Here is a 52685-nt window from a genome sequence, read left to right as displayed (position 1 = left end):
GTGTTTGTAGATCATGTGGTAGTGGAGAGGGGCCTGAGGACACACAGTGTGTTGTAGATCTGTGGTAGTGGAGTAGGGGCCTGAGGACCTCAGTGTGTTGTAGATATGTGGTAGTGGAGTAGGGGCCTGAGGACACACAGTGTGTTGTAGAATGTGGTAGTGGAGTAGGGGCCATAGGACACTCAGTGTGTTGTAGATAGGTGGTAGTGGAGGTAGGGGCCTGTGGACACACAGTGTGTGGTGAAATCTGTTATGAATTATTGGTGAGTGTTTTTCCAATTGTATAACTGCCTTCATGGTTTGCCGGAACCCCACGGAGAGTAAATGCTGTTACACTGACAGTTTGAATAGACATGTATCTTCTGTTGCTGCCCATCCGTACCACAGGTATTACATGATGTCATAGAGATATAGTCCTCTGGTGTCTCTGGTCTTCTCCACAGGTATTACAAAGATGTCAGTGGTGCTGATGGTGCTTCTCCATCCCCATGTTTGTTCCTTGGTGCCTGTGGGAGAGAGAGCCTGTGCTGGGCTACTTCGTGCCGGGTCTGCTGAGGTACACCCTGGTACTGAACGCTACCACTGGCTGGCAACAGTGCTGCCCACATGTGGGGAAACCGGCCCATACGAACACCACCACTACCAACATCAACCAGAGAGAACACAGTTTGTCACCCTTAGTGCCATAGGTATGTAGCTCCTCTTGCCATTTTAAAAGATCTTAAGAATCTTTCATTAAGTCGCTCCTTTATAAATAACATGTAGTGTTATATCATAATGACTCTATACTGGGGGTCTCCTGAGTGATGCAGTGGTCTAAGGCACTGCATCGCATTGCTAGCTGTGCCGCTGAGAGATCTGGGTTCGAGTCCAGGCTCTGTCGCGACCGGGAGACCCGTGGGGCAGCGCACAATTGGCCCAGCGTCGTCTGGGTTAGGGGAGGGTTGGCCCAGCGTCGTCTGGGTTAGGGGAGGGTTTGGCGGCCAGCGTCGTCTGGGTTAGGGGAGGGTTTGGCCCAGCGTCGTCTGGGTTAGGGGAGGGTTTGGCCCAGCGTCGTCTGAGTTAGGGATGGGTTTGGGCCAGACGTCGGCTTGGTTTGGGGAGGGTTTGGCCCAGCAGCGTACGTCTGAGTTAGGGGAGGGTTGGCCGGCAGGGATACCCTTGTCCCGTCATGCACTAGCGACTCCTGTGGCGGACCTGGCGCAGTGCACGCTGACACGGTCACCAGTGTACGGCGTTTCCTCCTCCCACATTAGTGCGATTGGCTTCGGGTTTAAGTGGCCGTTTTTGTCTAGAAGCAGTGTGGCTTGGCCGGTTGTGGTTTCGAATGGACGCACGGCTCTTGACCTTCGCCGCCTCCCCTGAGTCCGTAGGGGAGTTGCAGCGATGAGACAGAGACTGTAACTACCAATTGGAAACCATAAAATTGAAAACGGGTAAATAACTAAATAAATGACTCTATACTACACATTATCGCAGACAGTAGCCTAACAGAACGAGCGTGACTTCTGTGCTTTAATAATACCTTCCTGGGTGATATTAACACGTGATATGTTTTTAAACCTTCTGTCAGTTTCTTTGATCCACCTCCACCTGTTTGTCAAAGAGATCCAAAGGGGATTGGTTTGTTCATTGTCGATGAAAGAGCAAGTTTATGAACTTTTGGTTTTTGAGTTGACAGAAAAAATAAATATTTATAGTAGCTCTATATCAAACCATGTGTGGGTGTTCACATCTTACAAGATATCTTGAATATATGATTCTGTGTAATAACGCCAACGGTTATCCTGACTGTGGTTTCCTGTCACTTTCAGGTGAGGGGGTTCCATAACTATCACTCACCCTTCCCATATGATTATGATGCATTATTGAGTTTGGCGGGCAAACTGAACCTGACCACCATGTTTCAGTTCTCGACTTCATGTGTTTCCTCGGCCTGGCAAAGGACCGCAGAGAGTGGTCCACTGAAATAGTGCTGGCCGGGCTCAGCGCACTGGGACGGAAGCACCATCCGAACCCGAGTGGCTAGAGGTTGTCCCCAATCTCAAAAAAGCTCCAAAACAAAAACCTGATGTACAAAAATAATAAAAGAAATACATATATATAAAACCGACAAAGTTTAGTTTGGCAGTGTAATATTTGAGAGATCTCTCTATCTTGTAGCTACAGTCACAGCTTCACTCTTCTCCTTTGTGAGCTTTTTACAGATTTCCTAAAGAGTTCTTAAAGATTCATGTTAGCTTTTAAATAAGGACTTTATCACCTTACGTTTTACTGTTTCATTTCTTCTTCGCTGCAGCAAATAGTCTGTTGTGTGAAATGGTCCAAATCTGTCTGTTGCCAAAGCTGGTATGCTGCCATTGGTCGAGCCTCCCTCAGTAGGCTGGAGGAGGTGTTCATGAGCTGTGAATTCTTCTTCTGCTGCAATGTTACATTGATGTTGCCTAGGCAATCAATCCAGAGTTTCTCTTTAATACTGCTGTCAAGTATTAAAGGAGAGATTGGAAAAATAAGAAAGCTTTAAAAAATAAGAAATAAGAAAAAATAACATTTTAAACTTGTTTGTTGTGACACCTTTTAAATCTCCCGTCTTGAAGTGAAGCTGTCAGTTGTGTCCATAGCTTTCATGTAATGTGGGTCGTGCAACCAACACAGATACTTTTCTATTCTCAAAGTAAACTGTCCAGTGAAAGTCTCACTTTTAAAAGGTCATATTCTGTTTACTCAAACCCAAATAATGTTGTGGACTCGTCCTATACTTGTATTTGTGGCCAAAGCAAAAACTCCAATTCAAAGTTATATCTCAAACAGACGGTTTAAAAAAGCCTTGCTATTTCCTCATAGAGTATGAAGTGCTGGCCAATCAGCGGTTTTACTCACATGAATATTTTTAATGACCGGTAGATACGCCCACAACCATTCCAACACAGAAAGCTGCTTTTGAACAGACTTCTTTTTTTTTTAATTGGAGGGAAACTAATTCATAAAAATCTGGAAGTTACTTTAATACTCAATGATTTACTGGATATTAATGAGGAATAGAGTCCTGAAATGTGGAAAACCATGTTCCATTTCATAGAGTATATGAGATGTATTAGGTTTCAACTGACTTGGTTGTTATTCAACATTGTTAGAGTTTACAGCACAGTGTTTAAATCTTAGTCTTACTTTATTGAGAGGGTCGCAGTGGAACTGGATAAATGAGAGGGGTCGCAGTGGAACTGGATAAATGAGAGGGGTCGCAGTGGAACTGATAAATGAGAGGGGTCGCAGTGGGACTGGATAATGAGAGGGTCGCAGTGGAACTGGATAAATGAGAGGGTCGGGGCAGTGGAACTGGATAAATGAGAGGGGTCGCAGTGGAACTGGATAAATGAGAGGGGTCGCAGTGGAACTGAATAAATGAGAGGGGTCGCAGTGGAACTGGATAAATGAGAGGGGTCGCAGTGGAACTGGATAAATGAGAGGGGTCGCAGTGGAACTGGATAAATGAGAGGGGTCGCAGTGGAACTGGATAAATGAAGGGGTCGCAGTGGAACTGGATAAATGAGAGGGGTCGCAGTGGAACTGGATAATGAGAGGGGTCGCAGTGGAACTGGATAAATGAGAGGGGTCGCAGTGGAACTGGATAAATGAGAGGGGTCGCAGTGGAACTGGATAAATGAGAGGGTCGCAGTGGAACTGGATAAATGAGAGGGTCGCAGGGGAACTGGATAAATGAGAGGGGTCGCAGTGGAACTGGATAATGAGAGGGGTCGAGGTAGAACTGGATAAATGAGAGGGGTCGAGGTGGACTGGATAAATGAAGGGGTCGCAGTGGAACTGGATAATGAGAGGGGTCGAGTAGAACTGGATAAATGAGAGGGGTCGAGGTGGAACTGGATAAATGAGAGGGGTCGCAGTGGAACTGGATAAATGAGAGGGGTCGCAGTGGAACTGGATAAATGAGAGGGTCGCAGTGGAACTGGATAAATGAGAGGGTCGTCGCAGTGGAACTGGATAAATGAGAGGGGTCGCAGTGGAACTGATAAATGAGAAGGGTCGCAGTGGAAACTGGATAAATGAGAGGGGTCGCAGTGGAACTGGATAAATGAGAGGGTCGCAGTGGAACTGGTAATGAGAGGGTCGCAGTGAAACTGGATAAATGAAGGGTCGCAGTGGAACTGGATAAATGAGAGTTGGTCGCAGTGGAACTGGATAAATGAAGGGGTCGCAGTGGAACTGGATAAATGAGAGGGGTCGCAGTGGAACTGGATAAATGTAGAGGGGTCTCAGTGGAACTGGATAAATGAGAGGGTTCGCAGTGGAACTGGATAATGAGAGGGGTCGCAGTGGAACTGGATAATGAGAGGGGTCGCAGTGGAACTGATAAATGAGAGGTCGAGGTAGAACTGGATAATGAGAAGGTGTCAGGTGGAACTGGATCAATGAGAGGGGTCGCAGTGGAACTGGATAAATGAGAGGGGTCGAGGTAGACTGGATAATGAGAGGGGTCGGATGGAACTGGATAAATGAGAGGGGTCGCAGTGGAACTGGATAAATGAGAGGGTCGCAGTGGAACTGGATAAATGAGAGGGGTCGCAGTGGAACTGGATAAATGAGAGGGGTCGCAGTGGAACTGGATAAATGAGAGGGGTCGCAGTGGAACTGGATAAATGAGAGGGGTCGCAGTGGAACTGGATAAATGAGAGGGGTCGAGTGGAACTGGATAAATGAGAGGGGTCGCAGTGGAACTGGATAAATGAGAGGGGTCGAGGTGGAACTGGATAAATGAGAGGGGTCGCAGTGGAACTGGATAAATGAGAGGGGTCGAGGTAGAACTGGATAAATGAGAGGGGTCACAGTGGAACTGGATAAATGAGAGGGGTCGCAGTGGAACTGGATAAATGAGAGGGGTCGAGGTGGAACTGGATAAATGAGAGGGGTCGCAGTGGAACTGGATAAATGAGAGGGGTCGCAGTGGAACTGGATAAATGAGAGGGGTCGAGGTAGAACTGGATAAATGAGAGGGGTCGCAGTGGAACTGGATAAATGAGAGGGGTCGAGGTGGAACTGGATAAATGAGAGGGGTCGTAGTGGAACTGGATAAATGAGAGGGGTCGAGGTGGAACTGGATAATGAGAGGGGTCGCAGTGGAACTGGATAAATGAGAGGGGTCGCAGTGGAACTGGATAAAACACAGGCATGGCGGTACTGTCACAAAAATAGATTTTATACATCTTAGAAACAAAGAAGAATACACGCTCCCCCTCCCTAGATTGGCAACCACATATACAGTAAACACATATTTTTTTATGTGCTGTTTCTTATAGAAGCAGGGCTGATTAACCACATCTGGGGCCCTAGGCAATAATATTTTGAAGCCTCCCCCCCCACTCATGGCAGTGGAGCAAGACATTTTTTAAAGCTAACTTCCTGCAATTGTACACATTTAGCCATGGGGCAGAGATAGCTAATTTCCCAGTTGGTAATCCGGCCATGAATATGAAACAGTTCTCTGTCTATGCCATGGCCATTCTACTGTAGGCTGTGTGTACTCTTTTCACAAGCTATTTGTAGTCTACAGCACTTTTTAATTGAATTGACAAAAAGACAACTCAATAAAAAATTATTTGTTGATACAAGTAAACTAGTAAAAGGTGAATGTAAAATGTAGTTGTTAGGATTATGGCCATAAAATGTACTTCTGAATCCCTGAAGAGGGACCTGCAGTATTTCTTTTAACCTTTATTGAACCAGGCAAGTCAGTTAAGAACACATTCTTATTTACAATGACGGCCTGGGAACAGTGGGTTAACTGGTCTAGGAACAGTGGGTTAACTGGTCTAGGAACAGTGGGTTAACTGGTCTCGGAACAGTGGGTTAACTGGTCTAGGAACAGTGGGTTAACTGGTCTAGGGAACAGTGGGTTAACTGGCCTAGGAACAGTGGGTTAACGGGCCTAGGAACAGTGGGTTAACGGGCCTAGGAACAGTGGGTCTAGGAACAGTGGGTTAACTGGTCTAGGAACAGTGGGATAACTGGTCTAGGAACAGTGGGATAACTGGTCTAGGAACAGTGGGTTACTGGTCTAGGAACAGTGGGTTAACTGGTCTAGGAACAGTGGGTTAACTGGTCTAGGAACAGTGGGTTAAATGCCTTGTTTAAGGGCAGAACGATAGATTTTTACCTTGTCAGCTCTGGGATTTGATCTAGCAACCTTTCAGTTAGTTACTGGCCCAACGTTCTAACCACTAGGCTACCTGCCCCAGTATCCCCAGTCTCATAATATTTAACTTATTGATAACACGGTTATATAAGGAGTTAACCCACATTTAGTTTAAAACATTCACCAACTACTTTACGGTACATTTCTTCCATACCATCCTCTCTGCCATAGCATGAAAATGTTAGTTGATTTTCTCGTAATATTTGATAATAAATCTAACTGCTAAAATAATACCACTTGAGTAAATGAGGGATACAAAGTGTATTGAAGCAGGTGCTTCTACACAGGTGTGGTTTCCTGAGTTAATTAAACAATTAACATCCCATAATGCTTAGGGTCATGCATACAAATGGCTGGGCAGGCCATTATTATGGTTACCATGGCTACGTCCCCATAAGATGACAATGCCCCCATCCACAGGGCACGAGTGGTTTGATAAGCATGAAAACGATGTAAACCAAGTGCCGTCTCAGTCACCTGATCTCAACCCAATTGAACACTTTTACGGGAGATTCTGAAGCGGCGCCTTGAGACGGCATTTTACACCGCCGCCAACAAAACACCAACTGGTGGAATTTCTCCTGGAATAATGGTGTCGCAAGCCTCCCAACAGAGTTCCAGACATGTGTAGAATCTATGCCAAGGTGAAGCTGTTCTGGCTCGTGGTGGGCCAGCGTTCTATTGACACGATGTTGGTGTTGCTTTTATTTTGCCAGTTACCTCTATGTGCCCATAACGTGCCATTGGTTGGACATGTGTAGTGCAGCCTTACCATAGAGCCATTATTAACCCCTTGTAGCTGGATAATGCTGTTTAGCTACTTAGGTCATAAGATTGTACAAGATTTTAAAACTTTTTCAGACATTTAGCAGACGGCTCTTAACCAGAGCAACTTACAGGAGCAATTAGGGTTAAGTGCCTTGCTCAAGGGCACATCGGCATATATATATATTTTTGCACCTAGTCAGCTCTGGGATTCGAACCAGTGACCTTTCAGTTACTGGGCCAACGCTTAAAAGTGTGGTCTTTGTCATAACCTAAACAACTGCCCTGATTTCCCTGCCACTAGCTAAATAAAGTCAATTAGTTGTTACCCGAGACAGTCGTAGAGCATGCAAAAGATAACATTGACACGGAAGCATTCTTGGTGATGTGTTTTTCTCAGTAAGGTAGTAACACATGCAGTAGGCCCAGGTGTTATTTGGACCATAGAAGATCTAGGGGCCTTTGGATGTTCTACAGAGGCTCAGATTGTGACTTAGGATCTTGTTCAATAAAAGGGAGTTACTTTTCATTCAACTTGAAAGATTCTGTTTGTATGTTAACTTGACAAAATGTTCTTTATGCATTTATTGTGTATTTTTCGCCATTTGTGGTTTTCATTTACTGAAAGAAAATGGCATGAAAATGTATTGCTTTAAGGACTTTTTTCCTTTGGCAGTAGCACAGAACTTCTAAAAGGAATTATTTGAGCACCTTTTTTAAACAATTTTAAAGGTTCGAAAGCAGCTATTTTTATCGCAATGTCTAGCATTTCTGGGTAACAATTAACTACCTTACTGTGATTGTTTTCAATTAAAAAGGTCAAAAAGAAAAATAGCTTTGTAGCAAAGAGCAATTTCTCAAGCAAATGTTTAGCTTGAACTGTCTGGAAGTGGTTCTGAGTGGGGAGGGGGAAACTGAAAACGAGCTGTTATTGGCAGAGAGGTCTGGAACTCTCTTTCTTATTGGTCGATTAACTCATTTACCACATGGTGATGTCACCATGTGAGGCCAAAACTCCCTCTCACCAAAACAGGCTGAAATTTCAGGCAGTCTTTTCAAACAGCTCTTACATTAAAAGGATATATATATATATATATATATATATATATAATATTATATATATTATATATATATATTATATATATAATAATATATATATAAAACACAGGAAATCACATTGTTGACTGTACTTAAAAAGACTGAGTCAGGATACTCTACTACTGCCCAATGCCTTATGATGACTTTAATCCATTCCTGATCCTTTCTGTGTTCACATCCCGTTTAGTTTGGTTAAAAACAGCCAAAGGCAGTGAAAGGCAGAAATGACAGGTACCACAATGCAGATCTAAGTGTTTTAGTTCCATCAGATATGAATGAATTGGTGGTTTACTGTATTTAATGTACTTTAGTGGACCGTGGCTGAGTCTGATAGACGTGCCAACCTGAAGGAGGTACAGAGACAGGACATGACATCTACATGGAACTTTTGAACAAAAAAGGGTCTTTAATGTTAGCCTGGTCCCGGATCAGTTTGTGCTGTACATCAAAACAGCTGTAGGAGTTGGCTATACAGCACACGTTGATCTGGGAACAGGAATACTTTAATGTGAAATGTTACTGAGAACTAATCGTAGAGTTTTACTGAACTGCAAATTATTACAACAAGTCATTCAAATACTTCTCTTGCAGTATTATTCAACAATCCAAAAAATAAATATTGTTAATTCTGTCATGTTGAGGGAAGCAAAACTGTTATCATTCTTATGTTCTGGTATATGTAAAATGTGAAATATATTCTGAAGTAAAATTCAGAGATATTTTCAATAAATGTATAATTAAATGAATTGTTGTTGCTCTACTGTTTTGCAGTGCAGTTATTTTTCCAGTATTCTTGAAATGACTTAGCAACAGTCTGACACATTTTGCCTTAGCAACAGTCTGACACATTTTGCCTTAGCAACAGTCTGACACATTTTGCCTTAGCAACAGTCTGACACATTTTGCCTTAGCAACAGTCTGACACATTTTGCCTTAGCAACAGTCTGACACATTTTGCCTTAGCAACAGTCTGACACATTTTGCCTGAGCAACAGTCTGACACATTTTGCGAGGAATGTTGTAATGCACTGTAAATAGAAGATTTTCTACAGGTGGGAAATATACCGTGTTGAAGATACTGTATGTTCCTGTATTTAAATGCCACATTGATATGAATTAATATATTGTTCAAATGCCCAGTCAAATAAAAAATACATTGTACCTTTTGCCTAATCTGTAAGTAAAGTTGTAAATATTATATAATAATCTCAATAATAACAGACCTGATAATAAGCCAAAGCACAATCAACACGTCAAAGACGAGGGGAAATTAACTGAGTCGTGTATTCACCAGTGCACACTGTTTCAAAACGTTTTGCAACAGAAAAGGAAAACAAACGTTTCTTATTGGACAAGTTACGGTAGATCAGTGGTCTCTAAACTTTTTATAGTCCCGTACCCCTTCACATATTCAACGTCCAGCTGTACCCCCTCTAGCACCAAGGTCAGCCCACTCTCAAATGTTGTTTTTTGCCTTCATTGTAAGCCTGCAACACACACACTACACGATACATTTATTAACCATAAGAATGAGTGTGAGTTTGTCATAACCCGGCTCGTGGGAAGTGACACAGAGCTCCGATAGGACCAGGGCACAAATAATAATATAATAATAATCAATAATTTTGCTCTTTATTTAACCATCTTACATATAAAACCTTATTTGTTCATCAAAAATTGTGAATAACTCACCACAGGTTAATGAGAAGGGTGTGAATAACTCACCACAGGTTAATGAGAAGGGTGTGCTTGAAAGGAAGCACATAACTCTGTGGTGTTGGGTTGTAGTGGAGAGAGTCTCAGACTTAAATCATTTCCCACACAGAGTCTGTGCCTGTATTTAGTTTTCATGCTAGTGAGGGCAGAGAATCCTCTCTCACATAGGTACATGGTTGTAAAGGGCATCAGTGTCTTAACAGCACAATTTGCCAAGACAGGATACTCTTGAGCACAGCCCAATCCAGAAATCTGGCAGTGGCTTCTGATTAAATTCAATTTTCACCGAACTGATTGTTGCAATTTCAATGAGGCTCTCTTGTTCAGATATCGATAAGTGGACTGGAAGCAGGACATGAAAGTTATATAATGAATCCAGTTGTTTGTGTCATCCATTTCGGGAAAGTACCTGCGTATTTGCGCACCCAACTCACTCAAGTGCTTTGCTATATATCACATTTGACATTGTCCATTTGCTATATATCACATTTGACATTGTCCATTTGCTATATATCACATTTGACATTGTCTGTAAGCTTGAGTTCATTTGCACACAAAAAAATCATACAATGATGGAAAGACCTGTGTGTTGTCCTTGTTAATGCAGACAGAGAAGAACTCCAACTTCTTAAAACTTCTTTGGGATTGGTGTCCCTTCCATGGGACGGTTGAGCTAATGTAGGCTAATGCGATTAATCTAACTGCACTGTCCAATTCACAGTAGCTATTACAGTGAAAGAATACCATTCTATTGTTTGAGGAGAGTGCACAGTTTTGAATATGAAAAGTTATTCATAAACAAATTAGACACATTTGGGCAGTCTTCATACACCATTTTGAACAGAAATGAAATGGTTCATTGGATCAGTCTAAAACGTTGCACATGCAGTGCTGCCATCTAGTGGACAACATCTAAATTGCACCTGGGCTGGAATAATACATTATAGCCTTTATTTTGCATTTCAAAGATGATGGTACGAACGGTTGGTTTTTTCTTTGCATCATCTTTTACCACATATATTGTGTTATATTCTACTACATTCCTTTCACATTTACATAAACTTCAAAGTGTTTCCTTTCAAATGGTACCAAGAATATTCATATCCTTGCTTCAGGTCCTGAGCTACAGGCAGTTAGATTTCGGTATGTCATTTTAGGCCAAAACATTTTTTTTAAAGGTGCGGATCTGAATTCATCATAGCCTCAATTTTGTCCTGCACATTGAATATAGTTGCTGAGAGTCCCTGTAATCCCTAGATTCACATCATTCAGGCGAGAAAAAAATATCACCCAGATCGGCCAGTCGTGTAAGAAACTCGTCATCATGCAACCGGTCAGACAAGTGAAAATTATGGTCAGTAAAGAAAACTTTAAGCTTGTCTCTCAATAAAAAAAACGTGTCAATAGTTTGTCCCTTGATAACCAGCCCACTTCTGTATGTTGTAAAAGCCTTACATGGTTGCTGCCTACATCATTGCATAGTGCAGAAAATACACAAGAGTTCAGGGGCCTTGCTTTAGCAAAGTTAACCATTTTCACTGTAGTGTTCAAAACGTCTTTCAAGCTGTCAAGCATTCCCTTGGCAGCAAGAACCTCTCCGTGGATGCTGCAGTGTACCCAAGTGGCGTCGGGAGCAACTGCTGGCACGCACGTTACGACTCTACTATGTCATGGCTTTTGCTCCACCATCATCGGGGGGGTGTAACGGATGTGAAACGCTATTTAGCGCGCACCACCGCTAAATAGCGTTTCAATCGGTGACGCCACTTGCTCTGAGACCTTGAAGTAGTGGTTCCCCTCTGTTACAGGGGCAGTGAAACGAGGCTACTTAGGCGAGAAAAAAACTCACCCAAATGTTTAGCCCCGTTGGAAAATATTATAATTATTTTTTTAAATGTGAATCACATTTTTATTTTGCGTACCCCCGACGGCATTGCGCGTGTACCCCAGTTTGGGAATTCCTGCCTGTTTCAGCCCAACATTAAGCCACGGTATCTAGGATTTCATAACGCGCCTCTGTTAGCTATCCCAACCAGACAATTCTCATCGGACCCGGGATTCAAACCTGCAACCCGTATGATTTTATTAAAGTAATAATAAGGGATTCAGGTTGAAATCCATAGACAAATATACAGGTCAGTTTGCTTATCTCTCCCTCAACGTCAACAAAAGGAAGGAGATGATCGTGGACTACAGGAGACAGCAAAGAGACCAGGTCATGAGATCAGGAAAAACTTCAGGCCCGAGAAAAGACACTTGCTAATTTTTCCACACCACTTTTGAACACGTGGTGCCACCTCTGGCTCATTCTGACGTCTTAATATCTTGTTCTTTATTGTTATTATTATTATTTTAAACCTTTGGATTATGTGCGTATTGTTATTTTGTATTGCTAGATATTACTGCACTACTTGAACTAGATACATAAGCATTTTGCTGGAACTGCGATAAAACGGTACGTAGCCGTACTTCAATGAGATTTGATTCCACTTAAAACATCATCTGGCTCAATCATGGGTCCCCATAAGGGCAATTCAATTCAAAGGGCTTTATTGTCAAAGCAAGTGAAATAGATCATAAACAAAAGTGAAATAAATCATATAAAATGAACAGTAAACATTACACTCGCAAAAGTTCCAAAGGAAATAGAGACATTTCAAATGTCATATTATGTCTATATACAGTGTTGCAACGAATACAAAAGGGAAAATGAATAAAACATAAATATGGGTTGTATTTACAATGGTGTTTGTTCTTCACTGGTTGCCCTTTTCTTGCTGCTGTGATGGCACACTGGTATTTCACCCAATAGATATGGGAGTTTTCAAATTCTTTGTGGGTCTGTGTAATCTGAGGGAAATATGTGACTGACTTGCCTAGTTAAATAAAGGTAAAGAAAAAAATAAATAAATATGGTCATACATTTGGCAGTTGGTTCGGAAGTGCAGCTCAGTTTCCACCTCATTTTGTGGGCAGTGAACACACAGTCTGTCTTCTCTTGAGAGCCATGTCTGTCTACGGCGTCCGTTCTCAATATCAAGGCTATGCTCACCGAGTCTGTACATAGTCAAAGCTTTCCTTAAGTTTGGGTCAGTCACAGTGGTCAGGTATTCTGCCACTGTGTACTCTCTGTTTAGGGCCAAATAGCATTCTAGTTTGCTCTGTTTTTATGTTAATTCTTTCCAATGTGTCAAGTAATTATATTTTTGTTTTCTTATGATTTGGTTGGGTCTAATTGTGTTGCTGTCCTGGGGCTCTGTTTGTGTTTGTCAACAGAGCCCCAGGACCAGCCTGCTTCTCCAGGTTCATCTCTCTGTAGGTGATGGCATTGTTATGGAAAGTTTGGCTCCATCTAGTAGGCAATACCAGCGTGACCCCACCACCTCGTCCCTACTTACTGCGTGGCGTCATTAGAAAGCGCCCTACAACGGCTATTATAGCATTATTTTTTTATTTACCTCAAGCTGCGTCCCGCAATGGAAGTAAACAGGGACGAAGCAGAGCGTTGCATTGACATTGCAACTGCTGCATTAACAAATAATCAAGCAGAGAAGGCTGTTAGGTTTCTAGAAAAGGCACAGAAACTTTTTCCGACGGATAAGGCGAGAGGTAAGAGACGGCCGCTTGAGAAGCGAAATGAATGCCAGCTAGCATCCAGGCTATATTTTTTCTTGGGAAATTGAGGGCCCTCTATAGTTACCAAAATACGTTACCCATCTCGTTGCTATAGCTAGCTAATTATCGCAGAGTTTTCATATAAAACATCTAATCTGTCTGGATTTTGCATTGTCACTGTTGTAGTATACACAGTCCGTTTAATTCTGCTGGTTATATTAGCGAGCTACCTAACGCTAGTTATGTAGTCAGTACATTCAGTTGCACCCAATCTCATGTTGCTAGTTAAATACAAACGGTGTAGCTGCATAGCTAGCGGTCTTTGACGCTGTTACTTCGAATAACTCACTCCGTGTGCTTCTGACTGTACAAGAGGGAGATGTCATCAGAGATTTGCCCCAATGGGCCTGCTCAGTGGAGACGTTTCTGTTAATGTTCCTCTAAATGTTACTCTATCTGTATTTCCAGCACTGCTGGACTTGATTGCAAAAAATGGTTTCACCCCTGGTCATGACAACCAGTCAACCAGTGATGGCACTGGGCCAAGGCAGCGAAGACCAGGGGAGGAGGACCAAGGAGAGAAGGCCTCGCAGACAGCCAAATCCTACACCTCAGATCAACTGGATGCTGTCAAGAAGTAGGATGCATGGATTTTAGTGTCATTGCAATTATTATCATATAAAATGTAATTGCAAGGAAAATGAAGGAAAAAACTTAGTCAGTTGCACAACTGAATCAAAATGTGTCTCCCCTCATTTAACCCTCTGAATCAGAGAGGTGCGAGGGGTTGCTTTAACCCAACCCCTCTGAATCAGAGAGGTCGGGGGGGGGTTGCTTTAACCCAACCCCTCTGAATCAGAGAGGTGGGTTGGGGGGGGTTGGTTTTAACCCAACCCCTCTGAATCAGAGAGGTGCGAGGGGTTGCTTTAACCCAACCCCTCTGAATCAGAGAGGTGAGGGGGGGTTGCTTTAACCCAACCCCTCTGAATCAGAGAGGTGCGAGGGGTTGCCTTAATCGAAATCCATGTCATCCCTGCCCGGAGAACAGTTGTTGGGGGTTAAATGCGAAAGGTCGCTGGCTTGGATTCGAACAGATTTTTCACCCAACGCTCTTACCCGTTAGGCTACCTGCCGCCCAACGCTCTTACCCGTTAGGCTACCTGCCGCCCAACGCTCTTACCCGTTAGGCTACCTGCCGCCCAACGCTCTTACCCGTTAGGCTACCTGCCGCCCAACGCTCTTATCCGTTAGGCTATCTGCTGCCCAACGCTCTTACCCGTTAGGCTACCTGCCGCCCAACGCTCTTACCCGTTAGGCTACCTGCCGCCCAACGCTCTTACCCGTTAGGCTACCTGCCGCCCAACGCTCTTACCCGTTAGGCTACCTGCCGCCCAACGCTCTTACCCGTTAGGCTACCTGCCGCCCAACGCTCTTACCCGTTAGGCTACCTGCCGCCCAACGCTCTTACCCGTTAGGCTACCTGCCGCCCAACGCTGTTACCCGTTAGGCTACCTGCCGCCCAACGCTCTTACCCGTTAGGCTACCTGCCGCCCAACGCTCTTACCCGTTAGGCTACCTGCCGCCCAACGCTCTTACCCGTTAGGCTACCTGCCGCCCAACGCTGTTACCCGTTAGGCTACCTGCCGCCCAACGCTGTTACCCGTTAGGCTACCTGCCGCCCAACGCTCCTGCTGAGCTGGGACCATATATATATATATATATATGTGTTGATAAAAGCATCTGCTAAATGGCATGTTATATTGAAACTGCTTCAAGGCTTCTAAAACATTAACATCAAACATCTGTTTAACTCCCACTTTCCACAATGAATCTTCCTTATCAGAACATGAAAATATCTTGAAACAATTTAGTGTTTTGTCTTTTATTAGTTGTCTTCTTTGTTTCCAGAATAAAACAGTGTAAAGACTTCTATGAGATTCTTGGAGTGAAGAAAGATGCGTCCGAAGATGATCTCAAGAAGTCATATCGAAAATTAGCGTTGAAATTCCATCCCGACAAAAACCACGCACCAGGTGCCACTGAGGCGTTTAAAGGTACGCCCCCAAACCATACTTATTTTCTTAATTGTTTGAATGTGATAACCATTCAAAGGATCCGGTTTGGCGGACACAGATTAAGCCTAGTGGACTAAAAGGTGTTAAACTGAGAATGCTTTCTAGTCTAATCTGTATCCAGGAAACCGGTCCAATGAATTGTATATCATTTAATGTCATTTGAAGGTACCTAAAAAGGTGTTTGTTTTCCCCCAGCTATTGGAAATGCCTATGCCTGCTTGAGTAATGCTGACAAGAGGAAACAGTATGACCAGTGTGGTGAGGAGAAGAGACATCCGTCAAGACAGGGCCAGACCAACGGCGACTTCCAGGCCGATATTTCACCCGAGGACCTCTTCAATATGTTCTTCGGAGGGGGTTTTCCAGCAAGTGAGTGACACACACACACACACACACACACACACACACACACACACACACACACACACACATTTTACTGCCACCTCCACTGCTAATGCTTTATCTAGTGGTCGTCTGTTTTGCTTCTCAAGGCAACGTTCATGTATACAGAAATGGGCATCAGAGACCAGCGGGACAACGGGGACAACAGAGAGAGGTATGCCAGTTTTTATTTTTTTTGATTGCACATTTTCCAGTTCAGGTCATTTAAGTAGATAAATTTAGCCATTTTCTAATGGCTTTCTAATGTACTGCTGCTGTACAGCAGGGGGAGTCCTTGTTGTTTTTACACTGCCTGCAAACTGAGATCTACTTGGGTAGAACTGTATTGTTACACTATGTGAAAAAGTATGTGGACACTTGCTTGTCCAACATCTCATTCCAAAATCATGGGCATTAATATGGAGTTGGTCCCCCCCCTTTTGCTGCTATAACAGCCTCCACTCTTCTGGGAAGGCTTTCCACTAGATGTTGGAACATTGTTGTGGGGGCATGCTTCCATTCAGCCACAACAGCATTAGTGAGGTCTGACACTGATGTTGGGTGATTAGGTCTGGCTCGCAGTCGGCGTTCCAATTCATCCCAATGGTTTTTGATGGAGTTGAGGCCAGGGCTCAGTGCAGGCCAGTCAAGTTCCACTTCCACACCGATCTCGACAAACAATTTCTGTATGGACCTCGCTTTGTGTACAGGGTCATTGTCATGCTGAAACAGAAAAGGGCCTTCCCCAAACTGTTGCCAGAAAGTTGGAAGCACAGAATTGTCTTAAATGTCATTGTATGCTGTAGCGTTAAGATTTCCCTTCACTGGAACTAAGGGGCCTAGCTCGAACCATGAAAAACAGCCCCAAACCATTATTCCTCCTCCACCAAACGTTACAGTTGGCACTATGCATTGGGGCAGGTAGCGTTCTCCTGGCATCTGCCAACACCAGATTTGTGTGTGTGAGAATGTGTTTCCACTGCTCCAGAGCCCAATGGCGGTGAGCTTTACACCACTCCAGCCGACACTTGGCATTGCGCATGGTGATCTTAGGCTTGTGTGTAGCTGCTCGGCCATGGAAGTCCATTTCATGAAGCTCCTGACAAACAGTTATTGTGCTGACGTTGCTTCCAGAGGCAGTTTTGAACATGGTAGTGAGTGTTGCAACCGAGGACAGACAATTTTTATGCTCTATGGGCTACATCGCTCGGCGGTCCTGTTCTGTGAGCTTATGTGGCCTACCACTTCACGGCTGAGCCGTTGTTGCTCCTAGACGTTTCCACTTCAATATAACAACACTTAGTTGCCCGGGGCAGCTCTAGCAGGGCAGACATTTGATGAACTGACTTGTTGGAGAGGTGGCATCTTATGACAGTGCCATGTTGAAAGTCACTGAGCTCTTCAATAAGGCCGTTCTACTACAAATGTTTGTCTATGGAGATTGCATGGCAGCGTGCTCAGTTTTGTATACCTGTCAGCAACGGGTGTGGCTGAAATAGCCGAATTCACTCATTTGAAAGTGTGTCCATATACTTTTGTAAATATAGTGTGTGTGAAATTAGCCTGTGCAAAGTGGATTGCTAGGCTTAAGGCCGGTAGTTGGTTTTGCAGTGTTACCAGTTAACTCTAACTAACCTGTATAGTTTACCATGTCAGGTTGTTGTTGTCTAACTAACCTGTATAGTTTACCATGTCAGGTTGTTGTTGTCGTCTAACTAACCTGTATAGTTTACCATGTCAGGTTGTTGTTGTTGTCTAACTAACCTGTATAGTTTACCATGTCAGGTTGTTGTTGTTGTCTAACTAACCTGTATAGTTTACCATGTCAGGTTGTTGTTGTCGTCTAACTAACCTGTATAGTTTACCATGTCAGGTTGTTGTTGTCGTCTAACTAACCTGTATAGTTTACCATGTCAGGTTGTTGTTGTCGTCTAACCTGTATAGTTTACCATGTCAGGTTGTTGTTGTCGTCTAACTAACCTGTATAGTTTACCATGTCAGGTTGTTGTTGTCGTCTAACTAACCTGTATAGTTTACCATGTCAGGTTGTTGTTGTCGTCTAACTAACCTGTATAGTTTACCATGTCAGGTTGTTGTTGTCGTCTAACTAACCTGTATAGTTTACCATGTCAGGTTGTTGTTGTCGTCTAACTAACCTGTATAGTTTACCATGTCAGGTTGTTGTTGTCGTCTAACTAACCTGTATAGTTTACCATGTCAGGTTGTTGTTGTTGTCTAACTAACCTGTATAGTTTACCATGTCAGGTTGTTGTTGTTGTCTAACTAACCTGTATAGTTTACCATGTCAGGTTGTTGTTGTTGTCTAACTAACCTGTATAGTTTACCATGTCAGGTTGTTGTTGTTGTCTAACCTGTATAGTTTACCATGTCAGGTTGTTGTTGTTGTCTAACCTGTATAGTTTACCATGTCAGGTTGTTGTTGTCTAACTAACCTGTATAGTTTACCATGTCAGGTTGTTGTTGTTGTCTAACTAACCTGTATAGTTTACCATGTCAGGTTGTTGTTGTTGTCTAACTAACCTGTATAGTTTACCATGTCAGATTGTTGTTGTTGTCTAACTAACCTGTATAGTTTACCATGTCAGATTGTTGTTGTTGTCTAACTAACCTGTATAGTTTACCATGTCAGGTTGTTGTTGTTGTCTAACTAACCAACCTGTATAGTTTACCATGTCAGGTTGTTGTTGTTGTCTAACTAACCAACCTGTATAGTTTACCATGTCAGGTTGTTGTTGTTGTCTAACTAACCAACCTGTATAGTTTACCATGTCAGGTTGTTGTTGTTGTCTAACTAACCAACCTGTATAGTTTACCATGTCAGGTTGTTGTTGTTGTCTAACTAACCAACCTGTATAGTTTACCATGTCAGGTTGTTGTTGTCGTCTAACTAACCTGTATAGTTTACCATGTCAGGTTGTTGTTGTTGTCTAACTAACCTGTATAGTTTACCATGTCAGGTTGTTGTCTAACTAACCTGTATAGTTTACCATGTCAGGTTGTTGTTGTTGTCTAACTAACCTGTATAGTTTACCATGTCAGGTTGTTGTTGTTTTCTAACTAACCTGTATAGTTTACCATGTCAGGTTGTTGTTGTTGTCTAACCTGTATAGTTTACCATGTCAGGTTGTTGTTGTTGTCTAACCTGTATAGTTTACCATGTCAGGTTGTTGTTGTTGTCTAACCTGTATAGTTTACCATGTCAGGTTGTTGTTGTTGTCTAACTAACCTGTATAGTTTACCATGTCAGGTTGTTGTTGTCGTCTAACTAACCTGTATAGTTTACCATGTCAGGTTGTTGTTGTCGTCTAACTAACCTGTATAGTTTACCATGTCAGGTTGTTGTTGTCGTCTAACCTGTATAGTTTACCATGTCAGGTTGTTGTTGTCGTCTAACCAACCTGTATAGTTTACCATGTCAGGTTGTTGTTGTCGTCTAACTAACCTGTATAGTTTACCATGTCAGGTTGTTGTTGTCGTCTAACTAACCTGTATAGTTTACCATGTCAGGTTGTTGTTGTCGTCTAACTAACCTGTATAGTTTACCATGTCAGGTTGTTGTTGTCGTCTAACTAACCTGTATAGTTTACCATGTCAGGTTGTTGTTGTCGTCTAACTAACCTGTATAGTTTACCATGTCAGGTTGTTGTTGTCGTCTAACTAACCTGTATAGTTTACCATGTCAGGTTGTTGTTGTTGTCTAACTAACCTGTATAGTTTACCATGTCAGGTTGTTGTTGTTGTCTAACTAACCTGTATAGTTTACCATGTCAGGTTGTTGTTGTTGTCTAACTAACCTGTATAGTTTACCATGTCAGGTTGTTGTTGTTGTCTAACCTGTATAGTTTACCATGTCAGGTTGTTGTTGTTGTCTAACCTGTATAGTTTACCATGTCAGGTTGTTGTTGTCTAACTAACCTGTATAGTTTACCATGTCAGGTTGTTGTTGTTGTCTAACTAACCTGTATAGTTTACCATGTCAGGTTGTTGTTGTTGTCTAACTAACCTGTATAGTTTACCATGTCAGATTGTTGTTGTTGTCTAACTAACCTGTATAGTTTACCATGTCAGATTGTTGTTGTTGTCTAACTAACCTGTATAGTTTACCATGTCAGGTTGTTGTTGTTGTCTAACTAACCAACCTGTATAGTTTACCATGTCAGGTTGTTGTTGTTGTCTAACTAACCAACCTGTATAGTTTACCATGTCAGGTTGTTGTTGTTGTCTAACTAACCAACCTGTATAGTTTACCATGTCAGGTTGTTGTTGTTGTCTAACTAACCAACCTGTATAGTTTACCATGTCAGGTTGTTGTTGTTGTCTAACTAACCAACCTGTATAGTTTACCATGTCAGGTTGTTGTTGTCGTCTAACTAACCTGTATAGTTTACCATGTCAGGTTGTTGTTGTTGTCTAACTAACCTGTATAGTTTACCATGTCAGGTTGTTGTCTAACTAACCTGTATAGTTTACCATGTCAGGTTGTTGTTGTTGTCTAACTAACCTGTATAGTTTACCATGTCAGGTTGTTGTTGTTTTCTAACTAACCTGTATAGTTTACCATGTCAGGTTGTTGTTGTTGTCTAACCTGTATAGTTTACCATGTCAGGTTGTTGTTGTTGTCTAACCTGTATAGTTTACCATGTCAGGTTGTTGTTGTTGTCTAACCTGTATAGTTTACCATGTCAGGTTGTTGTTGTTGTCTAACTAACCTGTATAGTTTACCATGTCAGGTTGTTGTTGTTGTCTAACTAACCTGTATAGTTTACCATGTCAGGTTGTTGTTGTTGTCTAACTAACCTGTATAGTTTACCATGTCAGGTTGTTGTTGTTGTCTAACTAACTAACCTGTATAGTTTACCATGTCAGGTTGTTGTTGTTGTCTAACTAACCAACCTGTATAGTTTACCATGTCAGGTTGTTGTTGTTGTCTAACTAACCAACCTGTATAGTTTACCATGTCAGGTTGTTGTTGTCTAACTAACCAACCTGTATAGTTTACCATGTCAGGTTGTTGTTGTTGTCTAACTAACCAACCTGTATAGTTTACCATGTCAGGTTGTTGTTGTTGTCTAACTAACCAACCTGTATAGTTTACCATGTCAGGTTGTTGTTGTTGTCTAACTAACCAACCTGTATAGTTTACCATGTCAGGTTGTTGTTGTTGTCTAACTAACCAACCAACCTGTATAGTTTACCATGTCAGGTTGTTGTTGTCGTCTAACTAACCTGTATAGTTTACCATGTCAGGTTGTTGTTGTTGTCTAACTAACCTGTATAGTTTACCATGTCAGGTTGTTGTCTAACTAACCTGTATAGTTTACCATGTCAGGTTGTTGTTGTTGTCTAACTAACCTGTATAGTTTACCATGTCAGGTTGTTGTTGTTGTCTAACTAACCTGTATAGTTTACCATGTCAGGTTGTTGTTGTCGTCTAACTAACCTGTATAGTTTACCATGTCAGGTTGTTGTTGTCGTCTAACCTGTATAGTTTACCATGTCAGGTTGTTGTTGTCGTCTAACTAACCTGTATAGTTTACCATGTCAGGTTGTTGTTGTCGTCTAACTAACCTGTATAGTTTACCATGTCAGGTTGTTGTTGTCGTCTAACTAACCTGTATAGTTTACCATGTCAGGTTGTTGTTGTCGTCTAACTAACCTGTATAGTTTACCATGTCAGGTTGTTGTTGTCGTCTAACTAACCTGTATAGTTTACCATGTCAGGTTGTTGTTGTCGTCTAACTAACCTGTATAGTTTACCATGTCAGGTTGTTGTTGTTGTCTAACTAACCTGTATAGTTTACCATGTCAGGTTGTTGTTGTTGTCTAACTAACCTGTATAGTTTACCATGTCAGGTTGTTGTTGTTGTCTAACTAACCTGTATAGTTTACCATGTCAGGTTGTTGTTGTTGTCTAACTAACCTGTATAGTTTACCATGTCAGGTTGTTGTTGTTGTCTAACCTGTATAGTTTACCATGTCAGGTTGTTGTTGTCTAACTAACCTGTATAGTTTACCATGTCAGGTTGTTGTTGTTGTCTAACTAACCTGTATAGTTTACCATGTCAGGTTGTTGTTGTTGTCTAACTAACCTGTATAGTTTACCATGTCAGATTGTTGTTGTTGTCTAACTAACCTGTATAGTTTACCATGTCAGATTGTTGTTGTTGTCTAACTAACCTGTATAGTTTACCATGTCAGGTTGTTGTTGTTGTCTAACTAACCAACCTGTATAGTTTACCATGTCAGGTTGTTGTTGTTGTCTAACTAACCAACCTGTATAGTTTACCATGTCAGGTTGTTGTTGTTGTCTAACTAACCAACCTGTATAGTTTACCATGTCAGGTTGTTGTTGTTGTCTAACTAACCAACCTGTATAGTTTACCATGTCAGGTTGTTGTTGTTGTCTAACTAACCAACCTGTATAGTTTACCATGTCAGGTTGTTGTTGTCGTCTAACTAACCTGTATAGTTTACCATGTCAGGTTGTTGTTGTTGTCTAACTAACCTGTATAGTTTACCATGTCAGGTTGTTGTCTAACTAACCTGTATAGTTTACCATGTCAGGTTGTTGTTGTTGTCTAACTAACCTGTATAGTTTACCATGTCAGGTTGTTGTTGTTTTCTAACTAACCTGTATAGTTTACCATGTCAGGTTGTTGTTGTTGTCTAACCTGTATAGTTTACCATGTCAGGTTGTTGTTGTTGTCTAACCTGTATAGTTTACCATGTCAGGTTGTTGTTGTTGTCTAACCTGTATAGTTTACCATGTCAGGTTGTTGTTGTTGTCTAACTAACCTGTATAGTTTACCATGTCAGGTTGTTGTTGTTGTCTAACTAACCTGTATAGTTTACCATGTCAGGTTGTTGTTGTTGTCTAACTAACCTGTATAGTTTACCATGTCAGGTTGTTGTTGTTGTCTAACTAACTAACCTGTATAGTTTACCATGTCAGGTTGTTGTTGTTGTCTAACTAACCAACCTGTATAGTTTACCATGTCAGGTTGTTGTTGTTGTCTAACTAACCAACCTGTATAGTTTACCATGTCAGGTTGTTGTTGTCTAACTAACCAACCTGTATAGTTTACCATGTCAGGTTGTTGTTGTTGTCTAACTAACCAACCTGTATAGTTTACCATGTCAGGTTGTTGTTGTTGTCTAACTAACCAACCTGTATAGTTTACCATGTCAGGTTGTTGTTGTTGTCTAACTAACCAACCTGTATAGTTTACCATGTCAGGTTGTTGTTGTTGTCTAACTAACCAACCAACCTGTATAGTTTACCATGTCAGGTTGTTGTTGTCGTCTAACTAACCTGTATAGTTTACCATGTCAGGTTGTTGTTGTTGTCTAACTAACCTGTATAGTTTACCATGTCAGGTTGTTGTCTAACTAACCTGTATAGTTTACCATGTCAGGTTGTTGTTGTTGTCTAACTAACCTGTATAGTTTACCATGTCAGGTTGTTGTTGTTGTCTAACTAACCTGTATAGTTTACCATGTCAGGTTGTTGTTGTTGTCTAACTAACCAACCTGTATAGTTTACCATGTCAGGTTGTTGTTGTCGTCTAACTAACCTGTATAGTTTACCATGTCAGGTTGTTGTTGTTGTCTAACTAACCTGTATAGTTTACCATGTCAGGTTGTTGTCTAACTAACCTGTATAGTTTACCATGTCAGGTTGTTGTCTAACTAACCTGTATAGTTTACCATGTCAGGTTGTTGTTGTCGTCTAACTAACCTGTATAGTTTACCATGTCAGGTTGTTGTTGTTGTCTAACTAACCTGTATAGTTTACCATGTCAGGTTGTTGTCTAACTAACCTGTATAGTTTACCATGTCAGGTTGTTGTTGTTGTCTAACTAACCTGTATAGTTTACCATGTCAGGTTGTTGTCTAACTAACCTGTATAGTTTACCATGTCAGGTTGTTGTTGTTGTCTAACTAACCAACCTGTATAGTTTACCATGTCAGGTTGTTGTTGTCGTCTAACTAACCTGTATAGTTTACCATGTCAGGTTGTTGTTGTTGTCTAACTAACCTGTATAGTTTACCATGTCAGGTTGTTGTCTAACTAACCTGTATAGTTTACCATGTCAGGTTGTTGTTGTTGTCTAACTAACCTGTATAGTTTACCATGTCAGGTTGTTGTTGTTGTCTAACTAACCTGTATAGTTTACCATGTCAGGTTGTTGTTGTTGTCTAACTAACCAACCTGTATAGTTTACCATGTCAGGTTGTTGTTGTTGTCTAACTAACCTGTGTGTTGTGATTTTCAGGGAGGCTTTGCGCTCTTTGTCCAGCTGCTGCCCATCGTCATCCTAGTGGTTGTGTCAGCTCTCAGTCAGATGATGGTCTCCGCCGCCCCCTACAGCCTCAGCTTCAGGCCGTGAGTCTAACCCCTGACCCCCCCCCACACCTGGATAATCACCTCATGGAGTAGCCTGGTCTTTATTGATTTATTTCACCTTTATATAACCAGGTAGGTCAGTTGAGAACAAGTTCTCATTTACAACTGCGACCTGCCCAAGATAAAGCAAAGCAGTGCGACACAAACAACAACAGAGTTACACATAAGATAAACAAACGTACAGTCGATAATACAATAGAAAAATCTATATACAGTGTGTGCAAATGTAGAAGATTAGAGAGGTAAGGCAATAAGTAGGCCATAGAGGCAAAATAATAAAAATTTAGCATCAACACTGGAGTGATCGATTTGCAGATGACGTTCAAGTAGAGATACTGGGGTGCAAAAGAGCAAGAAGATAAATAACAATATGGGGGTGAGGTAGTTGCGTGTGCTGTTTACAGATTGGCTATGTACAGGTGCAGTGATCGGTAAGCTGCTCTGACAGCTGATGCTTAAAATTAGTGAGGGAGGTAAGAGTCTCCAGCTTCAGTAATTTTTGCAATTCGTTCCAGTCATTGGCAGCAGAGAACTGGAAGGAAAGGCGGCCAAAGGAAGTGTTGGCTTTGGGGGTGACCAGTGAAATATACAGTGGGGCAAAAAAGTATTTAGTCGGCCACCAATTGTGCAAGTTCTCCCACTTAAAAAGATGAGAGAGGCCTGTAATTTTCATCATAGGTTACCTGCTGGTCAGGATGATATCTAAGAGGGTGCCCATGATTACGGATGTAGGGTTGTACCTGGTAGGTTCCTTGATAATTTGTGTGAGATTGAGGGCATCTAGTTTAGATTATAGGATGGCCGGGGTGTTAAGCATATCCCAGTTTAGGTCACCTAAAAGTATGAACTCAGAAGATAGATGGGGGGCAATCAATTCACATATGGTGTCCAGGGCACAGCAGGGGGCTGAGGGGGGTCTATAACAAGCGGCAACAGTGAGAGACTTGTTTCTGGAAAGGTGGATTTTTAGAAGCTCGATTCGTTTGGGCACAGACCTGGATAGTAAGACAGAACTCTGCAGGCTACCTCTGCAGTAGATTGCAACACCGCCCCCTTTGGCAGTTCTATCTTGTCGGAAAGTGTTATAGTTAGGGATGGAAATTTCAGGGGTTTTGGTGGTCTTCCTAAGCCAGGATTGAGACATGGCTAGGACATCCAGGTTGGCAGAGTGTTTTATTCACTGCTTTTGCACAAACTTAGGGAGGAGGCTTCTGATGTTAACATGCATGAAACCAAGGCTTTTACGGTTACAGAAGTCGACAAATGAGAGCGCCTGGGCAATGGGAGTGGTGCTGGGGGCTGCAGGGCCTGGGTTAACCTCTACATCCCCAGAGGAACAGAGTAGGATAAGGGTACGGCTAAAAGCTATAAGAACTGGCCGTCTAGCACGTTCGGATCAGAGAGTAAAAGGAGCAGGCTTCTGGGCGTGGAAGAATAGATTCAAGGCATAATGTACAGACAAGAGTATGGCAGGATATGAGTACAGTGGAGGTAAACCTAGGCATTGAGTGACGATGAGAGAGGTTTTTGGGAATGTTCCAACCAGGATTAATGGCAATCTGGAATTTTGGAAAATTTACCGGAGTTTTGCAACCCTAGCTGTGCGGTCTTAAACTCCTATAGTCATACATCTGACTATGCTCTATTATTAAGCAACTTCCTCCAGAATAATGCAATCATTTGATGAGTCTTCTTTCCTTGTATTACACAATGCTGAACTGTCTTTGATGGGACGGATTATCCTCCAGTTGCTATGACAATGGATTTCACAATTTGGAAATTGATTGGAAAGGTTGGTTTTCAGCCGGGTTTTTTTTTGTGTTTGCTAGCTGTATTAGTTTGACTTGGGGTGGTGAGATGGCACCCTATTCCCTATATAGTGCATTATCCCTATGGGCTCTGTTCAATGGTAGGTCACTAAATAGGGACTAGGGTGCCATTTGGGACACCGCCTGGTAGTCTTTAGGGAGGTCATAGGTCATATATTGACTTTAGGGGAAAGGCCCGGTGATGGCTGGCCCGCGGTTAAGGCCCGGTGATGGCTGGCCCGTGGTTAAGGCCCGGTGATGGCTGGCCCGCGGTTAAGGCCCGGTGATGGCTGGCCCGTGGTTAAGGCCCGGTGATGGCTGGCCCGCGGTTAAGGCCCGGTGATGGCTGGCCCGTGGTTAAGGCCCGGTGATGGCTGGTAGGCTTGGGCAGTATACCAGGGTATTTGGAAAAAGCCACGGTATGGTTTTTCAATACCGTCAACTATTTATTTGTAATTTCTCAATAAATGTGAATGTGTATCTACTTTTTAAATTAATACCCGCAGTCAACTTGTGCAATGAGGGAAAGTGTGATACCTAGTTAGTTGTACAACTGAATGTGTTCAACTGAAATGTGTCATCCTTATTTAACCCAACCCCTCTGAATCAGAGAGGTGCGGGAAGCTACCTTAATCAACATCCACGTCATCGACGCCCAGGGAACAGTGGGTTTAACTGCCTTGTTCAGGGGAACAGTGGGTTAACTGCCTTGTTCAGGGGAACAGTGGGTTAACTGCCTTGTTCAGGGGAACAGTGGGTTAACTGCCTTGTTCAGGGGAACAGTGGGTTAACTGCCTTGTTCAGGGGAACAGTGGGTTAACTGCCTTGTTCAGGGGAACAGTGGGTTAACTGCCTTGTTCAGGGGAACAGTGGGTTAACTGCCTTGTTCAGGGGAACAGTGGGTTAACTGCCTTGTTCAGGGGAACAGTGGGTTAACTGCCTTGTTCAGGGGAACAGTGGGTTAACTGCCTTGTTCAGGGGAACAGTGGGTTAACTGCCTTGTTCAGGGGAACAGTGGGTTAACTGCCTTGTTCAGGGGAACAGTGGGTTAACTGCCTTGTTCAGGGGAACAGTGGGTTAACTGCCTTGTTCAGGGGAACAGTGGGTTAACTGCCTTGTTCAGGGGCCGAACAACATTTTTATTTTTTACCTTGTCAGCTCGGGGAATCGATCTTGCAACCTTTCAGTTACTGGCCCAACTCTCTAACCACTAGGCTACCTGCTGGTTACTGGCCCAACTCTCTAACCACTAGGCTACCTGCTGGTTACTGGCCCAACGCTCTAACCACTAGGCTACCTGCTGGTTACTGGCCCAACGCTCTAACCACTAGGCTACCTGCTGGTTACTGGCCCAACGCTCTAACCACTAGGCTACCTGCTGGTTACTGGCCCAGCGCTCTAACCACTAGGCTACCTGCTGGTTACTGGCCCAGCGCTCTAACCACTAGGCTACCTGCTGGTTACTGGCCCAGCGCTCTAACCACTAGGCTACCTGCTGGTTACTGGCCCAGCGCTCTAACCACTAGGCTACCTGCTGGTTACTGGCCCAGCGCTCTAACCACTAGGCTACCTGCTGGTTACTGGCCCAACGCTCTAACCACTAGGCTACCTGTTGGTTACTGGCCCAACGCTCTAACCACTAGGCTACCTGCTGGTTACTGGCCCAACGCTCTAACCACTAGGCTACCTGCTGGTTACCGGCCCAACTCTCTAACCACTAGGCTACCTGCTGGTTACCGGCCCAACGCTCTAACCACTAGGCTACCTGCTGGTTACTGGCCCAACGCTCTAACCACTAGGCTACCTACTGGTTACTGGCCCAATGCTCTAACCACTAGGCTACCTGCTGGTTACTGGCCCAACACTCTAACCACTAGGCTACCTGCCATCCCAGTGAAGCAGCAGGGGTTAACAAGGCAGTTAACCCACTGTTCCCCTGAACAAGGCAGTTAACCCACTGTTCCCCTGAACAAGGCAGTTAACCCACTGTTCCCCTGAACAAGGCAGTTAACCCACTGTTCCCTGGTAGGCTGTCAATGTAAATAAGAATTTGTTCTTAACTGACTAGTTAAATAAAACAAAAATAAAAATTCACTCACTGCTTTCTCTCTCTCTCTGTCTCTCTCTCTCTCTGTCTCTCTCTCTCTCTGTCTCTCTCTCTGTCTCTCTCTGTCTCTCTGTCTCTCTGTCTCTCTCTCTCTGTCTCTCTCTCTCTCTCTCTCTGTCTCTCTGTCTCTCTGTCTCTCTGTCTTTCTGTCTCTCTGTCTCTCTGTCTCTCTGTCTTTCTGTCTCTCTGTCTCTCTGTCTTTCTGTCTCTCTGTCTCTCTGTCTCTCTGTCTCTGTCTCTCTGTCTCTCTGTCTTTCTGTCTCTGTCTTTCTGTCTCTCTGTCTCTCTGTCTCTCTGTCTCTCTGTCTCTCTGTCTCTGTCTTTCTGTCTCTCTGTCTCTCTGTCTCTCTGTCTCTCTGTCTCTCTGTCTTTCTGTCTTTCTGTCTCTCTGTCTTTCTGTCTTTCTGTCTCTCTGTCTCTCTGTCTCTCTGTCTCTGTCTTTCTGTCTTTCTGTCTCTCTGTCTCTCTGTCTCTCTGTCTCTCTGTCTCTCTGTCTCTCTGTCTCTCTGTCTTTCTGTCTTTCTGTCTCTCTGTCTCTCTGTCTTTCTGTCTCTGTCTCTCTTTCTGTCTCTCTGTCTTTCTGTCTTTCTGTCTCTGTCTCTCTGTCTTTCTGTCTCTGTCTCTCTTTCTGTCTCTCTGTCTTTCTGTCTCTCTGTCTCTCTGTCTTTCTGTCTCTCTGTCTTTCTGTCTCTCTTTCTGTCTCTCTGTCTCTCTGTCTTTCTGTCTCTGTCTCTCTTTCTGTCTCTCTGTCTCTCTGTCTCTGTCTTTCTGTCTTTCTGTCTCTGTCTCTCTGTCTTTCTGTCTCTGTCTCTCTTTCTGTCTCTCTGTCTTTCTGTCTCTCTGTCTCTCTGTCTCTCTGTCTCTCTGTCTCTCTGTCTTTCTGTCTTTCTGTCTTTCTGTCTCTCTGTCTCTCTGTCTCTCTGTCTTTCTGTCTCTCTGTCTCTCTGTCTCTCTGTTTCTCTGTCTCTCTGTCTTTCTGTCTCTGTCTTTCTGTCTTTCTGTCTTTCTGTCTCTGTCTCTCTGTCTTTCTGTCTCTGTCTCTCTGTCTCTCTGTCTCTCTGTCTCTCTGTCTCTCTGTCTCTCTGTCTTTCTGTCTCTCTGTCTTTCTGTCTCTCTGTCTCTCTGTCTTTCTGTCTCTGTCTCTCTGTCTCTCTGTCTCTCTGTCTCTCTGTCTCTCTGTATCTCTCTCTGTCTTTCTGTCTCTCTGTATCTCTCTCTCTGTCTTTCTGTATCTCTCTCTCTGTATCTCTCTCTCTTTCTGTCTCTCTGTATCTCTCTCTCTGTCTTTCTGTATCTCTCTCTCTGTCTTTCTGTCTTTCTGTCTCTCTGTATCTCTCTCTCTGTCTTTCTGTCTCTCTGTATCTCTCTCTGTCTTTCTCTGTCTCTCTCTGTCTCGGTGTCTCTCTCTCGATGTCTCTGTCTCGCTATCTCTCTCTGTCTCGGTGTCTCTCTCTCGATGTCTCTGTCTGTATCTCCATCAAATTCAGGTCTATTGGACACACCCACAAGAGGTACACGGAGACCTTGAGGGTGCCGTACTATGTGGGAGACCACTTCTCCAGGGAGTACAACGGACTGAATCTGAAGACTGTGGAGAGGAGTGTGGAGGATGACTACATCTCCAACCTCAGAAACAACTGCTGGAAGGAGAAACAACAGAGTACGTTCCCTTTGTAGTGTGAGAATAACATGGTCATTTAGCAGACACTTCCAGAACAGTCAGCGTGGACAGTGACACCTAATTCAGTATGTTGATCCGTGTGGGAATCGAACCCACAACCCCATACTGTTAGAACTACAGCTGCTGGAAGCAGAAGTAGGTTGATTTTTCTAACAAGCTTCTTCTCCGTTGACCTTTTTGTCTGTGTTTGGATGATGAAGTTGTACTATTGATTAATCAAGATTCTCCAAATCAAATGTTATTGGTCACGTACACGTGTCTAGCAGATGTTATTGGTCACGTACACGTGTCTAGCAGATGTTATTGGTCACGTACACGTGTCTAGCAGATGTTATTGGTCACGTACACGTGTCTAGCAGATGTTATTGGTCACGTACACGTGTCTAGCAGATGTTATTGGTCACGTACACGTGTCTAGCAGATGTTATTGGTCACGTACACGTGTCTAGCAGATGTTATTGGTCACGTACACGTGTCTAGCAGATGTTATTGGTCACGTACACGTGTCTAGCAGATGTTATTGGTCACGTACACGTGTCTAGCAGATGTTATTGGTCACGTACACGTGTCTAGCAGATGTTATTGGTCACGTACACGTGTCTAGCAGATGTTATTGGTCACGGACACGTGTCTAGCAGATGTTATTGGTCACGTACACGTGTCTAGCAGATGTTATTGGTCACGTACACGTGTCTAGCAGATGTTATTGGTCACGTACACGTGTCTAGCAGATGTTATTGGTCACGTACACGTGTCTAGCAGATGTTATTGGTCACGTACACGTGTCTAGCAGATGTTATTGGTCACGTACACGTGTCTAGCAGATGTTATTGGTCACGTACACGTGTCTAGCAGATGTTATTGGTCACGTACACGTGTCTAGCAGATGTTATTGGTCACGTACACGTGTCTAGCAGATGTTATTGCGGATTTAGTGAAATGCTTGTGTTTCTAGCTCCAACAGTGCAGTAATATCTAACTAAATGCTTGTGTTTCTAGCTCCAACAGTGCAGTAATATCTAACTAAATGCTTGTGTTTCTAGCTCCAACAGTGCAGTAATATCTAACTAAATGCTTGTGTTTCTAGCTCCAACACTGCAGTAATATCTAACTAAATGCTTGTGTTTCTAGCTCCAACACTGCAGTAATATCTAACTAAATGCTTGTGTTTCTAGCTCCAACACTGCAGTAATATCTAACTAAATGCTTGTGTTTCTAGCTCCAACACTGCAGTAATATCTAACTAAATGCTTGTGTTTCTAGCTCCAACACTGCAGTAATATCTAACTAAATGCTTGTGTTTCTAGCTCCAACACTGCAGTAATATCTAACTAAATGCTTGTGTTTCTAGCTCCAACACTGCAGTAATATCTAACTAAATGCTTGTGTTTCTAGCTCCAACACTGCAGTAATATCTAACTAAATGCTTGTGTTTCTAGCTCCAACACTGCAGTAATATCTAACTAAATGCTTGTGTTTCTAGCTCCAACACTGCAGTAATATCTAACTAAATGCTTGTGTTTCTAGCTCCAACAGTGCAGTAATATCTAACTAAATGCTTGTGTTTCCCGCTCCAACAGTGCAGTAATATCTAACTAAATGCTTGTGTTTCCCGCTCCAACAGTGCAGTAATATCTAACTAAATGCTTGTGTTCCTAGCTCCAACAGTGCAGTAATATCTAACTAAATGCTTGTGTTTCTAGCTCCAACAGTGCAGTAATATCTAACTAAATGCTTGTGTTTCTAGCTCCAACACTGCAGTAATATCTAACTAAATGCTTGTGTTTCTAGCTCCAACAGTGCAGTAATATCTAACTAAATGCTTGTGTTTCTAGCTCCAACACTGCAGTAATATCTAACTAAATGCTTGTGTTTCTAGCTCCAACACTGCAGTAATATCTAACTAAATGCTTGTGTTTCTAGCTCCAACACTGCAGTAATATCTAACTAAATGCTTGTGTTTCTAGCTCCAACACTGCAGTAATATCTAACTAAATGCTTGTGTTTCTAGCTCCAACACTGCAGTAATATCTAACTAAATGCTTGTGTTTCTAGCTCCAACACTGCAGTAATATCTAACTAAATGCTTGTGTTTCTAGCTCCAACACTGCAGTAATATCTAACTAAATGCTTGTGTTTCTAGCTCCAACAGTGCAGTAATATCTAACTAAATGCTTGTGTTTCTAGCTCCAACAGTGCAGTAATATCTAACTAAATGCTTGTGTTTCCCGCTCCAACAGTGCAGTAATATCTAACTAAATGCTTGTGTTTCTAGCTCCAACAGTGCAGTAATATCTAACTAAATGCTTGTGTTTCTAGCTCCAACACTGCAGTAATATCTAACTAAATGCTTGTGTTTCTAGCTCCAACAGTGCAGTAATATCTAACTAAATGCTTGTGTTTCTCGCTCCAACAGTGCAGTAATATCTAACTAAATGCTTGTGTTTCTAGCTCCAACAGTGCAGTAATATCTAACTAAATGCTTGTGTTTCTAGCTCCAACAGTGCAGTAATATCTAACTAAATGCTTGTGTTTCTAGCTCCAACAGTGCAGTAATATCTAACTAAATGCTTGTGTTTCTAGCTCCAACAGTGCAGTAATATCTAACTAAATGCTTGTGTTTCTAGCTCCAACAGTGCAGTAATATCTAACTAAATGCTTGTGTTTCTAGCTCCAACTGTGCAGTAATATCTAACTAAATGCTTGTGTTTCTAGCTCCGACAGTGCAGTAATATCTAACTAAATGCTTGTGTTTCTAGCTCCGACAGTGCAGTAATATCTAACTAAATGCTTGTGTTTCTAGCTCCGACAGTGCAGTAATATCTAACAACACACACATCTAAAGTAAAGGAAGTGAATTAAGAACATATAAATATATGGACGAGCGATGTCAGAGCGATGTCAGAGCGATGTCAGAGCGATGTCAGAGCGATGTCAGAGCGATGTCAGAGCGATGTCAGAGCGATGTAGAATAGAATACAGTGTCTACAAATGAGACGAGTCATGCAAAATATGTCAACATAAAGTGACTAGTGTTCCATTATTAAAGTGGCCAGTGATTTCAAGTCTGTGTATATAGGGCAGCAGCCTCTCTGTGTTAGTGATGGCTGTTTAACAGTCTGATGGCCTTGAGATAGAAGCTGTTTAACAGTCTCTCAGTCCCTGCTTTGATGCACCTGTACTGACCTCTCCTTCTGGATGGTAGCGGGGTGAACAGGCAGTGGCTCGGGTGGTGATGATGCACCTGTACTGACCTCGCCTTCTGGATGGTAGCGGGGTGAACAGGCAGTGGCTCGGGTGGTGATGATGCACCTGTACTGACCTCGCCTTCTGGATGGTAGCGGGGTGAACAGGCAGTGGCTCGGGTGGTGATGATGCACCTGTACTGACCTCGCCTTCTGGATGATAGCGGGGTGAACAGGAAGTGGCTCGGGTGGTTATTGTCCTGGATGATCTTTATGGCCTTCCTGTGACATCAGGTGGTGTAGGTGTTCTGGAGGGCAGGTAGTTTGCACCACGGTGATGTGTTGTGCAGACCTCACCACCCTCTGGAGAGCCCTGCGGTCAATTCCACATGGCTGGCTACTTTAAAATGGATGTGTACTGGAGGAGTGTTTTAATGATTTAGTTTGGAGGCTTCAGGTGTTCTGATCCGGCCTTAACCGGTTGTGTCCTGTTTGCTATAACGTAAGATGGATAACACAGTACCAGAAAGCGATATCAGAAAGCGATAGAAATAGCACTACTTCACATGCAGAGGAGGCTGGTGATGGGAGGACAGCTCATAATAATGGCTGAAATACAGTGAATGGAATGTAGGGACCTAACAAATATATATTTTGTTTTTGTTTGTTGCCTGATTCAGTTTTTTCCATTTTGTTTTCTCAGGTTTCAATTTCCTAGAGTTTCATGTTTTTGCTCTCAATCACCTTTTTGAAATGTTTTATTCAGTAATGTTCTAAGTCCACAACAATGCTTAAACCACATCAGGAGAACACTTAAGGTCTGGGATAATGTTGATAATGTTTGGTTGTAGTTACCATTTTAATTCCAGTGTACTGAGGCTGTTTGTTTTAGAGGTGTTTTTGTAAAACCAAATAGCCACAATAATCATCCTCATATGGTTCTGCCAGGTCAGCACGGCCTACTTTCTAGATGACATTTAATGTGAGAAGGATTTTGGATAAGGAAAGGCTTTCCCATGTCCAGAATGACCATTCATTAGCATCATCGCTAACGGCGACACACCACACATACAGACGGGGAATTCTCATTGGTTCTTCAGAAAGTTGCAGAAAATACCAATCACTGATTCATTCTGTTCATGTCTTATGATAAACTTAATTGTTCATTAATTTACTTAATTTAATTGACTTGATTCCCTACTAAGTTCAGTACATTGTTGGATTCCGTTTTAATGTCTGGATTCCGTGATTCCGTCCTCATTCTCAACATTGTGGATTTTCTCGGACCCTAGGAATGGTACAATTCCATTTATTCTGTTCCAGACATTTCTATGAGCCTGTCCTCCTATTTTAAAGTGCCAGCCACCGCTGTTTCCATGGCAGGGGGAAAGACACATAGCAGTTTTACATTACAGCACATCATTCAGATGATTGGTTGTCTGGGCAAAGGAATTAGGATCCTCTTTTCAGCAGCCTCTCTATTGTACTTCCTGTTATCTTATTTAACTTGTATTGTACTTCCTGTTATCTTATTGAACTTGTATTGTACTTCCTGTTATCTTATTGAACTTGTATTGTACTGGACGCCCAAGTAGGCGTTTGTCTTAGACTACATCACAGTTCTGCTCCCTTCTCCCAAGGTGTCCACTTGCTCACTTTCTTGCGTGGATTTAACGATAGTGGAAACTCGATGCTTACAACAATCATATGCTTTTAAATCCACGACAGGGAGCGCAGACTTCTGGGAAATATTGGGGACTGAGCCATTGTACTTTGTTGTTGTGTTCCAGAGGAGGGCCTGCTGTATCGAGCTCGCTATTTTGGAGACAATGAGTTGTACCAGAGGGCTCAGAAGATGGGCACACCGAGCTGCTCCAGGCTGTCTGACATCTCCGTTTCCTTGGGTGGTTAAATATAAAGGAAGGCTGTTGATCGCCACACTGATAGGTAAGAGCTCACCGCTAAAACAACCCAAATGGCACCCTATTCCCTTTATAGTGCACTACTTTTGACCAGGGCCCATAGGACACTATAGGGAATAGGATGCCATTATGGACTCAGTCAGGCACAGTCTGTCTATATAAGGCTCCATTGTTGTAGTGTCCCCATTGGGTTAGTTATGAAGTCTTACTGAACTATGTACAGTAGCAAGAAAAAGTATGTGAACCCTTTGGAAATACCTGGATTTCTGCATAAATTAGTCATAAAATTGGATCTGATCTTCATCTAGGTCACAACAACAGACAAACACAGTCTGCTGAAAGGAATAACACACAAACAATTATATGTGTTCATGTCTTTATTGAACACACCGTGTAAACATTCACAGTGCAGGGTGGGAAAAGTATGTGAACCCTTAGATTTAACTGGTTGACCCTCCCTTGGCAGCAATGACCTCAACCAAACGTTTTCTGTAGTTGCGGATCAGACCTGCACAACGGTCAGGAGGAATTTTAGACCATTCGTCTTTACAAAATTGTTTTAGTTCAGCAATATTCTTGGGATGTCTGGTGTGAACTGCTCTCCTTGAGGTCATGCCACAGCATCTCAATCGGGTTGAGGTCAGGACTCTGACTGAGCCACTCCAGAAGGTCAGGACTCTGACTGGGCCACTCCAGAAGGTCAGGACTCTGACTGGGCCACTCCAGAAGGTCAGGACTCTGACTGGGCCACTCCAGAAGGTCAGGACTCTGACCGGGCCACTCCAGAAGGTCAGGACTCTGACCGGGCCACTCCAGAAGGTCAGGCCTCTGACCGGGCCACTCCAGAAGGTCAGGCCTCTGACCGGGCCACTCCAGAAGGTCAGGCCTCTGACCGGGCCACTCCAGAAGGTCAGGCCTCTGACCGGGCCACTCCAGAAGGTCAGGCCTCTGACCGGGCCACTCCAGAAGGTCAGGACTCTGACCGGGCCACTCCAGAAGGTCAGGACTCTGACTGGGCCACTCCAGAAGGTCAGGACCCTGACTGGGCCACTCCAGAAGGTCAGGACTCTGACTGGACCACTCCAGAAGGTCAGGACTGACTGGGCCACTCCAGAAGGTCAGGCCTCTGACCGGGCCACTCCAGAAGGTCAGGCCTCTGACCGGGCCACTCCAGAAGGTCAGGCCTCTGACCGGGCCACTCCAGAAGGTCAGGCCTCTGACCGGGCCACTCCAGAAGGTCAGGCCTCTGACCGGGCCACTCCAGAAGGTCAGGCCTCTGACCGGGCCACTCCAGAAGGTCAGGCCTCTGACCGGGCCACTCCAGAAGGTCAGGCCTCTGACCGGGCCACTCCAGAAGGTCAGGCCTCTGACCGGGCCACTCCAGAAGGTCAGGCCTCTGACCGGGCCACTCCAGAAGGTCAGGCCTCTGACCGGGCCACTCCAGAAGGTCAGGCCTCTGACCGGGCCACTCCAGAAGGTCAGGACCCTGACCGGGCCACTCCAGAAGGTCAGGACTCTGACCGGGCCACTCCAGAAGGTCAGGACTCTGACCGGGCCACTCCAGAAGGTCAGGACTCTGACCGGGCCACTCCAGAAGGTCAGGACCCTGACCGGGCCACTCCAGAAAGTCAGGACCCTGACTGGGCCACTCCAGAAGGTCAGGACTCTGACTGGGCCACTCCAGAAGGTCAGGACTGACTGGGCCACTCCAGAAGGTCAGGACTGACTGGGCCACTCCAGAAGGTCAGGACTGACTGGGCCACTCCAGAAGGTCAGGACTGACTGGGCCACTCCAGAAGGTCAGGACTGACTGGGCCACTCCAGAAGGTCAGGACTGACTGGGCCACTCCAGAAGGTCAGGACTGACTGGGCCACTCCAGAAGGTCAGGACTGACTGGGCCACTCCAGAAGGTCAGGCCTCTGACCGGGCCACTCCAGAAGGTCAGGCCTCTGACCGGGCCACTCCAGAAGGTCAGGACTCTGACCGGGCCACTCCAGAAGGCATATTTTCTTCTGTTGAAGCCATTCTGTTGTTGATTTACTTCGGTGTTTTGGGTCGTTGTCCTGTTGCATCACCCAACTTCTGTTGAGCTTCAATTGGCGGACAGATTAGCCTTACATTCTCCTTCAAAATGTCTTGATAAACTTGGGAATTAATTTTACCGTTGATGATAGCAAGCTGTCCAGGCCCTGAACCATGATGCTCCCTCCACCAGACTTTACAGTTGGGATGAGGTTTTGATGTTGCTGTGCTGTGCCTTTTTTTTCTCCACACATAGTGTTGTGTGTTCCTTCCAAACAACTCAACTGTAGTTTCATCTGTCCACAGAATATATTTCCAGTACCGCTGTGGAACATCCAGGTGCAATTATGCAAATTTCAGACATGCAGCAATGTTTTTATTGGACAGCAGTGGCTTCTTCCGTGGTGTCCTCCCATGAACACCATTCTTGTTTAGTGTTTTATGTATCGTAGACTCGTCAACAGAGATGTTGGCATGTTCCAGAGATTTCTGTAAGTCTTTAACTGACACTCTAGGATTCTTCTTAACCTCATTGAGCATTCTGCGCTGTGCTCTTGCAGTCATCTTTGCAGGACGGTCACTCCTAGGGAGAGTAGCAACAGTGCTGAACTTTCTCCATTTATAGACATTTTGTTTTACCGTGGACTGATGAACATCAAGGCTTTTAGTGATAATTTTGTAGCCCTTTCCAGCTTTATGCAAGTCAACAATTCTTAATCTTGGGTCTTCTGAGATCTCTTTTGTTCGAGACATGGTTCACATCAGGCAATGCTTCTTGTGAATAGCAAACCCACATTTTGTGAGTGTTTTTTATAGGGCAGGGCAGCTCTAACCAACATCTCCAATCTCGTCTCATTGATTGGACTCCAGGTTAGCCGACTCCTGACTCCAATTAGCTTTTGGAGAAGTCATTAGCCTAGGGGGGGTTCAAATACTTTTTCCAACCTACACTGTGATTATTTAAATCATGTATTCAATATAGACAAGAAAAATACAATTTGTGTTATTAGTTTAAGCCGACTGTTTGTCTATTGTTGTGACTTAGATGAAGATCAGATCCAATTTGATGACCAATTTTTGAGAAATTCCAGGTAATTTCAAAGGGTTCACACACTTCTTCTTGCCACGGTATGTTATGAAGGCCAACACATCATCACCTAACTGTAAGTTATGTCCCATGTCTTCTTGCCACGGTAGGTGATGATGTGTTGGCCTTCATACCATACCGTGGCAAGAAGACATGGGACATAACTTACAGTTAGGTGATGATGTGTTGGCCTTCATAACATAACTATGTAAGTAATGAGTCCCATGAACAGAGAGCCACGGTATGGTGAGTTATGAGTCCCATGAACAGAGAGCCACGGTATGGTGAGTTATGAGTCCCATGAACAGAGAGCCACGGTATGGTGAGTTATGAGTCCCATGAACAGAGAGCACATGTTGAAACTGAATTGTTTTTTGCTCTCTCTTTTAGGTAGTTATATCGAAACCGCAAAAACAATTTTATTGCCTGTAAATACGTACGCTTTTCAACATTCGGGACTGTGACTTCACTGCACACCAAAACTCGGACAGACTCTCTCTCCTTGAGTTGGAGATCTCGTATGGCGAAGAAGAAGAAGAGAATGAATGACCTAAAGTCTTGTTGAGGAAGAATGAATGCCCTCTTTGTTGATGATCATGGTGATGTGTCACGAAGTGACTGCTCTGTTACAAGCTGACTGTTTTACAAATGCACTGTTAGGGACTCCTGCTTTTACCCTCTTACGTCCTAAATGGCACACTATTTCCTATATAGTGCACTATTTTTTTTCTTTTTTTTTATCCGGACCCATAGGGCTCTGGTCACAAGTAGTGTAGCATATAGAGAATAGGGTGCTATTTTGGATACACCCTCGAGTCAGATGATGTAAGGGCGGTGTTATAATCAGGAAAAACTCTGATCAGAAGTGGTTCGTTATAGATGTCCTCCTTTAGCAGGTGATACTTCCGAGATATTCATCTTTTTATTTCGATCTGGTGAAAACACAGAAGAATGGTTAATACCAATTGAAGCTGATGACAGTTGGTTTCCTGATTTATACTTTATACATAAATTATGATTTTTACTATGCAGGGATTATATTTATATATTCTCCTATCAGAGTCAGTAAGGTAAACATACACCTCTCAAGACATGTACTGAGCAATTTTAATTTTGCAGACCTATGTATTTAAAATGAGTGAACCCAGTGACTGAGAAAGTAATTTATTTATTGTTGGGATTCTAAAATATCAAAATGTTTTTAATCAAGATTTTCTTCATTAGAACACAACGGCTATCTAATAAAGTAGGTCTTGCTCAAGATGACACGTCCATATTATGTTTTTACTCAAACAGGGAAAATAAATATTCTACGTGCCCCATCTGTCATTCTTCCTCTCTCTCTCTGTGTGTGTGTGTGTGTGGGAGCTGGACAAGTGCCCAGACCAGTGAGTGCATTACTCATCGAAAAATTGGCTTGTACAACAGTGACTAGTTGTAGCAAAGACGTGAAGATGTGCACGTTTCCTACCAAATCAGATGGGCTGTTGTGCACGTTTTCTACCAAATCAGATGGGCTGTTGTGCACGTTTTCTACCAAATCAGATGGGTTGTTGTGCACGTTTCCTACCAAATCAGATGGGCTGTTGTGCACGTTTTATCCCAAATCAGATGGGCTGTTGTGCACGTTTCCCAGGGACAGCTTCATTCCACAATATGTATTTAAAACCACAAGCAAATCAGTGGTGAGGAACTAGACAAACAATGAACATCTACCCTGGGGCTGGTTGGCACTCACAGGTACACTAGTTTTTTATATACTTCTCAGTACTTGACTGCCCCTTCTAGAACAGGTCTTCCAAGGAAATGTCTCATATACACAGGCCATTTCTTGGGATACTGCAATATATCTCAGTTTATGGTCAACACCTGTAGTTGACTTGCTGTATCGCTAGAGGGCGCTGACGCAAGAAAAAACGTCTGAGAAAAAGTGGAGCTCAGACAAAGGCCCTGCAATGAATAGAGAAAAACAAAAATGCACCTGTGTTGCAAAGAATCATAGTATTTAATGCTGTGTTGCTTCATTTTTTACCTTTATTTTACTAGGCAAGTCAGTTAAGAACAAATTCTTTCAATGACTGCCTAGGAACAGTGGGTTAACTGCCTGTTCAAGGGCAGAACGACAGATTTTGTACCTTGTCAGCTCGGGGATTTGAACTTGCAACCTTTCGGTTACTAGTCCAATGCTCTAACCACTAGGCTACACTGCCGCCCCAATAATTGGCAAAGATCTGATCTAACTGATCAAAAGTCAAGCCCAATCAGTGGGGGGGGAACAATTTTGTTGACTGTGTAAAATGCAGCCACAGTGTGCAACCTACATATGGTGTTATTGATTCAATGAGGTAAAGTGGAGTTTCATTCAGTGATAGGTATATCACACTACACCCTCATAAGACAATCTGAAAGGTTTGGTCAAAGCAACAATGAGTTTTGTAAATAAAAATATTTTATTGTCTGAGGTTCATAAAATGGAAAGTATCAAGACAGTACAGATATTTGAATATCAAATAAAATGATGCACAGATGAGTATGCAGGAGGACATTCCAGTCGAAACCGGAAATAAAGAATCCAGTAAACTGACCTGTGGTTCACAGAATGGATGCTACAGACGGAGAAGCAAGTACTGCGACGTAATGTTGGTCTCTAACCAAACATGTCCATCTGGTCCCCTCACCATAGTGTACAATGAAATGCCATGAAGAAAACATTATATATTACCACAGTTTCTAAAATGGCCACATACAAACATTACCATACAGCTAGCTGCCATTGTCTGGTTTCAATAGAAACAGGTCAACATTTTTAACAATAAATGGAAAACCAAACCACCCATCTTGTATAAAAATAGATATTAGTGGTTTGCAAAAGTGCCAGAAACTTCATTTCAGTGTTTGAGTTAACACCATTCTCTTAAGCACACTAAACTACTCACATACCATTTACTGTGGCTCCCTGTTCCATTCTCTTAAGCACAAATAGTTGTTCTTATTAACTTTCCACGTACCATTTACTGTGGCTCCCCTACACAGGAACACCAATCGGCAAATAATGAACATAGCAAAGTAATCGGCGATTCATCTTAACGGTTAAGAAAATGTCCTAGAAAATCACACATTTGACTAGAATCCCAAATGTTGATCACTAGGGCTCTGATGAGCGTTGTAGGTAGGACACTTGGTACAACGAGGTTTATTAGAAAAATATCTAAAGAACGTCTCTTTGGTTTCTCTCAGCATTCTTCAATGAGCAACTCTTCAGAGCTGTACAGTTTCTTCTTGATCACTCTGAAGCCCGTGCTCAGTCTAATTGCCTGTCTCTTTACGGGACTGGATGGAGACTTTGTGGAGAAAAGCCCTTGAATTTTGGGCCACAGTCCTCCAGAATCGAGCCTCAGCACCAGTGTGAGCTGGAAGGTAGGGACGAGATATGGGTCCACGGCGATCTGTTCCATACTCTGACACACCTCCCCCTGTTCCACACAGAGGTCTATGAGAGCGCCCCTCAGGCCACAGGGCTCGCTGGCCGCCAGGTGAAGGAGCTCTTGGCCTATGTGTTCTAGAAGCTTCTCAGGGATGAGTAGTTTTGAACATCTAAGGGCACCGTCTTTGGCTTCCCTTAAGCTACTGGCAATTAGGTGCACAAGTTCTTTCAGAAGGGTCTCCTCCATTGAGAGGAGATCATCGTATAGCACGTTGCTGAAGTCATCAGATGAGGATATCGAGGGAAAGTCAAACCCTGAAAAGACAGAGGGCAGTTTTAGTCATACAGAACATCAGATCCATTTTTTTGTCAAACTAGCAATAATAATAATAATAATAATAATAATAACCTGGTCTCAGATCTGTTTGTTTCTGTATTAATAGCCAACTCCTATCCTCAATAAGACAGCACAAACAGGTCCGGGGACCAGGCTAGGTCGAGTTATTAAAAATATTTACCAGAGTCTGAGAGATCAGTCCTGCTGCCATTGTCTGAGTCGGAGTCTAAACTGTGACGGCTGCTCTGTCCGTCTCCACTGAAGTCCGTTAACTTCTGCACCAGTTTCCCCCATGAAGACCTTTTGGCAGTGGCGTCCATTGGAGAAGGAGATGAGCTGAAGATATCTAAATCATGGACCATCATGGTTGTAGGAAGTGCATGCATCATTTCCAAGTGGTCGAGTGTTCAACTTCTTATAACTTTCCAAGTCTCAGGGATCATAGATCAGGTTCTGTTGAGAGAAATAAGGGCAAAAGATGAGACCACTGAATTTGAAAGTAACGTTGACTAGCTAGAATTTACACATCAGACAATCTAACAATACAGCTAGCTATTCAGTGACTGATATAGCTAGTTATCTATTGTACTAAAACGTTTACCGAGTGGAGGAAGAAGGCAGTTGACTAAGCTAGCTAACGTTAGTCCTTTCATTCCCTTGTTCAAAGTTGACGGTCGAGACAATAGGTTGAAACAATAGCCAGTGACAGTAATGCTACTTACAAAGATATGTTGCTAACGTGGAAATGTTCTTTCTGTTGCGAATCCAGTTTATTTATTTTTGTTGCTGCGATTGAGGACAAAGGCTTCCCAGTCAATCCGACTATACATGTAGCACTCCCGTCGCACAGCTGCTCAGCTCTGCAGATATTCTGCAACGACGAAGCTGTTTAAATATGCAGACGGGAGAGCAGCACGCCCAGTTCTCACTTTTCAGCCAATCAGAGGCAGGACAGCACGCCCAGCGCTCACTCTTCAGCCAATCAGAAGCGGGGGCACGTCATCGGTGTTCTATCTTGCCTGGTAACATGCGGTTAATCACAGAGGGGGCAGAAGGAAGGACGCAGACATGGCGAAGGGGGGGGGGGGCCCTCAAAATGTATTTTCTGATCGGGAAAAACACCAGCTACAGTCTTTGTTGCACGTAGTACTAGCCCGGACATAGCCAGGACATAGCCAGGACGTAGTACTAGCCCGGACATAGCCAGGACGTAGTACTAGCCCGGACATAGCCCAGACATCTTAAAACTCCGTGCACTTGTTAATTTCCAAAAGAATAGGACGCAATACATTGACTAAGCAGAAGGTGTAACATTACGTCATGGGTTTGGAACCATGTATCTGATTTAAACTAAGCGTATTACATTGTACCAGCTGAGTGGGCATAGTCCACTGCTTACTACACTACACATAGTTCTAGATACAACATGCATTTTACCTGATACCCTAAAAATAACTTACAACAGCAGAGTCATCAATTTGGTGGTGCTTAGTTATGATTTTACTTGCAAGAATAACTGTCGAAAATGTTTTGTCATCATTTGGTGGTGCATAGCTATGATTTTACTTGCAAGAATAACTGTCGAAAATGTTTTGTCATCATTTGGTGGTGCATAGCTATGATTTTACTTGCAAGAATAACTGTCGAAAATGTTGTTTTGTCATCCCATGTACCCCCCCCCCCCCCCCCCCCCCCCCCCCCCCAGCCCCCCAAACCACAGGCAATGGGCATAGAAACTGTCCGCTGCAGGTAAACAAGAGAACCGCAGACAATGGACACACTTCTGGTTATAATACAGCTGGACTTTATATGTTTTCATGTTGCCTTTACATTATGTCAATTCATCAGTTGGTTACAGTAACAGTTCTTTATGTTATTCAGTCCAGGTATGTGACTATGTTATGCTCAGCTGCTGATATAGTACATACTGTATATTGTAACTTTGCATCTCCCACTCCCCACAGGATATAATATTCTCTGTTACCATTTGTATAGCAAGGCAGAGAGCATTTACAGGTATATTGATCTTTTATCAACAAATGACATTATATTAGTCTCAGACGTATTGCTGAACTGGCTGTAATACCTTATCTGTTGATCATGTTGCTGATGTCACTATAAAAAGGATAACATGGTGACTATTGAGTGTGAGGAACTGTTTTCAGGAAGTGGGTTGGAACATGTATCTTCATGTTGTGAACATCATGCTCTTAATGCAGATAAACAAATTCATTGGTTTTGTGTTTGGAGGATGCAGGGACACGTTTAGCATTGTTCTGTGGTTTAAAAAAAATTCATTGTCACATACACCGGATTAGGTGCAGTGAAATGTGTTGTTTTACAGGGTCAGTCATAGTAGTATGATAGGTGCAGTGAAATGTGTTGTTTTACAGGGTCAGTCATAGTAGTATGATAGGTGTTGTTTACAGGGTCAGTCATAGTAGTCTGATAGGTGCAGTGAAATGTGTTGTTTTACAGGGTCAGTCATAGTAGTATGATAGGTGTTGTTTTACAGGGTCAGCTATAGTGGTATGATAGGTGTTGTTTTACAGGGTCAGTCATAGTAGTCTGATAGGTGTTGTTTTACAGGGTCAGTCATAGTAGTACGATAGGTGTTGTTTTACAGGGTCAGTCATAGCAGTATGATAGGTGTTGTTTTACAGGGTCAGTCATAGTAGTACGATAGGTGTTGTTTTACAGGGTCAGTCATAGTAGTATGATAGGTGTTGTTTTACAGGGTCAGTCATAGTAGTATGATAGGTGTTGTTTTACAGGGTCAGTCATAGTAGTATGATAGGTGTTGTTTTACAGGGTCAGCCATAGTAGTATGATAGGTGTTGTTTTACAGGGTCAGTCATAGTAGTATGATAGGTGTTGTTTTACAGGGTCAGCCATAGTAGTATGATAGGTGTTGTTTTACAGGGTCAGTCATAGTAGTATGATAGGTGTTGTTTTACAGGGTCAGTCATAGTAGTATGATAGGTGCAGTGTAATGTGTTGTTTTACAGGGTCAGCCATAGTAGTATGATAGGTGTTGTTTTACAGGGTCAGTCATAGTAGTATGATAGGTGTTGTTTTACAGGGTCAGTCATAGTAGTATGATAGGTGTTGTTTTACAGGGTCAGTCATAGTAGTATGATAGGTGTTGTTTTACAGGGTCAGTCATAGTAGTATGATAGGTGTTGTTTTACAGGGTCAGTCATAGTAGTATGATAGGTGTTGTTTTACAGGGTCAGTCATAGTAGTATGATAGGTGTTGTTTTACAGGGTCAGTCATAGTAGTACGATAGGTGTTGTTTTACAGGGTCAGTCATAGTAGTACGATAGGTGTTGTTTTACAGGGTCAGTCATAGTAGTATGATAGGTGTTGTTTTACAGGGTCAGTCATAGTAGTATGATAGGTGTTGTTTTACAGGGTCAGTCATAGTAGTATGATAGGTGTTGTTTTACAGGGTCGGTCATAGTAGTATGATAGGTGTTGTTTTACAGGGTCAGTCATAGTAGTATGATAGGTGTTGTTTTACAGGGTCGGTCATAGTAGTATGATAGGTGTTGTTTTACAGGGTCAGTCATAGTAGTATGATAGGTGTTGTTTTACAGGGTCAGTCATAGTAGTATGATAGGTGTTGTTTTACAGGGTCAGTCATAGTAGGATGATAGGTGTTGTTTTACAGGGTCAGCCATAGTAGTATGATAGGTGTTGTTTTACAGGGTCAGTCATAGTAGTATGATAGGTGTTGTTTTACAGGGTCAGTCATAGTAGTATGATAGGTGCAGTGTAATGTGTTGTTTTACAGGGTCAGCCATAGTAGTATGATAGGTGTTGTTTTACAGGGTCAGTCATAGTAGTATGATAGGTGTTGTTTTACAGGGTCAGTCATAGTAGTATGATAGGTGTTGTTTTACAGGGTCAGCCATAGTAGTATGATAGGTGTTGTTTTACAGGGTCAGTCATAGTAGTATGATAGGTGTTGTTTTACAGGGTCAGTCATAGTAGTATGATAGGTGCAGTGTAATGTGTTGTTTTACAGGGTCAGCCATAGTAGTATGATAGGTGTTGTTTTACAGGGTCAGTCATAGTAGTATGATAGGTGTTGTTTTACAGGGTCAGTCATAGTAGTATGATAGGTGTTGTTTTACAGGGTCAGTCATAGTAGTATGATAGGTGTTGTTTTACAGGGTCAGTCATAGTAGTATGATAGGTGTTGTTTTACAGGGTCGGTCATAGTAGTATGATAGGTGTTGTTTTACAGGGTCAGTCATAGTAGTATGATAGGTGTTGTTTTACAGGGTCGGTCATAGTAGTATGATAGGTGTTGTTTTACAGGGTCAGTCATAGTAGTATGATAGGTGTTGTTTTACAGGGTCAGTCATAGTAGTATGATAGGTGTTGTTTTACAGGGTCAGTCATAGTAGTATGATAGGTGTTGTTTTACAGGGTCAGCCATAGTAGTATGATAGGTGTTGTTTTACAGGGTCAGTCATAGTAGTATGATAGGTGTTGTTTTACAGGGTCAGCCATAGTAGTACAGCACCCCTGATGCAAATTAGCGTTAAGTGCCTTGCTCAAGGGCACATCGACAGATTTTGCACCTTGTCGGCTCGGTATTTGAACCAGCAACCTCTCGGTTACTGTACCAACGCTCTAACCGCTAGGCTACATGCCATGTTGCATAGTATTACTAAACCATTATTTTGACAGGGAAGTCATGCTGAGACTAGGGCCTCTTTTTCAGATGAGCCCTGCATAAATACATCAAACATACACTGCTCAAAAAAAGAAAGGGAACACTGAAATAACACATCCTAGATCTGAATGAATGAAATATTCTTATTAAATACTTTTTTCTTTACATAGTTGAATGTGCTGACAACAAAATCACACAAAAATTATCAATGGAAATCAAATTTATCAACCCATGGAGGTCTGGATTTGGAGTCACACTCAAAATTAAAGTGGAAAACCACACTACAGGCTGATCCAACTTTGATGTAATGTCCTTAAAACAAGTCAAAATGAGGCTTATTGGTGTGTGTGGCCTCCACGTGCCTGTATGACCTCCCTACAACGCCTGGGCATGCTTCTGATGAGGTGGCGGATGGTCTCCTGAGGGATTTCCTCCCAGACCTGGACTAAAGCAGGAGCGAGACATGATGTCCCCGATGTGCTCAATTGGATTCAGGTCTGGGGAACGGGCGGGCCAGTCCATAGCATCAATGCCTTCCTCTTGCAGGAACTGCTGACACACTCCAGCCACATAAGGTCTAGCATTGCCTTGCATTCGGAGGAACCCAGGGCCAACCGCACCAGCATATGGTCTCACAAGGGGTCTGAGGATCTCATCTCGGTACCTAATGGCAGTCAGGCTACCTCTGGCGAGCACACGGAGGGCTGTGCGGCCCCGCCAAAGAAATGCCACCCCACACCATGGCTGACCCACCGCCAAACCGGTCATGCTGGAGGATGTTGTAGGCAGCAGAACGTTCTCCACGGCGTCTCCAGACTGTCACGTCTGTCACATGTGCTCAGTGTGAACCTGCTTTCATCCGTGAAGAGCACAGGGCGCCAGTGGCAAATTTGCCAATCTTGGTGTTCTCTGGCAAATGAAAAACGTCCTGCACGGTGTTGGGCTGTAAGCACAACCCCACCTGTGGACGTCGGGCCCTCATACCACCCTCATGGAGTCTGTTTCTGACCGTTTGAGCAGACACATGCACATTTGTGGCCTGCTGGAGGTCATTTTGCAGGGCTCTGGCAGTGCTTCTCCTGCTCCTCCTTGCACAAAGGCGGAGGTAGCGGTCCTGTTGCTGGGTTGTTGGCCTCCTACGGCCTCCTCCAAGTGTCCTGATGTACTGGCCTGTCTCCTGGTAGTGCCTCCATGCTCTGGACACTACGCTGACAGACACAGCAAACCTTCTTGCCACAGCTCGCATTGACGTGCCATCCTGGATGAGCTGCACTACCTGAGCCACTTGTGTGGGTTGTAGAGTCCGTCTCATGCTACCACTAGAGTGAAAGCACCGCCAGCATTCAAAAGTGACCAAAACATCAGCCAGGAAGCATAGGAACTGAGAAGTGGTCTGTGGTCCCCACCTGCAGAACCACTCCTTTATTGGGGGTGTCTTGCTAATTGCCTATAATTTCCACCTGTTGTCTATTCCATTTGCACAACAGCATGTGAAATTTATTGTCAATCAGTGTTGCTTCCTAAATGGACAGTTTGATTTCACAGACAGTCTATATTACCCTATCAGGACAGCTTATTCAACAGAATAACATGGTCTATATTACCCTATCAGGACAGCTTATGAATAACATGGTCTAACATGGTCTATATTACCCTATCAGGACAGAATAACATGGTCTATATTACCCTATCAGGACAGAATAACATGGTCTATATTACCCTATCAGGACAGAATAACATGGTCTATATTACCCTATCAGGACAGAATAACATGGTCTATATTACCCTATCAGGACAGAATAACATGGTCTATATTACCCTATCAGGACAGAATAACATGGTCTATATTACCCTATCAGGACAGAATAACATGGTCTATATTACCCTATCAGGACAGAATAACATGGTCTATATTACCCTATCAGGACAGAATAACATGGTCTATATTACCCTATCAGGACAGAATAACATGGTCTATATTACCCTATCAGGACAGAATAACATGGTCTATATTACCCTATCAGGACAGAATAACATGGTCTATATTACCCTATCAGGACAGAATAACATGGTCTATATTACCCTATCAGGACAGAATAACATGGTCTATATTACCCTATCAGGACAGAATAACATGGTCTATATTACCCTATCAGGACAGAATAACATGGTCTATATTACCCTATCAGGACAGAATAACATGGTCTATATTACCCTATCAGGACAGAATAACATGGTCTATATTACCCTATCAGGACAGAATAACATGGTCTATATTACCCTATCAGGACAGAATAACATGGTCTATATTACCCTTATCAGGACAGAATAACATGGTCTATATTACCCTATCAGGACAGAATAACATGGTCTATATTACCCTATCAGGACAGAATAACATGGTCTATATTACCCTATCAGGACAGAATAACATGGTCTATATTACCCTATCAGGACAGAATAACATGGTCTATATTACCCTATCAGGACAGAATAACATGGTCTATATTACCCTATCAGGACAGAATAACATGGTCTATATTACCCTATCAGGACAGAATAACATGGTCTATATTACCCTATCAGGACAGAATAACATGGTCTATATTACCCTATCAGGACAGAATAACATGGTCTATATTACCCTATCAGGACAGAATAACATGGTCTATATTACCCTATCAGGACAGAATAACATGGTCTATATATATAGTACTATTCTTTCTATGATCTAAGACCACTGCAACCAGCATGGTAGCCATAGTGGTGCTATCTAAACCCCAGAATGCCTTAGTCATATGTTTAAAGTACTTCTGACATCCTCCACATGTACACTAAACATGCTACTTGAAAAAGAAAATATGAGTAATCATAAAATATCGGACTCACAAAAAGACCTACTGATTAGGAACTAACTTAAGTTGTGTTGCGTCGGTTCAGTAAAGTCACTTTTTACTGTTTCCAAAATTGGCAGAATAACGTGATCGGCTGGTAAACTAGTGTGTTCTGTATCAGGACTTACTGCTAGCAGGAGAACACATTCTCAACCAGGCTTTTGTGGTCTGCCAGAGGAAGAAAAGAACAGTTTTTGGATGGCAGCCAGGTATCACATATGCAGTGAAACAACACATGACGAGAGATGGACAGACTGTACTAGTCAAGGAGATTGAACTGCTAGACAATGGAACTGCTAGACAATGCACAATGCACACAATGTGAACTGCAGCAAGACAAACAATGTGCTGTCATAAAATGACTTAAGGCTACCTTCAACAACCTTTGTCTCTATCTGATCACGGAAAATAGATAGATACTGAAATCAGTAGAGGCAAGTTGATTGTTTGAAGTCACTTTTATTATGTGTGCTTTGTAAAAAATACAAATCTACCAACTGACACAACAAGAGACACAAAGTGTAGAGAAACAGGAGCCTGGTTAAAAAACAAGTTTTAACCGGACTAACTTTAGGACCCAGAAGTGTTCCTCTCGGTTAGTCACACCCTTTTATTGAGAAAAAAAAACTGTTTGTAAACTAGTACAGTACATTCTGTACAGTCAACCAACCACTGAGCTTCCCCACTGCTCATTCAACTGAAAAACATTCATTCACTGGTGAGATCACCAAGTACAGCACATTTCCTGACTTCAGATTCAATAAGACCCACCAAACACCAGGGTGAAATAGACTGGATCTCTGCCAGGGCCACGCTCAGTAGACAAACACTGTGGAGGAACACCGCAGATAGAAATGCCATAAGAATAGAGCTGACATTTTAAAATGCTCTATTCTACTGGACATTACAGACAACATATAAGTTCCACAATACATTTCTATCCCAATATCCTGTAACATTGCACCCTGCTGATCAGACTCCTGGTAAACAACAGTCTGTACCTGGACTGTACTGATCAGACTCCTGGTAAACAGTCTGTCCCTGGACTGTACTGATCAGACTCCTGGTAAACAGTCTGTCCTTGGTAGTGTAGGCAGAACACCTACAGCCTGGTAGTGTAGACAGAACACCTACAGCCTGGTAGTGTAGGCAGAACACCTACAGCCTGGTAGTGTAGACAGAACACCTACAGCCTGGTAGTGTAGGCAGAACACCTACAGCCCTGGGAGTGTAGACAGAAGACCTACAGCCCTGGTAGTGTAGACAGAACACCTACAGCCCTGGTAGTGTAGACAGAACACCTACAGCCTGGTAGTGTAGACAGAACACCTACAGCCCTGGTAGTGTAGACAGAACACCTACAGCCTGGTAGTGTAGGCAGAACACCTACAGCCCTGGTAGTGTAGACAGAACACCTACAGCCCTGGTAGTATAGACAGAACACCTACAGCCTGGTAGTGTAGACAGAACACCTACAGCCCTGGTAGTGTAGACAACACCTACAGCCCTGGTAGTATAGACAGAACACCTACAGCCTGGTAGTGTAGACAGAACACCTACAGCCTGGTAGTGTAGACAGAACACCTACAGCCCTGGTAGTGTAGACAGAACACCTACAGCCTGGTAGTGTAGACAACACCTACAGCCCTGGTAGTGTAGACAGAACACCTACAGCCCTGGTAGTGTAGACAGAACACCTACAGCCTGGTAGTGTAGGCAGAACACCTACAGCCCTGGTAGTGTAGACAGAACACCTACAGCCCTGGTAGTATAGACAGAACACCTACAGCCTGGTAGTGTAGACAGAACACCTACAGCCCTGGTAGTGTAGACAACACCTACAGCCCTGGTAGTATAGACAGAACACCTACAGCCTGGTAGTGTAGACAGAACACCTACAGCCTGGTAGTGTAGACAGAACACCTACAGCCCTGGTAGTGTAGACAGAACACCTACAGCCTGGTAGTGTAGACAACACCTACAGCCCTGGTAGTGTAGACAGAACACCTACAGCCTGGTAGTGTAGACAGAACACCTACAGCCTGGTAGTGTAGACAGAACACCTACAGCCCTGGTAGTGTAGACAGAACACCTACAGCCTGGTAGTGTAGGCAGAACACCTACAGCCCTGGTAGTGTAGACAGAACACCTACAGCCCTGGTAGTGTAGACAGAACACCTACAGCCTGGTAGTGTAGACAACACCTACAGCCCTGGTAGTGTAGACAGAACACCTACAGCCTGGTAGTGTAGACAGAACACCTACAGCCTGGTAGTGTAGACAGAACACCTACAGCCTGGTAGTGTAGACAGAACACCTACAGCCCTGGTAGTGTAGACAGAACACCTACAGCCTGGTAGTGTAGACAGAACACCTACAGCCCTGGTAGTGTAGACAGAACACCTACAGCCCTGGTAGTGTAGACAGAAAACCTACAGCCTGGTAGTGTAGACAGAACACCTACAGCCTGGTAGTGTAGACAGAACACCTACAGCCCTGGTAGTGTAGACAGAACACCTACAGCCTGGTAGTGTAGACAGAACACCTACAGCCTGGTAGTGTAGACAGAACACCTACAGCCTGGTAGTGTAGACAGAACACCTACAGCCCTGGTAGTGTAGACAGAACACCTACAGCCTGGTAGTGTAGACAGAACACCTACAGCCCTGGTAGTGTAGACAGAACACCTACAGCCCTGGTAGTGTAGACAGAAAACCTACAGCCTGGTAGTGTAGACAGAACACCTACAGCCCTGGTAGTGTAGACAGAACACCTACAGCCTGGTAGTGTAGACAGAACACCTACAGCCTGGTAGTGTAGACAGAACACCTACAGCCCTGGTAGTGTAGACAGAACACCTACAGCCCTGGTAGTGTAGGCAGAACACCTACAGCCCTGGTAGTGTAGACAGAACACCTACAGCCCTGGTAGTGTAGACAGAACACCTACAGCCCTGGTAGTGTAGACAGAACACCTACAGCCCTGGTAGTGTAGACAGAACACCTACAGCCCTGGTAGTGTAGACAGAACACCTACAGCCTGGTAGTGTAGACAGAACACCTACAGCCCTGGTAGTGTAGACAGAACACCTACAGCCTGGTAGTGTAGGCAGAACACCTACAGCCCTGGTAGTGTAGACAGAACACCTACAGCCCTGGTAGTGTAGACAACACCTACAGCCCTGGTAGTGTAGACAGAACACCTACAGCCTGGTAGTGTAGACAGAACACCTACAGCCTGGTA

The 52685-nt window shown here is 43.3% G+C and overlaps 2 protein-coding genes across 2 annotated transcripts; one reads left to right on the top strand and one right to left on the bottom strand.

Moving 5' to 3' along the window:
• The first annotated feature begins 13063 nt into the window (after nt 1-13063).
• LOC116364451 (dnaJ homolog subfamily B member 12-like) lies at nt 13064-39423 on the top strand. Its single transcript, XM_031817578.1, has 9 exons — nt 13064-13396; nt 13871-14039; nt 15311-15456; nt 15673-15846; nt 15969-16033; nt 24156-24265; nt 29689-29861; nt 34858-35014; nt 38490-39423. Exons 1-8 carry the CDS (start codon nt 13264-13266, stop codon nt 34977-34979), a joined length of 1092 nt encoding a protein of 363 aa, XP_031673438.1. The 5' UTR covers nt 13064-13263; the 3' UTR covers nt 34980-35014; nt 38490-39423.
• Nucleotides 39424-40526: 1103 nt separating this feature from the next.
• On the bottom strand, nt 40527-42741 carry LOC109878082 (DNA damage-inducible transcript 4 protein). The gene is made up of 3 exons (XM_020470311.2): nt 42583-42741; nt 42042-42313; nt 40527-41838 (listed from the first exon to the last, which is right to left on the bottom strand). The coding sequence occupies exons 2-3, from the start codon at nt 42247-42249 to the stop codon at nt 41333-41335; spliced, it is 714 nt and encodes a 237-aa protein (XP_020325900.2). The 5' UTR covers nt 42250-42313; nt 42583-42741; the 3' UTR covers nt 40527-41332.
• Between the last annotated feature and the right edge of the window lie 9944 nt (nt 42742-52685).

Source organism: Oncorhynchus kisutch, unplaced genomic scaffold, assembly GCF_002021735.2.
Source record: "Oncorhynchus kisutch isolate 150728-3 unplaced genomic scaffold, Okis_V2 scaffold1079, whole genome shotgun sequence".
NCBI lineage: Eukaryota > Metazoa > Chordata > Actinopteri > Salmoniformes > Salmonidae > Oncorhynchus > Oncorhynchus kisutch.
This window is presented reverse-complemented; position numbering and strand designations above follow the sequence as displayed.

Coding starts and splice junctions, on each gene's coding strand:
- LOC109878082 (XM_020470311.2), bottom strand. CDS start 42,249: ATGATGCATGCACTTCCTACAACCATGATGGTCCATGATTTAGATATC. Junction 41,839..42,041: donor GACTGATCTCTCAGACTCTG/GTAAATATTTTT, acceptor CTGTCTTTTCAG/GGTTTGACTTTCCCTCGATA.
- LOC116364451 (XM_031817578.1), top strand. CDS start 13,264: ATGGAAGTAAACAGGGACGAAGCAGAGCGTTGCATTGACATTGCAACT. Junction 14,040..15,310: donor CAACTGGATGCTGTCAAGAA/GTAGGATGCATG, acceptor CTTTGTTTCCAG/AATAAAACAGTGTAAAGACT. Junction 15,847..15,968: donor CGGAGGGGGTTTTCCAGCAA/GTGAGTGACACA, acceptor TTGCTTCTCAAG/GCAACGTTCATGTATACAGA.